Source organism: Carya illinoinensis, chromosome 5 (genome assembly GCF_018687715.1).
Source record: "Carya illinoinensis cultivar Pawnee chromosome 5, C.illinoinensisPawnee_v1, whole genome shotgun sequence".
Classification (NCBI taxonomy): Eukaryota; Viridiplantae; Streptophyta; class Magnoliopsida; order Fagales; family Juglandaceae; genus Carya; species Carya illinoinensis.
Window position 1 is genome coordinate 42,479,916 of NC_056756.1, and position 72,089 is coordinate 42,552,004.

At 34.1% G+C, this 72,089-nt stretch overlaps 3 protein-coding genes and 3 long non-coding RNA genes across 11 annotated transcripts; 4 read left to right on the forward strand and 2 right to left on the reverse strand.

Moving 5' to 3' along the window:
• The first annotated feature begins 4,760 nt into the window (after positions 1 to 4,760).
• Positions 4,761 to 5,506, forward strand: LOC122311953. Its single transcript, XR_006242916.1, has 2 exons — positions 4,761 to 5,053; positions 5,119 to 5,506. It is a non-coding gene; the product is annotated as an uncharacterized LOC122311953 (long non-coding RNA).
• An 855-nt stretch (positions 5,507 to 6,361) lies between these two features.
• On the forward strand, positions 6,362 to 7,765 carry LOC122311952. Its single transcript, XR_006242915.1, has 2 exons — positions 6,362 to 6,502; positions 6,568 to 7,765. It is a non-coding gene; the product is annotated as an uncharacterized LOC122311952 (long non-coding RNA).
• A 4,046-nt stretch (positions 7,766 to 11,811) lies between these two features.
• On the forward strand, positions 11,812 to 12,557 carry LOC122309222. Its single transcript, XR_006242379.1, has 2 exons — positions 11,812 to 12,104; positions 12,170 to 12,557. It is a non-coding gene; the product is annotated as an uncharacterized LOC122309222 (long non-coding RNA).
• A 7,385-nt stretch (positions 12,558 to 19,942) lies between these two features.
• Positions 19,943 to 28,955, forward strand: LOC122309857 (general transcription and DNA repair factor IIH subunit TFB4). 5 transcript variants are annotated; one of them, XR_006242537.1, is made up of 11 exons: positions 19,943 to 20,155; positions 20,244 to 20,332; positions 20,520 to 20,790; positions 21,003 to 21,049; positions 22,089 to 22,126; positions 22,228 to 22,273; positions 24,528 to 24,581; positions 24,693 to 24,761; positions 26,059 to 26,127; positions 26,664 to 26,740; positions 27,546 to 27,612. XR_006242537.1 is itself a non-coding variant. In XM_043123572.1 (11 exons), the coding sequence occupies exons 1-11, from the start codon at positions 20,125 to 20,127 to the stop codon at positions 28,508 to 28,510; spliced, it is 873 nt and encodes a 290-aa protein (XP_042979506.1). In that variant the 5' UTR covers positions 19,946 to 20,124; the 3' UTR covers positions 28,511 to 28,955. The 5 variants fall into 5 exon arrangements, 4 of the variants coding, with proteins under 4 accessions (XP_042979509.1, XP_042979507.1, XP_042979508.1 ...); XM_043123572.1 differs by lacking the exon at positions 26,059 to 26,127 and adding an exon at positions 28,456 to 28,955 and having other exon boundaries at positions 19,946 to 20,155; positions 27,546 to 27,641; XM_043123575.1 differs by lacking the exon at positions 27,546 to 27,612 and having other exon boundaries at positions 26,664 to 26,752.
• Positions 28,956 to 31,246: 2,291 nt separating this feature from the next.
• Positions 31,247 to 40,312, reverse strand: LOC122309856 (receptor kinase-like protein Xa21). The gene is made up of 4 exons (XM_043123571.1): positions 39,702 to 40,312; positions 39,123 to 39,413; positions 32,641 to 34,614; positions 31,247 to 32,477 (listed from the first exon to the last, which is right to left on the reverse strand). Exons 1-4 carry the CDS (start codon positions 40,201 to 40,203, stop codon positions 32,131 to 32,133), a joined length of 3,114 nt encoding a protein of 1,037 aa, XP_042979505.1. The 5' UTR covers positions 40,204 to 40,312; the 3' UTR covers positions 31,247 to 32,130.
• A 10,750-nt stretch (positions 40,313 to 51,062) lies between these two features.
• LOC122311675 (probable LRR receptor-like serine/threonine-protein kinase At3g47570) lies at positions 51,063 to 56,015 on the reverse strand. Of its 2 annotated transcripts, XM_043126307.1 has the most exons (5): positions 55,386 to 56,015; positions 54,786 to 55,073; positions 52,499 to 53,767; positions 51,794 to 52,411; positions 51,063 to 51,628 (listed from the first exon to the last, which is right to left on the reverse strand). In XM_043126307.1, the coding sequence occupies exons 1-5, from the start codon at positions 56,002 to 56,004 to the stop codon at positions 51,282 to 51,284; spliced, it is 3,141 nt and encodes a 1,046-aa protein (XP_042982241.1). In that variant the 5' UTR covers positions 56,005 to 56,015; the 3' UTR covers positions 51,063 to 51,281. The 2 variants fall into 2 exon arrangements, with proteins under 2 accessions (XP_042982241.1, XP_042982240.1); XM_043126306.1 differs by having other exon boundaries at positions 51,794 to 53,767; positions 55,386 to 56,014.
• Between the last annotated feature and the right edge of the window lie 16,074 nt (positions 56,016 to 72,089).

Here is a 72,089-nt window from a genome sequence, read left to right on the forward strand (position 1 = left end):
CACTCTTTTTTCATAAGAAAAAATATTTATTATTTATTTTATTATTATTTTATAATGTGTTATTATATGATATATTTACAAATAAAATATAATAAATAATCTCTAATTATCTAATATCACATTATTAAATAATAAAAAAATGATGAGAATTAAGATAATGAATAACATTACCCTTTCTATAAGACGTTAGTTGAAAAAGACTCCCAAATATTTTAAAAAATATTGGTAGGCACAACTTTTTTCACAACTATTCACATTTTTTAAAGATGGAAAATGCTTTAACCAATTGTCCTGATAGTTTCTAGTTATTGATATTTTTAGAGTATTTTTTAATGAATTTGTAAATTTTTTTTAAATGTTTAAAATAATTTAAAAAAATATAAAATAAAAATATATATTTTATACTTATTGGTAGAAACTCTCGAGACCTCCACCTCTCGGTTGGACTAGAAGCAGCCTTAAAATTTTGACAATAAAACTTAAAAGGCGTGTTGACTAATGAAGTCAATGTAAGGGCTTAGAGTATTGACATTATTGCAAAGTAATATTATATGATTTTGCATTTTGGCTATTCCACTCAAAACATATTTTTATATTAGATTATCCATCTAATAATTAAAATAATGATAAAATATTATTAATTTAATCATAGTATTTTTTCTAATTTAATAATAATAATAATAATAATAATAATAATATCCATCACCAAAAATTTCACAATTCACATCAGCATTCCACAAATTAACATAAAAATTCCACAAAATCAGCCCATCACCAAAAATTTAAACATTGTAGTATACATTGAAACAGGGCATGGCCTGATATATACAAAGAAACACAGAGTGCATCTATTGGGTTATCTTTTGAGTATAGATTGTAATTAACTTTTAGCTGCTCTAGCATTGCATAGCTCTAGCATTTTCTTTAATTGTTTAAAGAACACAGAGAAAGGAATATAAACCACACTACACGCACAATAAAGAGAAAATTCACTTCTACTAGTTTGAGAATGAAAACTAAATCATGTGATTACCCATATCTAGCCTAATCCCCAATTCATTACTTCAACCAAAAGATTGATGAATTTCATAATTGCAAGTTCATTCTACAACATGCAAAACAACAGAAGGGAATGAATATCAAGAAAGACATCATTGCAGATATCTAGGCAAAAGTGATTATGTTAATTGCCAACTTGTTCACAATGCATGCAACATTTGGGTTGGTTGTGTTAACTTGTTCATAATTGTCAACTTGTGTTGATTGTGTTAACAATGTCCAAATACAGATTCTGGGTTGAACATCTGGTTTGGTTAAAATCATTGTGGATAGATGTTGTGTATATAATAAGTGGTGAGATGGTGACCATCCTTATATTGCATTGTGCAAGAGAACTGTTATCATTGGCTTTACATTGCATTTTGACTATGATTAAAGAATTTTAGAGTTGAGAAAGGACACTCATTCATCACAAGAAAGGTGAGACTTAGAGTGTAGATCCTATTAGATTATTGACAGGAAAGAAAAATAAGATGAGAAACAATTTCAAATGGACTAGGATATGACCTAAAATCATTTTCTAAAGATTATCATTTGACTAGATATGCTCTATGAGTGGTACACATTGTGATTCATTCTTGAATTATATTAATTTATTGAACTTTCAATTGTAATTTTTGGAGGCAGTATAATATAATCATCTAGTGGCCTGTGCATTTATTTTCTAATAACTATCAACAAACAAATAAAATAAATTCAAGACCAAAAGAACAAGAAACGTCTCAAAGATTTGGAAAATATCAGCTTTGACCACAACACAAAACATATTTCACAACAACCTAATTCCGAAACTCTCATCTCATATAAAGTGAAAGCAACACAACAAATATCACATTTTAAAAAATACACAAAAATAGACAAGTATACAAGATGAAAACGGTTTGTTTCCATTCCTTGACTCTCGGCAGCCAAAGAGTCTCAGTGAAGATGACAAAGAGTCAAAAAAAGTGAAAGCAAAGATCAATGGAAGAAATCCTAACCCAAAGAGATCATCGATGCATAAAGAGACTTGTAGGCAAAGATCTCTCACAGACAGCTACTCCCACACTTTGTATCGGCCCATTTCTTGCACAATGGACTAGAGCAGCTGACATTGGCAAAGGAAGAAGATTGCGCAGGGTCAAAAATTGGGGTCGGTTGCTTGAAACATGCCGTGCATGGCTTGCACTGTGTCCATATCAGGTCACTACCTGTGTCCATTATCGCAAGGAAAGGCACAGGCGGGGTCCCAATTGACAAGCTCATGCGAAACTCTCCGTCACCGCCCTCAACCGGCGTTCGGAGGCCACTGGAGGCTTGCGTGCTCATCAGCAATCCGTTAAGAAATTGGCGGTGTCGTTGCTTCCCACGTTGGATAGATCGTTTGATGATTTGCAGCGGGGAAAGATCATCTCGGTCAACACAAAACATATTTCACAACAACCTAATTCCGAAACTCTCATCTCATATAAAGTGAAAGCAACACGACAAATATCACATTTTAAAAAATACACAAAAATAAACAAGTATACAAGATGAAAACGGTTTGTTTCCATTCCTTGACTCTCGGCAGCCAAAGAGTCTCAGTGAAGATGACAAAGAGTCAAAAAAAGTGAAAGCAAAGATCAATGGAAGAAATCCTAACCCAAAGAGATCATCGACGCATAAAGAGACTTGTAGGCAAAGATCTCTCACAGACCTGGGACAATGGGAACCAGCAAGGAAACGTAATCGAGATATGCTTGGGCTACCTGAGACAACCAGAACCAGCTTCCATGGAATTGTGATTGAGAGAAGAGGGAGAGAAAAGCAATCTCGGGCCAAGAAATAGAAAAGACGAGGAAAAGGAGAGAGAAGGTCGTTGGATGGACTTTTATCGATAAAAGTGGAGTGCAGAAGTGAAAAGGAAGGTGGTGCTGCGACGAACTGGTGGTATGGAGAAATGAAAGAAACCTCAGTAGAAAGGAAGAAATGAGGGAGGGAGAAATGGAGGGAAAATACTTATATGAATCAGTAGGATTGAAATCCATTGAACTCACAATCAATTTGAATCCCAACTCAAGAAAGCCAATAATTAAGTCAAGGAGATCTAGACCTATTGAAAATTTGTTTCAAGAACCTAGATTGCAGGGAGAATGTCACAAAAGTTGTTTCTTTCGACAAATTCAAAAGTTCATTCAAGAATAAGAGGAGAAAACTTAACTCAATATGAAAACTATTCATTCAATAGTCTAAACTCTCAATATGCGGCTACTTGTGTTTAAATACCATTCGCCTAATAAACCCTAGTTGAAATAAGGCTTCTCCCAAAGAAACCCTAGTTGGCCGAATATGGCCTTCGCACAAACACTAGGTTGGCCAAAACCCTAGGTTGAACATCCTCAGCCCAAATAATCTAGACTAACTCCTATAGCTAATAATATAAATCTTTTTAATGAATTAAATAAGTCCAAATCCTTCAATCACATAAACATAACAATAAGCCTAAATAAGAAACCCTAAGTCATGTCGCTCACTTCCATAGATTGTATTACATAGATCAAAACTGGTTCGTCTTCTTTCAAGCCCATCTTGAATGTTGGGGGTCTTATTAGATGAATTTGAAAACTCATCCCAAGTAAATTATACCAATTCTTATATTACTTCCTTAATCTTCTTAACTCTTGACCTTGTAATTGGTCTATCTAGAATTTGTAAGGGATATTTAAGACTTGGTCCACCATAGTACCCATCAAATACAGTGGAAGGAAGAAAGGGAAAATGTGTTTGGGAAAGGGAGGATCGAGGGAGAGAGAAAATATTGTTTAATCAATTTGGTTTAGCTACAGTGACCATCAAATATGACCTCTCATTCTAAATTAGTGTAGTTAAAAGTCATATCCTTTTGAAATTGCATAATCTAATGTATATTATTTTTTGGGGTCTATTAGCCAAACTCCTCATTGTATTTGCATTTGTATAATCCAATGAAGATGCTATAAACTGGATAGTAATAAATCTACCCAAATTGCAAAAGGGTGTTGCTACCGCCTATTAGCAATATCAGCCCTGTATCGTCTCCACCATCAGATGCAACATCTGCTCCACCAAAAAATACTCAAGCACTTGACAGCAATGCATAATAGTCTAGAAGGTTTTATAACACATGCCACTTTTTCCTTTAATCTCGATAATTCTTTTATGATAAAAGATTCTTTCTTTAGTGTACAAATACCACCACAATGTACTGTATTGAATAGAATGAATAATGTAGAGAACATTTTTGATTCCTTCGTGTATATGTTAATTCGTGCATGGTATCAAAACCGCATAAGACTCAAGTCTAAGGTGCTCCCATGGCAAAAAATTCCCAAACCTCTCCACCCCAACCTTTCATTCTTCCCCTCCCATCTCCTTTCCACTTACTTGATGAAAATTTCGAAACACCCAACCTTGAATACTTGACTTGGCAACAACAAGATCAAGCCATTATAAGCGATCTCATATCCTACTTATCTTAAAATGTAACTGCTCATGTTCTGGGTGCTGCTACCTCTCGTGAGATTTGGGTCACTTGATTGAGCTGAAATATTGCATATTTTAGTTATTTAAAACCAATGTATTTTAATTTCATCATGATATTATTATTGGTTTTAGATGGAAAAATAGTTAATAAGCATAAATACGAGTTGCGATTTTTAATTGATTAATATCATGTTTATGCTTAATTTTATAACTATGATTTAATGGAACAATATTTCCTCACATATATAGTTTATTTGTGATAATATATTTTTTCTTTTAATTTATTTTTTTGAGTGTTATTTTTATTTTCAGTTCAAATAAATCCAATTGGAACTGTTGACGATGAAGAAGAGTACCCTTGCTTCTGTTCTACGTGGTGGAGATGGTGATGATCAGCCAAATCAAGAGAACGAAATTTTGATGATGAAGATGAACTGATTTTGAGATAGAGCTTGATGTAATGGGAATAAAACCCAAAAGGAGAACATGGGAGCTGGACGTGAATTAAAAGGTTTGGATGAAACGCTTCATTCTCACATCATTCGGAAACATGCTCAACAACCACACTCGGTGCAGCACTCACACATCAGCAGGAACAACATCATTCACATACGGCTGGAGCACTCATGCTATTTTTCGTGAGGTGGGTTCTTGGCTGGCAGACTTCACGGATGGCACAGGAGAAGAAAGGAATCCTTTTTCGTTTGAGTGGAAAGAGGGCTACGACTTTTTCGTTTAGTCAAGCTACTTTTCGTTCATTTGAGGAAGAGATACGGATTGAGAGAATTGGAGAGAGGAGTACAGAATTTTCAACTACACGAAATGAAGGAAAATAAGCAAGAAGAAGAGTCAACATTTTCGGAAAGCAAGGGGATGGAATTGGAATTAGCTGAAGGGGTAGGCAGCAGCAGAATTGGTGGGAGTTGAGAGAGGGAGAGACGTGTGAAGAAAAGTCATGAGCAAACAAAAAGAAATAAAAAGCAAAAGCCGGAAAGAATAGGCGTGAGAGTGGGTGAGCATGGAATTTTAAAGTAATCCGGTGAGGTTACGTATGTTACATGAGTAGAGAGGGTAGGAAAGGAGAAAAAGTGAGTAGGGAATGAGTGTGTTAGCTGAAGTTAGCTGAACGTGGGCCCTCTCATTAAAGAAAAGAAGTGAGATGTTGGTTGATAGGGGATGCAGCCGAGATTGAAGAAGTGATAAGTGGGGTCAGTTTGGTAGAGTGGAGAACGATTGGTTTAACTTGAAGAAAGGAAAGGGCATTCTTCTGGACTGGATAGCTGGCAAGAGGGAACGGACAAGCAGCAAAGCAGGGGTAGGCAGCAGCAGAATTTGGAGGGGGAGTCATTCTTCTTTTTCGGCTTGGACTGGAAAGCTGCTGCAGCAAGAAAGAAAATCACAATGCAACCACATTACACATGCAATGAACACAGCAACACACGGCTATAAAAGGAAAGAAAGCTGAAATGAAGAGGGGTCGATTTTCGGGAGCAGTAGCTTAGTTTAAAGTTTTTATGCTTTTCATTCAGACTTTGCAGTTGTTAGCTCGGGCAGTTTATTTCAGTTGTTTTCTTATTTTGTTTTCTGTTTAGAAGGAGCAGCAGTTTTTAGTTTAGTTTTTACCTATTTTCCTTCCATTTTTAGAAGCTGGAAGCAGCTGGCTTTGCTTTCATACGGAGGAGGAGTTTTAGTTTTTAAAACTTGTTTTTATTTTCATTTAGAAGCTAGAACCAAGCAGCAGAATTTTATTTGATCTACTTTCTTTTTCGTTTTAGTTTCAAGCAGCTGGGTTTTTAGTTTTCCATTTTACTTCCTCTTCTACGTGGTGGAGATGGTGATGATCAGCCAAATCAAGAGAACGAAATTTTGATGATGAAGATGAACTGATTTTGAGATAGAGCTTGATGTAATGGGAATAAAACCCAAAAGGAGAACATGGGAGCTGGACGTGAATTAAAAGGTTTGGATGAAACGCTTCATTCTCACATCATTCGGAAACATGCTCAACAACCACACTCGGTGCAGCACTCACACATCAGCAGGAACAACATCATTCACATACGGCTGGAGCACTCATGCTATTTTTCGTGAGGTGGGTTCTTGGCTGGCAGACTTCACGGATGGCACAGGAGAAGAAAGGAATCCTTTTTCGTTTGAGTGGAAAGAGGGCTACGACTTTTTCGTTTAGTCAAGCTACTTTTCGTTCATTTGAGGAAGAGATACGGATTGAGAGAATTGGAGAGAGGAGTACAGAATTTTCAACTACACGAAATGAAGGAAAATAAGCAAGAAGAAGAGTCAACATTTTCGGAAAGCAAGGGGCTGGAATTGGAATTAGCTGAAGGGGTAGGCAGCAGCAGAATTGGTGGGAGTTGAGAGAGGGAGAGACGTGTGAAGAAAAGTCATGAGCAAACAAAAAGAAATAAAAAGCAAAAGCCGGAAAGAATAGGCGTGAGAGTGGGTGAGCATGGAATTTTAAAGTAATCCGGTGAGGTTACGTATGTTACATGAGTAGAGAGGGTAGGAAAGGAGAAAAAGTGAGTAGGGAATGAGTGTGTTAGCTGAAGTTAGCTGAACGTGGGCCCTCTCATTAAAGAAAAGAAGTGAGATGTTGGTTGATAGGGGATGCAGCCGAGATTGAAGAAGTGATAAGTGGGGTCAGTTTGGTAGAGTGGAGAACGATTGGTTTAACTTGAAGAAAGGAAAGGGCATTCTTCTGGACTGGATAGCTGGCAAGAGGGAACGGACGAGCAGCAAAGCAGGGGTAGGCAGCAGCAGAATTTGGAGGGGGAGTCATTCTTCTTTTTCGGCTTGGACTGGAAAGCTGCTGCAGCAAGAAAGAAAATCACAATGCAACCACATTACACATGCAATGAACACAGCAACACACGGCTATAAAAGGAAAGAAAGCTGAAATGAAGAGGGGTCGATTTTCGGGAGCAGTAGCTTAGTTTAAAGTTTTTATGCTTTTCATTCAGACTTTGCAGTTGTTAGCTCGGGCAGTTTATTTCAGTTGTTTTCTTATTTTGTTTTCTGTTTAGAAGGAGCAGCAGTTTTTAGTTTAGTTTTTACCTATTTTCCTTCCATTTTTAGAAGCTGGAAGCAGCTGGCTTTGCTTTCATACGGAGGAGGAGTTTTAGTTTTTAAAACTTGTTTTTATTTTCATTTAGAAGCTAGAACCAAGCAGCAGAATTTTATTTGATCTACTTTCTTTTTCGTTTTAGTTTCAAGCAGCTGGGTTTTTAGTTTTCCATTTTACTTCCTCTTCTTTCCGAATAGAACAAGTTTATTCCTTACAATTCCTGTTTTTATTTAATTTCAGTTTAATGTCTTTTATTTTTTCTTTCTCCTTTAAATTTCAGTCTATTAATTTCAGTAATTTTAATTTACTTTCTTGCATTTTAATTCCTTACATTTCATCGCTGCACTTAAAACCAACAAACATGAATCTGGTTCACGACCAGTAAATTTTGATTTTCATTGCACTTTTCCATCCATTGTACATATCATCCTCTTATTTTCTCTTTGTGAAGTTTTTCACATTTTTTTAAACAAGTTTAATTTTAAGCAACTTTCCCTGAGGAGACGATCTAGGAATTTATTCCTAATTATTACACGACATCCTCCTGCACTTGGGATAGCATTAGTGCTACTCATTTTTGAGTGAGTCAAGTTTTTGGCGCCGTTGCCGGGGAAAGTAGTCTAACTTGAATTTAAACTTGTTATTTTATTTTTTTTACTCATCTCATTTGCATCAACCACTCATCTCCACCATATACGATCGATGTATCATAACATGCCAGTATTTCAAGGAGGTTGGTCTGAGCCAATCCAATCAACTAGCTGGGTCAATCAAGCACAAAATCAGCCCTTCTCCAACACATATAATCCGGGGTGGAATAATCACCCAAATTTCTCATGGAGAAATGATCAGCCTGGTTGGTCCCCACCTCCTCAGCACCAGTATCTGCCATATCAAAATCCTCAGAGCTATCCTTATGTAGCTCATCCTGGATTTCAACCTCATGTACCTGCACAGCCTCCACATAATGAAACCCTTGAGGAAACATTACAGGCTTTTATGCAGGGACAAGCTCAGACAATGCAGGCCATTGCTGAGCTGAGAAGTTCTATCAGCGACTTGAACTCTGCAATAGATGCTCAAGAAAAGGGAGACGTTGTTGAAACAGCAGAAGCTGTTCTTACCTTGAGAAGTGGGAAGGAAGTTCCCCGACCTGAAATGACAATAGACACAGAGGTAATAGCTCCTACGCCTAAAGATGCAGCAGTGACGGATGAAGCTGAAAAAGAACCAGAGGTGGCGAGACCAGAACTAAAAAAGCCTGTGAGTGCGGATGCTGAAACGAGTAAGGGATACCAACCTGTGGTACCCTATCCTCAAAGATTGGCAGCTGGCAAAAGTGGAGTTGTGAAACTTACCTTTGGGAACGTGGCACTTAAGTTGAACGTTTTCAACACTTGCAAGATGCCGGCACATTTTGATAACACAAGTGGTTTGAATGCAGGGGAGAATTTGACACCAAAGTTTATTTGCTCAAATTCTCCTTTCTCTGATAATGAAGATGATTTTAAATTTTTTGATTGTTTTGCAGATTCTTCTCTACCATTTCAAGGGACTGAGAGAACACCTTATGAATGGTCCACTCAAAATAAACGTCGGTTTCTCTCCGAGCTGAGAAAACAGTTTCAAAAATTTTGCAAATCCCGATGGAGTGGGCTGTACATTGTAAATCCCAGGGAAGTGTCTTGATTTGTTTTTCCTCCTTTACAGTTTTCTTTATTTGCTTTGTTTTTTTTTTTTATTTGTTTGTTTGCTTTGATTTTATGTTGATTGTTTGTTTTGCTTGTTGAGATCTGTGCACTTTGTTTTCTTTCGTTCGATTCAATAAGAACTATGTCTCTCACTAGTTGGGGGGTGTGGATTAAATAAAACGGTGCGTTAGTAGACACTGTAGATAGTTTAATAAAAAAAAAAAAAAAAAAAATAATAGTTGGATCCGTCCCGTGATCCGACAAGTGTGACTGTAGATAGTTGAAAAGAATAATAATCCGTCCGTGATCTGACAAGTGGCTGGAGATTTGAAAGTTAAAAGAATAGTTGGATCCGTCCGTGATCTGACAAGAGTGTCTGGAGATTTGAAATCACCTGATGTTGTTGAAAAATGGGATTTGAGGCTCCGAGTTGTCATTTCACCGAAATCAGATTACTTTTTGACTGGGATGATAACTCGTCTGTTCTTTGCGCTACCTCTATAAAATCAATCCTGAACTTCATCAAATCCGCATCAAGTTTTCATTCTCATCTCCATAAACTCATCTGCATTCTTCCAACTTTCTCATTTTTAAGTTTCTAGTCTTCTGTCAATGGCTCATTCCTCAAGCATCCCTCTAGATCAATCCATGAGACCTTCTGCATCCCAACCGCCTGTTCTTTCTGCAGCCACCATTAGTGCCGTGTTACAACTTGAAAATAATAGTATGGCTAATAGGTCGGACTCAGAAGCTATTTACGACCTGGTGAGTCTTGGGACTCGCTACTCATCCTCCATTGTGGCTTTTTCCCAAAGGGTACAAGCCAAAAACAATGAGGTTGAAAGGCTGAAAGAACAAATCGTTGTACTTCAACGAATTGCACAAGAGGCTCACATAAGGGAAGGAATCGAATGGCAGAAGAATAGACATTTGAAGTCTCTTTTAGATTCTTCATTCCGCTTGCCAGCTCCCATGGCTAAGGATGACCTGATGCTGTATGAAGAGCATGAGCGTCTCAAACTTGAGGCTAAAAACCTCAAGTTTATGTAAAAAAAAAAAAAAAAAAAAAAAAAAAAAAAAAAAATTTCTTTCTTGCTTGTTTTGCATTTTGTTTATTTTGTTTTGAGTCCACTATTCTGGAGGATTCTGCTTGTTTTATTTATTTTTGCATTTCGTTTGTTTTGTTTTTCCTTCTTTTGTTTTCTGTTATGTTTTTAACTTTGACAGAAATCTACTCCTTGTGTACTCTCAAATATCTAAGGTGAAATTTTTCTCTCTGTTGAATCATTTTCGTCTCAATATATGTTCTACAGTATTTATCTTGCTCAAATACATATCTGTATAACATACATCATCGAAGATTCATTGCTGAACATTGAGGACAATGTCACATTTAGTTGGGGGGAGGGTTTTCTGTTAAAAATGTGTTAAAAAAAAAAAAAAAAAGATAAAAATACAAATTAAAAAAAAATATATATATATATAAATAAAAATAAAATTTGTGAGGTGCACGATTAACACACACTTCTGGCATGTTTGTTAGATTTGAGTATCTTGGTGGAGTAGTTGAGCAGAATTATTTTGTGAAGATTTATTTTCAACCTTAAGCATAGAACATGACTTATGATGCCTCATATCTTGTTGAGGAGTGACTTGAAACACCGGGATGCAATATTTACAAAAATGAGAATTAGTATAATTTATATAGAATGAAGGGCAAGTTTTGAAAGAACATTTTGCACATGCTTACATTTGTAGTGTTCATCATTAATGTTCATAGATTTAAAACAGGAGAAGTAAACTGCAGGACTACCGAGCCTTATATAAAAAAAAAAAAAAAAAAAAAAAAAAAAAAAAAAGAAAAGAAAAGAAAACGAAAAAAAAAAAAAAATATCGTGTAAGTTTTCCTAAATAAAGGGCTAGAAACAGTTACCCAAAACTTTGGGGGTTGAATGATCAACCTTTAAACAGAGTTGGCGTGAAAACTGCTAGTCCCTTAGGCTTTGAGGTAGTTAGAATCAAAAATGATTAATCTTAAGGTTGAAAAATCCTATGATAAATCATGTTTATTAGTGAGGAACATACAGAAGTTTAGCCACACACAAATATTCGAGTTCTGATACATTTGCCCAATTCTATGTGAACAATTACTGAGACTTTCCTTGTGGATACAACTTCTGGTGTTGAGTAGTCACGAATCAATTTTTTTGTGAGAATTCAGAATTATGTTTGATTGTTTTTGTTTGAATTTCGAGCTTTATGCAATATTCATCTCAATTAATTTTCACTATTTTGCTCAAGGATTAGCAAAAAGCTAGTTGGGGGGTGTGATTGAGCTGAAATATTGCATATTTTAGTTATTTAAAACCAATGTATTTTAATTTCATCATGATATTATTATTGGTTTTAGATGGAAAAATAGTTAATAAGCATAAATACGAGTTGCGATTTTTAATTGATTAATATCATGTTTATGCTTAATTTTATAACTATGATTTAATGGAACAATATTTCCTCACATATATAGTTTATTTGTGATAATATATTTTTTCTTTTAATTTATTTTTTTGAGTGTTATTTTTATTTTCAGTTCAAATAAATCCAATTGGAACTGTTGACGATGAAGAAGAGTACCCTTGCTTCTGTTCTACGTGGTGGAGATGGTGATGATCAGCCAAATCAAGAGAACGAAATTTTGATGATGAAGATGAACTGATTTTGAGATAGAGCTTGATGTAATGGGAATAAAACCCAAAAGGAGAACATGGGAGCTGGACGTGAATTAAAAGGTTTGGATGAAACGCTTCATTCTCACATCATTCGGAAACATGCTCAACAACCACACTCGGTGCAGCACTCACACATCAGCAGGAACAACATCATTCACATACGGCTGGAGCACTCATGCTATTTTTCGTGAGGTGGGTTCTTGGCTGGCAGACTTCACGGATGGCACAGGAGAAGAAAGGAATCCTTTTTCGTTTGAGTGGAAAGAGGGCTACGACTTTTTCGTTTAGTCAAGCTACTTTTCGTTCATTTGAGGAAGAGATACGGATTGAGAGAATTGGAGAGAGGAGTACAGAATTTTCAACTACACGAAATGAAGGAAAATAAGCAAGAAGAAGAGTCAACATTTTCGGAAAGCAAGGGGATGGAATTGGAATTAGCTGAAGGGGTAGGCAGCAGCAGAATTGGTGGGAGTTGAGAGAGGGAGAGACGTGTGAAGAAAAGTCATGAGCAAACAAAAAGAAATAAAAAGCAAAAGCCGGAAAGAATAGGCGTGAGAGTGGGTGAGCATGGAATTTTAAAGTAATCCGGTGAGGTTACGTATGTTACATGAGTAGAGAGGGTAGGAAAGGAGAAAAAGTGAGTAGGGAATGAGTGTGTTAGCTGAAGTTAGCTGAACGTGGGCCCTCTCATTAAAGAAAAGAAGTGAGATGTTGGTTGATAGGGGATGCAGCCGAGATTGAAGAAGTGATAAGTGGGGTCAGTTTGGTAGAGTGGAGAACGATTGGTTTAACTTGAAGAAAGGAAAGGGCATTCTTCTGGACTGGATAGCTGGCAAGAGGGAACGGACGAGCAGCAAAGCAGGGGTAGGCAGCAGCAGAATTTGGAGGGGGAGTCATTCTTCTTTTTCGGCTTGGACTGGAAAGCTGCTGCAGCAAGAAAGAAAATCACAATGCAACCACATTACACATGCAATGAACACAGCAACACACGGCTATAAAAGGAAAGAAAGCTGAAATGAAGAGGGGTCGATTTTCGGGAGCAGTAGCTTAGTTTAAAGTTTTTATGCTTTTCATTCAGACTTTGCAGTTGTTAGCTCGGGCAGTTTATTTCAGTTGTTTTCTTATTTTGTTTTCTGTTTAGAAGGAGCAGCAGTTTTTAGTTTAGTTTTTACCTATTTTCCTTCCATTTTTAGAAGCTGGAAGCAGCTGGCTTTGCTTTCATACGGAGGAGGAGTTTTAGTTTTTAAAACTTGTTTTTATTTTCATTTAGAAGCTAGAACCAAGCAGCAGAATTTTATTTGATCTACTTTCTTTTTCGTTTTAGTTTCAAGCAGCTGGGTTTTTAGTTTTCCATTTTACTTCCTCTTCTTTCCGAATAGAACAAGTTTATTCCTTACAATTCCTGTTTTTATTTAATTTCAGTTTAATGTCTTTTATTTTTTCTTTCTCCTTTAAATTTCAGTCTATTAATTTCAGTAATTTTAATTTACTTTCTTGCATTTTAATTCCTTACATTTCATCGCTGCACTTAAAACCAACAAACATGAATCTGGTTCACGACCAGTAAATTTTGATTTTCATTGCACTTTTCCATCCATTGTACATATCATCCTCTTATTTTCTCTTTGTGAAGTTTTTCACATTTTTTTAAACAAGTTTAATTTTAAGCAACTTTCCCTGAGGAGACGATCTAGGAATTTATTCCTAATTATTACACGACATCCTCCTGCACTTGGGATAGCATTAGTGCTACTCATTTTTGAGTGAGTCATCACTCTAGTTGATCTCTTTGCTGCAAAATCTCAAACACAATCATACAAGTCTAATATCAGCTGGCTTTTTTAAAGAAAGGTTCAGATTATATGGCTGAATGTTACCAAAAGGCAAAACTCTTTCGAGATACACTTGTCGTAGTTGGTAAACCCTTATCATCTTCTGAATTTATCACATATTTCTTAGCTTGTTTGGGTTCCGATTTTGATTCTATGGTCACCTCTATAACTACTCACGTGGATCCTCTCAGTCTCTCTCAGGTCTATAGCCATTTGCTTACTCATGAATCCAAGTTCTCTCATCAACTTATTCATCTTATAGCTACCATTGAATTCTCTACAAATACCACTTACAAACCTCCCATTAATAATCATAATCGAAGCCATGAGTTTTATTGTGGTAGAGGAGGCTATCAAGGGCATGGTTGTGGTCGTAATGGTGGTCACCTTCCCCTTCCTATTTTTCTCCCTTCCATCCTACTTGCCAAGTTTGTCTTAAACAAGGTCATACTGCCCTCACTTATTATCATAGATTCAACCAAAGTTTCCAATCAACTTCACCCCCTCTTTTGGCCCACTTCACCATTGTCCCAACGTCCTCCTTTACTCTCACCTCATTTGGCTGACAACGTTTGGTACCTTGACTCGATTGTTATACATCACTTTACACATGATTTTTCTAACTTGTCTCTTAGTCCCACAAAATACAAGGGTGATAAGCAAGTGTGTATAGACGATAGCACGATAGCACATCTCTTCCAATTCATCATGTTGGTAGCTCCATTGTGCCCTATAATTCTGGCAAATTTCTTCCCTCAAAATCTTATCATGTTCATTTCATTTCTAAGAATTTAATTTTTGTTAGGAAATTTTGTGAAGATAATGATGTTTTTTTTTTTAAAAAAAAATTATTCTACATTTTTTCGTGTAAATGACTCTCATACCAGCAAAATTTTGCTCCAAGGCAACACTAAGGATGAAATGTATGTGTTTCCATCTGTACTTCATTTTCCTCAAATGTACACTGGAACTCGAGCATCTCCCTTTCAATGGCACATAAGGTTTGGACATCCTTTCATGCAGCTAGTTCATAGAATCATCTCCAAAGTTTCTCTTCCCGTGCACTCATCCTCCATGCCTGGCTTATGTTCTTCCCACTGTCAAGCCAAACTTCATCAACTTCCATATAATCGGTCCACCTCTCGTTCCACTTCTCCACTTCAACTTCTATTTTTGGATGTCTGGGATCCTGCACAAGTCATTTATTGTGGTGGTTTTCATTATTATCTATCATTTGTAGATGATTATAGTAGATTTACGTGGTTATTTCCGTTGAAATGCAAATCTGATGTAACTTCTACTTTCTTATCTTTCAAGCATCATGTAGAGATCATTTTTAATACTAAAATATGTGGCTTACAATTAGACTGCTCGCATTTATATTTCTAGAGATGTGTTATTTGATGAGTCAAATTTTTACTTCTCTAAACACACATCCTGCTTGTCCCCAAGTTCTTCTCCCAACCCATATCCCATTCCACTTCTAAACACATATCTCTCGTTCATTAATACAGAAAAGTCACATGAGCTCTCTCATCTCCCTCGGCCCACATCCCCTACAACCCAACCCGTATCCTCTAGCCCAACTCTATCTCTCATTCCATCTACACCCTCTACTCTACCTGACCCAAGTCTCATATCCTCTCCGCCTTTATTCTCCTCATCCAAGCCTACAAACATACTTGGCCCACTCCCTTCTTCATCTAGGGCACATTTCTCGTCTCATCCCTAATCTCTTCCTACCCTGATGCCCCCTTCCTTTGTTCATCCTATGTAGACTCGAGCCAAGTCGAATCTCCACTTTCTGAAACTTCACACTGACGGCACCATTGCATGGCCCTCGACCACAAGCTCATATCACTTCCGCCGAGACACCCGAGGAGCTCACCTCAATGACTGAAGCTTCAAAGAATCAGGAATGGCGCATTGCTATGCAATTAGAATTTGATGCTCTCTTGTCTAATAATACTTGGTCTTTGATTCCACCTACATCTAATAATACAGTTAGCTTGAGGGGCTTCATTACTCAGAGATGTTTAGCCCTGTCATTAAGCCAACATCCATTAGGTTAGTGCTCTCAATTGCAGTTTCTTTTGGATGATTGATTCATCAATTGGATGTGCAAAATGACTTTTTACACGACACTTTGGATGAATAAGTGTTCATGTCATAGCTACTGAGATTTGTTCACCCATAATTCCCCCACTATATTTGTAAACTTAACGAAGCACTATACAACCTTAAACAGGCTCATCGCGCATGATATGCTCCTCTTAGTTCACGTATCTTAGAGTTGGGTTTTATTGTCTCTAAATTCTATGCATCTTTGTTCATCTATCATCATCAGTCTACGACAATTTAATTTTTAGTCTATGTGGATTGTTGAACCCAAGATTTCAAGTTTTGTATAATTATATATCTACACATGGATTTTGATGATAACAAATGAATTCAAAGAATAAAGGAGTTTCAAACTCAAGTTGTCTAGACAATAGAGTCAAGCACATCAAGGAAACAAGCATGAACAAGAAGGAAATAAGTTCACATTAAAGTCATAGAGTAATGTTGTAAATCTCTTAAAAATTCGAAATTAGGATTAAGACTCAAAATTAATATTTTATCATAAAGCATTAAAATACATTTTCCACATGTGCATGAATTTTTTGAAAATCAAATTTAAAAATTTTGAAAGATGATTGATTGTCATCCTTTACATGTGCATACCTTAATTAAAGTGTTGAATTTTGAAAATATTAAAAATGATTGATTGTCATCTTTCACATGTGCATGTTTTATTTGAATATTTTTAAAAGTGATTGATGCTTTTTTTGACTTATGTAAAAGGTAGATGATTTTGTTTGAAATATTTGAAAAGTAAAGTGTGCTCCTTTTGTCATATGCAAAAAGTAAAATATTAGATTTGAATTTTTTGAAAAGTAAAGTGTGCTCCTTTTGTCATATGCCAAAAGTAAAAGATTAGGTTTGAAATTTTTGAAAAATGAATGATGTTGTCTTTGATAATTGAAAAAAAAGAATCTTTTATTTGAATTTTTTGAAAAAGTGAATGATGTTATATTTGACATGTGAATCTTTTTAAATTTGAATATGAAGTCTCATATGCTTATAAATAGATCATTTGAGAGTTTCACATTTACAACATTAAGAGCATACAACATTCATTCAAAGTTTTAATTCTCTCTTCTCTAAGTATTGGGCCTTAATCCTTGTTCATTTTGAGAGATATAATTTGTGTTGTATTGTTCTTATTTCACTCATTGAGAAGTGTTTTCTGATAACCTACCCACTATTAGCTCTTGTATCAGTAAAAGGGTGTGTATAACCCTTGTGCGTGTAGAAAGTATTTTACACAGGGAATAGCTGAATCAACACGTGTAAATTGATTGCAAGTGTAGAGGGTGTTCTACACGGATCCTTTGTAGCGGTGTTGTTCAAAGGTATAATAGGTTTCTATCTCCACCTGAAGGAGGTTGAATAGTGAATTTGAGGATCCTCAAGGAGTAGCTTGAGGCAATGACGTAGGCAGTGGGGCCGAACTTCGTTAACATACTGAGTTTGCTTTTCTCTTACCCTTACTCTTTATATTTATTACTGTTTCGTATTTTGTATATATTTTATATTGTATATTTGATTTATAATTGTTATTTTTTTAAATACAACTCAATTCACCCCCCCTCTTGTGTTAGTCATCTGGGCAACATGGATGATGTTGTTCTCACTGGATCTGACCCGAATGCTTTGCTTTAACTTGTTGATATACTGAAAGCTGATTTTCCTCTCAAAAACTTGGGATACCTTCACCACTTTTTGGGCCTTGAATGTCATCGAAATTCTACAGGACTTATTTTATCGCAGCGCAGATACAGTCTTGATTTGCTCAAGAAAACTAATATGAACAATTGTAAGCCTGTGAGTAGCCCTTTGTCCCCCTCTACAAAACTGTCAGCTTTTGATTATACTTTTATGGAAGATTTGTCTCTCTATAGAAGTGTTGTTAGCAGTTTACAATACTTGTTGGTCACTAAATTAGATTTGGCCTTCTTTGTGAATCGAGTGTGCCAATTTATGCTTGCACCCTGTTTGTCTCATTAGCAAGCCGTTAAACGTATCTTACGCTATCTCAAGCATACTATGGATTATGGTTTGGCTATTACTCCATCTCCCTCTCCTGCTTTGGCTACCTTTTTCGATGCCGACTGGGTCGAATGTCCAAATGACAAAAAATCTTCTAGAGGATATTGTGTGTTTAATGGTAAAAATCTGGTTTGTTGGAGTTCCAGGAAGCAATCTATAATTGCAAGATCGAGTATCGAGGCTGAATATAAAGTTTTGGCACATGCTACCTGTGAATTATTATGGCTACAAGCTCTTCTATTTGAGTTTGGAATATCTTTGTCCAAAGACTCCAAACCTCCTATTCTCTATTGTGGCAATTTGGGAGCAATATATTTGTCTGCTAATCCTATGATGCACTCCCTCACTAAACACGTTGACATTGATTACCATTTTGTATGGGATCGAATCCATGCCAAAGCCTTTCAGGGTTATTTTCTCTCCAACAAGGATCAACTGGCCGACATTTTTATAAAGCCTTTGTCAATCTCCAGATCTTGCACTTTACGCTCCAGCTCACAGTTCTTCTAGGCCTACTTGGTTCGCTGTGGCATATTAGCAATATTAGCCCTGCATGCAGAATAGTCTAGAGATTTTATAACACATGTCACTCTCCTTTAATCTTGAGAATTATGTTATAATGGAATATTCTTTCTTTAGTATATAAATACAACCACAATGTATTGTATTGAACAGAATGAAGAATGTTGAGAACATTTTCCATTCCTTTATGATATGTTAATTCACGCATCAGCTAGCTTTGTCCGCTGGGAGTGTCCACTAGTACAAATTTTTCTTTTTATATTTTACATTTTTTTAACATATTTAAATATTTTTAAAAACTAAAAAAATATACCAATATACTAAAAGTTACTCCTTTAATTATTAAGTAAATAAAAAACTTTTTAAAATTTTTTAAATATATGAGCGGTCAAAATGATAGGCCAAACTCATTGGATATACAAGCATTTTCCATTGAAAAATAAGTATAAAACATAGAATATTGTAAGGAACTTACAACGGACCATGTTACTGTACTGCTCAATTCTTATCAGACCTGATCGTTAATTCATTTTATTTTTCTTTTAAGAGAAATGATATTTGCAGTTATGAAATGTGTAAATACTATACAATTTCTTTGTAAAAAGTGAATAAATTTGAGATTCGCATAAAACTAATTTTTTAATAATAAATTTCACTATTTTAAAAAAACATTGCTCAATATTTATGCACTTCAGGACTCTTTAGCATTTCTCCTTCTTTAAACATTAAAAAAATACTTTTTAAACCTCGTGCAATTCCTTTATTAAAAATGAACTCCAACAGGAAAAAAAATGAAAAACTCAATTTTTCTTGATAGAGCTTACAATTTTTATCAAAAACTTGTATACAACTTATATATTTGAGATTCGTACTTAGTATTACTTTTTTTATTTTATAATAAAGAATCCTTAGGGCTTGGTTCAAATGGTAAAAGCCTTGGACTTAAGAGTATACTCCCTTTAGATCTAAAGTTCAAATTCTCTTAAATTCAAATAATTTTTAAAGAAGATCAGATTGAGAAATTTTTCTTGTGAATTATCCAAAGTACATTTGTAAAAAAGTCATTATCAAAGACTTGTAAACTTTCAAAATTAGTCGAGATGTTGTTTTCGCACACTTAGGTACTAATAAAAAAATAAAAATTTTATATGTAATTATTTTTGTGTATTTTTTTGTATATTTTATTATTATGATTGGTTGTATAACTTTTTTTTTTATAAAGTATAAAATAATTATTTTGATTAATTATATGAATAAAGTGTATAAAGAATATATAAAAATAATTATATATAAGAAAATTAAAAAAAAAATTGAGATAACCTGGCACGTCTGCACCATTTATAATGGAAATTATTTTTAAATCCTTTCGAAATAAGAATGACTACTAAATAGTAAATTCAATTTTATCGTGTGATCGATTTGTGAGGTTGGGCCGATCTCGAGGCTTGAAAAGGAGAAGAAAGGAAAATTTGCAGAGAGAATCCCGTATCCGTCTGCTCCGCTTCTAGTTTCCGCGAAACCAATTACATCTGATTGCAACAGTCACAGGTTTGAATTGCAGCATCACTCTACCCATGGCTTCGGCTCCTTCTAAGCTATATGCAGGTCCCTCCCCCTCTCTCTGCAACTCTGACTCCACATTCTTCTTCTTATTCCTTGTCTCATTCTGTGTGTTGGGATTGTGTTATTGCAGATGACGTAAGTCTCCTGGTGGTACTCTTAGATACAAACCCTTTCTTCTGGAGCTCATTCTCTCTCCCATTCTCCAAGTTTCTCTCTCACGTAATCTCTATCTCTCTCTTGTTTTCAATTCCAAACCCTAACCATCGGATTGATTGCCTAACAGAATGAACTTTTCATTTCTCAAAAGACTATTTTATTCTGTGTTTTCTTTGGTGAGCCAAACAGAGGTTAATTGTGGCTTCGTCTCTCTCTCTCTCTCTCTCTCTCTCTCTCGTTTTCGTTACAGGTACTTTCGTTTCTTAACTCAATCTTACTCCTCAACCAATTCAACCAAGTGGTGGTCATTGCTACCGGGTGTAATTCCTGCGACTATATCTATGACTCTTCTTCGGCGACGAGCACCGGTGCTGAAAGCGGAAGAATGCCCGCTCTTTGCTCTGACTTGTTGCGGAAATTGGATGAGTTCGTCACCAGAGATCAGCAATTGGGGGAGAAAGACTCTCTAGGACCGACTACGTCTTCGCTCCTATCGGGCTCCTTGTCCATGGCTCTTTGTTGTATCCTCTTATTTATTTATTCACGGTTTATAGTAATAACGTTTGCTTTGTTTTCTAAGGTATATTGAATTTAGCTGCTGTCATGTCTAATAGCCTGAATCTGTGAATGAAAATTGTGGAGTCATTTTTACATTGAGATGCGTAAAACATAATGGAGCCATTTGATTTTTATTGGGAAATATAAAGTATCTTCCACTTGACTCGCTAACTAGATATACAGAAGGTTTTTCGTTCGGGACCACTGCATCCGCAGCCTCGAGTGAGTAGTTAAATTTGTATTCAAGACTATTTTCAAAGTTGGATTACTGATATTATTTTTATTGATCAACTGACCATCAATTGTCAGGAACATTTCTCAACTTTATGTTGGATCTGTGAGATTTTGCCTGTCAATATTATATACATGTTTATAAAAAGAAAATTACTTATCAAAATATTATATACATTCTACTCTAGTCTTGTTGTGTAGTATTCTTGGTGATTATTTATTTGTTTGAGTAGTCTCATTACTGTATTTGAAGATGGAATTTTATGATTCCTTGTTAGCACCTTCCAACATGTGTTCCCTCTTCCTACTAGTTGAATGCTTTATCTTGCATACACCATGTGTATTGGGTTGTGCTAATAAAATTGATTTGAAAAACGCTTTCTAACCTAGCGTGAAGAGACACATTTATAAACCCATTCAGCAGTCTTAGTCCATGCTTGGAATGTTTGTTGTTATACTTGCAATTTTATTATTATTATTTTTTGATAAGTAAAGGAAGTTTAGGGTGTGAGATTGCTATTGGGGATATACTAGACATTGACATTGCAAAATAATGACATGTTAAATAGCTACTACGGGCCTTTGTGTTTTGTGTGGTATCTATAGTCTTCAAAAAATTAATCTTGTGAGTTCTTATATTATTTTTACACATTAATGCTTTCTTCAATTGCCTGAGGTTTATAGAAGTAACTTAATCGAACCTTAGCTATACCAGAAACCATATTGTGCTCAATATTCATTTAGATCTTCAAAGATTTCTATTTTTCTTTGCACATTCGTCTAATTTGTTGCGGCGGACAACTTCTAGCTCTGATTTGTGTACTATGACAGTTGCAGAGCTTTTGATATCATCCAAAGTTGACATGTATTTTACTCAAATCACGTAGCTCATCGTCCAGATTGATTTATGCAGTTGGTTTATGTTTGCTAATAGCTCTATGTTTGTCTTGTTTCCTGCTTTATTATCTTGTCACATTTTTAGAACTTAAATGGAATATGTTCTTGTATAGTTACTAACATATGGTGGCAGATTTTATGCTTGCAGGGATCCACAGACGGACCTGAGCAGTATGTTCTTTATAATATCTGGAATCATCATCACCATCATTAATTTTAGTATATTTGGGTTGAACTTTACCCTTGAAATTCCCCCCCCCCCCCATTTCCAGATATGTGGCGATCATGAATGCAATATTCTCAGCTCAGCGTTCAATGGTATGTGGTAAATGTTTCTACATATATTGTCTTCTAAATAATCCACATAATTCATACTTATAAAAATAAATCCACAATTGGATACTTTTTTTTCTTTCAAATTGCACACGTCTGGATCAGTCTTTGCATCTAATCCTCTCCTCCATCCCAATAAAGGCCAAATGCTTTTAGGAATTTTATTTTTGTTTCTTGAATGAAAAATTGTAACATAGATGGTTCTGGTTGTAAGTAATTAGGCCTCGTTTAGATGTTGAGATAAGATGGGATGAGAAATTTGTGAATAATAGTGGTTTGAGTTAAGATGTTTTATTGGATTTTAGGGAAGGAGAGAAAAAAGTTGATTAAAAATATTATAAAGTTAAAATATTATTAGAATGTAATTTTTTAATATTATTTTTGTTTTGAGATTTGAAAAAGTTGAATTATTTTTTATGTTTTGTTTGTAAGTTTGGGAAAGTTGTAATGATTAGGTAATTATTAGATGAAAAAGTTGAAGATTTGAAATTGAAAAGTGTTTGTGCTTGAGTGATGCTTGAGAAGGAAATAAGACGAGATGAGATGGTGTGAGATGGGTTGAGATAGCTATCCAAACAAGGCCTTAATGTTGTAATGTGAAATATTTGGATATTATATGTGGAGCATATTTATCATCGCTTTTCAGGAGGTAAGATAACATATTAATCATTTTAAGTTATTATTTTCAAGCAATATTTAAGTAATTAAAATTCCCTTCTGGTTGTTAAGCATTAAAGCTGTACTACGTATTTTGATAAGACTGTAAGGAGAATTAGTTGGCAACATGGTTGTGCAAGCAATCAGGGGCAGACCTACACCTATGCTTTTTTAAAAGAAGAGAGAGGGGGGGGGGGGGGGGGGGGGGAGGCACCCCCAAAATTTTAATTTTTAAAGCATGTTTAAAGATAAATTTCACAAAAATTAATTTCTGCCCCCTATAATTGTTTTTCACAGTTTGCCCCCCAAGTTATGATTTCTAGTTCTGCCCAGTGTGCAACTGTAGTTCTTGATGAATAATTGCGACATGATTGTAAATGTTACTTTGGTAACCTTTTATGATAATGGTAAAATGCGACTAACTACAAATGGCCTTGAATGATCTGGGCATGCCTTGAGCTGTGGTCATTTCATTTTTGAAAAGAAAATAAATGTGATGGGCGGCATGGGCTGCAGCATCTGAGACAGGCATCTGAGCTAGGATACTCTTGACATAAGAGATGGGCCATGACATCCTGAGTTATTCCTTTTTTGGCAATATGCATGGAAGTGATGGGTGTATCCAATAAAATTTTACCGCATGGTTTTAGGCTTCTGGTTCATAAGATGCTTGTGACTATTGATTGTTGAACGTGATCTTCTTTGTCTACAATGTAGCCTATAATGGGAAATTCCTGACCATATGAAGTATGGTTTAACTGTTGGCAAGTGTTCAAGTCACAAAGTCCACTTCCTGTATACTTGGGCTATGCCTAGTTCTTGATTTAATAAAACTAGTTTTAATCATAAAAAAATACTGTTGGAAAGTGCTGGATATGTTAAACAGTGTGGGATGGAAAATGTAACATTGGAAAGTGTTTGATTCGTGCTAACAGTATGGTATGAAATTTCATAGATTTTTTAGGCTGTGTGAAATGTTTGGTTGCTTATTAAATGATTGGTTCCAATTAAGGCAAGGCTTGTCAAATGGGACAGTGTTATGTCAAGTAGATATAAATTTATATCAACTAATCCAACTGATAAAAAAACTAAGCTTAAATTCCCAACCATATTAATCTCCTTCCTTAAATCCCCAATATCCTTGTCTGGTCAAATCCATCATAGGTGGCATGGCTCAAGTACCACAATTCTGGTTAATATTAGCTCTGATACCATTTATAACAATCCAAGGAAGGCCCAAGTCACATCTAAGCCCACACTCCAAAAGGACTAGTCAAGGCTACAATTGGAGCTTTTTGAAATCATTTCAAGCTTCATATATCTTTCTTTTCTTTTTTCCAAATAATTAGAATTGGCTAGATATTTTAAGCTGGCCATTAGCAGATTTGAAATGAAGTTTTGGAATTACTCTGTGTAATTGAATATTGTTTTGGGATAAGTATATTTTAAGATTTCAAAAGCTAATGCTTAATGTACAAAGTTTATTGTTATACTACGTTTTTGCGTTCATGTACGTACATTTTAATATCATCTCTTTTTTGAATATCAAAGTCTTATGTGAATTAATTTGGTCCTGGTGCAGGTTCCTATAGATTCTTGTTTTATGGGCTCTAACAATTCTGCCTTCCTGCAGCAGGTATTTCATCTGTTCTGTGTACCCTTAATGAATTTTGTTGCAAGACATGATATTATTAGCATCAGCCCTCTGTTGGCTTTAGTGATTGCTTCTAATGTTTTTGAATAACAGGCTTCTTACATAACTGGTGGTGTATATCAGAAGCCCCAACAATTGGATGGGCTATTTCAGTATCTCTCGGTAAGTTGTTACAATAATTTTCATAAAGGCAATTTAAATTTGTAGCCTTCCATCTTTGTTCTCTGCAGATTGAGCTTACCTTTTATTAGTTTATGTAACGTGCTGGAAAAATATTAAAAATAACTGGGCATCTTAAATGAAATATATCAAATAGACTTCATATTCTTGTCGATGGAAACTACAACCCATAGCCTTGTGTTGCATGTTACTTAAAGAATTTACTTTCTTGGTTGTGTATATTGTTGAATAAAATCAATATACTTGCTGTGAAGCCAAATGAGACACCAGTTTTGACTTGTTACCAGCTTTATGGTATAATTTGATGGTTTGAAGAAAGTATATATGCTTATGTGTACATTGTCAAGGGTACTGTCAGAGAACTATTGCATTGCAAATGAGAAACCCTTGATCATGAAGCATGAAATTTAATATGGGAGCCTGGGTTCAATATGCCATTAATTAGCCTGCGTGCATAGCAAGCAGGTTGGAAGAACTTGTGAAGCTCAGATTGGCAAAACCTAGAAATGGTTTGTTCAGAATATGGCTAAATATTTTTTTGATTGGTTCATGCAACCTTGTAGATTTGGCAAGAGTACCTGCTCTCCTTGTTCAATTCTTCACAAGATCACCTGCTCTCATTTTATGTGTTCATAAGTTGTTTGGGTAATTGATCTTCACTCAAGAGTGTATAGGACTCAATCTCAAGGGGGAGTAAGCTTACATAAGCATGAGATCTTGTGGTTTTTTTGGAGGAAAACCCACAGTTGACCTGGTGGGACAGTTAGAATAATAGGGGTATGAACGGTAAAAGTGTTTTAACTTGATGTAAAATCTCGTCAAGCATAGGTGATGCTCTAGTATATGTCCTGTGTAGTTGAGCTATTGCCTACCCTTATTATCAATAAAATTTTGTTTACTGATAAAAAAAGAAAATCTTTAAAAGATTGTTATTAGGCATAATAAAAGGAAAATTCTATATACCATATTATCATCCCACTTACATTCTACTAAGTAAGATGTGACACATTTACCACCATTGAATGATCATTTATTGCATGTTTCTTTATCATAAAATGGTGATAAATGCGCCACATCATATATAGTAGGAAGCAAGTGAGATAGTGGTGTGGTGTATATCATTACTCATAATAAAAATGTTATCATTTATGTTAACTGTTAGATGAAGAGATGCCATTTTCAGTCATGACTCTTAGCTGGTTGATTACTTTCCTGTTTCCAATCCCTACATGCTGCAAGACTCAGAAAAATTAAACATAATATTCTTGCACCATTGCAGTGCTGGTATTCTAAAATGGGTTGCTGCTTATCCAATTGGTCTGCATTAACATGATATTAGAGTTCCAAGGTGAGGAAATGGGGTTGTTGTTCTATGTTACATTCCAAGAATTCAATACATAGGAATCTTGGCATGATTGAAGCCCAATAATCCTGGGCTTGATCTGTTTAACCTGGCAACTTTATTTCTGCCACGTCAATTTTGGGATTGGATTTTTTTGGCAATATTTGGATTAAAACTAATACTTTGTGCTAATTCGATAGAGTAGACTTGGTTTAAATTTTAGCGAGAAGTTGACGGACCCTTGGTAAATTTCAGCTCTTTTGCTTATGATTAAACTTCATTAGAATTTTCAGCTAGTTTTTGTTGGTATTAAATTTCAGCCTTTTTGCTGATATTCTTTTGTCTCATTATAGATGTAACCATTACATCTATGGATATTTTTATAAAATTTTTTGTGTTTTGTATTCAGTTACTATCTTTGGGTTTTCTATGTGATGATCTTGTTTTCCATTTTTCACCTTATTTAATTTCCTAGAGTCTATAAGTCTTTCTCTAGCATGTGTATGAACTTGGTGCTGATGAAGCCTTCTTGTTTCATGCAGACGGTTTTTGCAACTGATTTGCATTCTCGTACCTTCTTACGGCTTCCCAAGTCTGTTGGTGTTGACTTCCGTGCCTCGTAAGTTAAATATCTTGTGAGCATTCTTTTGTATCTATCTATGTTGCTTTAGTGCCTTTGTGCTTCTGGATTTTTTTAAAACTTTTGAACTATCATTCAATATTTACATTCGTTGTATTGTTAGTTCAATTGATGCTGGTGAAACGAATAGTTTTACATGGTAAATGTAGTCATAATATATATCACTTGATTAAACTCGCCTTATTAGAATAATTGAGAAACAAAAACTGATAAGCAATATATTTCTTGTGGTCGTTACTCTTTTCTTCATTCTAATTACTACCTAATTCTTACCTAAAAACAAATACTACTGATTTTTCACCTTGTAACCAAAACTAGAAAAAGTTTCAGCTTGCACCCTAACTCTCGACATTTTTTATTTGCACCTCAGTTAAAGATCTGACCATTAAGATGAATAAGAAATTAGTCTCATGGCATAAACTCCATTTATATTTGCGTGGAGGGTGCAAAGTGAAGTCTAATTGTAGTTTGAGGTGCAGAGTGAAATCTATTTGTAGTTTGGGGTGCAAAGTAAAACTTTTTGTAGTTTAAGGTCCAAAATGAAAAATGGGTGGAAGTTTGTGGTGAAAATGTTTGGATGTTATCTGCTTGTGATGCAACAAATTTATTAGAAATAAATTGACAGTGTATAGGCTGTTGTCTCAATTATCTTTTCTGCTGGCAGGGCTACTACTATCAGTCATGGTCCTAATCAAGTGAAGAATTTGATCTCATTTTGCATCACTTCTTATGCATATCTAAGTGAATTTATGCATGCACCTTATTGAAACTATGAAACTTGCAGGTGCTTTTGTCATAAAAGAACAATCGATATGGGCTACATATGTTCTGTATGCTTGTCCATTTTTTGTAAGCATCACAAGAAATGTTTGACCTGTGGGTGAGTGGACATTGTTTGGAAGTTATATTACACTGTTTATGACATGCTCTTTCATATATTTCCATGTTGCATCGATTTTCTAACTGTCTAATACCTAGTGGTAGTAAATGACTGCAAGTTCAAAATCACAAAGGAAGTGAAAGACCTATTTTGCTCATTTTTTTTTTTTTTTTGGAGGCTTTGTCAAATTGGTATAGGGGACAATTTAACGGGGAGTGAAATTCCCTCAGTGTTCTTTCTGATTAACCATGGCAGAGAATCTTAAATCATCAGGATTGGGGGTTTGAGAGTTCAAGAAATCTATTCTGTTCTCCAAATAGGGTTAGCAGTAGCAGGACAGCAAAGGTTTTAGGGAAACTAATTCTTCGTGAATTCTATATTAGGGTTTTAAGAGTTTGAGGTGGGGTCAAGATAGTTATCATTTTGTTTAGAAGTCAAAGTTAGGCATTTTTGTGCAAAACTAAGTGATGAAGGTTGGCATTAACATCAATTGGTGCTTTATGGTAGGAAGATAAGCTAAATTGAATCACAGTGGATGGCTTCGTGGTGTGAACTTAACCAAATTTCTTTGTCAATTGAAAGCCAAGGGAAATGAGTGACTGCACATTGCTAGTCATGATATTTGGTGTATCAGTGTGACTGAGTGTTCTCCAGATGAATCAAATACTTTTATATTTTGACAAGGAGTATACACATAAGAATTAAAAAATATATATATACGCACGAGAATTGTTACGTGTTTATTATATGTCAGTTCTAGATCTATTGTTAGTTCACCTCGCTTGATTTTTGTTGTCTTTGGGAAATTATGCAGGTCAGTATTTGGGCAGCCCCAGACAGATGTTCCCTCGGCATCCAATGTTAAGTGAACGAATCTGAAAACATAATCTTTACACACTGGGAAGTGTTGTGGTTTTAAAGATTCTGTTTAGGTGATTCTAGATGCTCTTTTATTTCGTACAATTTTAATGTAACTGTATCATTGAAATGGTATGTTTGATTTGCTTGCCCCCCCAATGGTCTTATATCTGAGCTGTTTGGGAGCCAGAAAATACCTTTGCGGAGAAAATCAATTTTGGGCCTTATAGGCTATATAGCTTTGGAGTGCAGCATACCACAAATTTATTATTTATGGTCTAGGATTGAGCAACGGTCATGTAGCATATTACATACTGTGCTAAATGAGAGCAGTTGTACAGAAGAGGTGCTTGACGATTTTAGAATATTGTGTTTTATTTAGATGTTGGCAGAGTATTATATTCTTCCATGTGGAACATGTTCATGAATAAATCAGAATTCTACACCTTTTTCCAATGTTGATACTTCCTTCATAATTAGCAAGGAATGTGAATTCTATGAAGATTTTTGCTACCATGTCTTGTCTCTTGTCATATGCAGATCTGCAACTAAAAAGGAATGCATGAATTCACGAGTTCTCTGGGCATCGATGCCACGGTAATAAAATTAATCACGGTGAAATAAATCAATACAATCAGCGGCTGGAGCAGTACGACCATTTTGAAGGCCAACGTTATTTACAACAACATACAAAGATAATAAAATTTTCATCCCCAGCATTATGCCCAACCAAATATGTAGGGGTGTTCATCCGGGTTCCAACCCGGGAATCCGGGTAGACCCAAACCGGAACCCGGATTTCAAATCCGGGCCGGAACCCAGACTGAGTTAGAAATGGGCCGGAACCCAGATAAATCCGGATTTTTCAAAACCCGAATTCCGGATTAAACCCGGTTTGTTTGTTTGTTTTTATTTTTATTTTTTAAGCCCATATATAAAAACCTAAATGTATATCTAATATTTTCACATGTGGCTCTGATTTTTTTATAAAAAACAAAAGAATAAATTTGATTGTTTTTAGAGGATGAAAAATATCAACTACCATATCAGAGTTTCACTTAATTTGCCTCTAATAAAAATGCATGTAAAACCAAAAAAAATTCCAATATTCTTCTATGCAAAGTATGCATGCATTACAATACAATCCATTGCATATTATATTATTTGTTATTTATACATTATATTACAAAATATTAAATTACAATATATGAAATACAAAATCAGTGATTTAATTTCCATATTATCAAACATGTAGGCCAATGCTAATGCAGCCATGAAGCGTGCCATTTTTGATATTGATGAAGAACAAAGATGAACTAAGGCAGGAACTCCCCCTTCTTCCACTATATGGAGTGCATTACCAGGATTGAAAGCAAGGTTCCACAGAGCTCCTGCAGCTGTTTCATGGACATCCTGGAAGGAAAATATCAATTAAGCCAAATTTATGCCATACTAGTTCTTAAAGAAGAGGTTAAAAAGAATTTTTTTTGCAGGGACATGGATTATTAAGAAGAGGAAATGCTTGCCTCAGCTTCAGAGCTGGGTTGATTTCATTATCGAATACTGTCATATTAAAAGCCATCCCAAACCAAAACCATGCATGCACATACCTGTAAAATGGGGAATTATATCTATGATTTTTATTGATGAACATCGTGTTTTCCAAGGTTTTTGCTGTGCATGGAGCTTGTCATGAAGGGAAACTAAGGATAAAAGATGGAGTAAAAAGTGCAGAGGACAGCAAATGCATGTGGCCATAATTCATAACCTCGACACATAGGCAACTAATTCATAACCTACCCTGTGTTTTCTTTGGGTGGGGGTCGATCTTCACTCATTTTCTCTATATATGAAACTCAAGGTAAAGCATATTGACGAGCTTTAGGTAAAAAAAAAGCTACTACTGATCAAAGAGCTTTCTTTATTGTTTGGCTCTGGCTAATTATTTATAACCCGTGAAAGCTTAATTATTTAAAACCCCAAAAGATTCGATGGTGGAGTAACAGAGAGTAGATTGTACATGAATAGCAATCAAATGAGCCGCACTCACACACACCTTCAACCAGAAGCTTCACTCGTTCAAACACTATGACAATGAGAGCACGAGCTTCATTGAGATTTTCAAGACAGGCAACCACAAACCTATATACGATATGTAAAACTTTGTCACAACAAGAGAATCAAAGCAGACCCAAATCAACAAAAACGAAGGAACCCTAGATTTGGGCATAAAACACGAATAAATGAAAACAAAGCAGACCCAAATCAACAAAGTACTCAAAAAGAAAAAAACCCTAAAAAAACTACTGCAGATCGAACTTGAACCGAAATGGCTAGCACAGATTCGACCCTAAAAAACCCATAAAAAAAAAAGGATACATGCAGATCTAACGTAAATAGAAGATCTAAAAAACTTGAGGAAAAAAAAACACCCAATGTTTAACAAAAAATAGCAGATCTACATTCTTTGTTGGGTCGGTCGATCAATCGATCGATCGAGAGAGAGAGAGAGAGAGAGAGAGAGAGAGAAGAGAGACTACCGATCTTAGATTCTAGTGGCGGCAGTGAGAGAATAAACGGCAGCAAAACTAGGGTTCCATTCGTCGAGCTCGGATGAGAGAGAGAGAGAGAGAGAGAGAGAGAGAGAGAGAGAGAGAGAGAGAGAGAGAGAGAGAGAGAGAGAGAGAGAGAGAGAGAGAGAGAGAGAGAGAGAGAGAGAGAGAGAGAGAGAGAGAGAGAGAGAGAGTTAAGAGGTCTGAAATGAGAGAATTTTTGTTTTTAACGTAAAAGCTGGGTACCGGGGTTTAAATCTGGTACCCGGGTGGAATACCCATAACCGGCCCGGATTGGGCCGGTTTTAAAAATGCGGATTTCGGCCCGGATCAAATCCGGGCCGAAACCCATAACCGGACACCCGGTTATCCGGGTTCCGGGCCGGGCTAGATAAAATTCGGCCCATATGAACAGTCTTACAAATATGGTTTACAGATGTGGAATATCCACCTTTAGAGAGCCTCGAGAACAACTTTGTTGGTTGTGTGAACACCCACTGAGAACGACTTTGTTGGTTGTGTGAACACCCACTGCGGCGAGTTTCACTACAACACGCGTTCTATATAACCTGTGATGTAAAAATCTTTGTTCAGGAAGAGAAATTACAAGATAAATGAGGGCAATTTTCCTTTTTTTTTCTCTATTTTTCTTTTTGCCGCTCCTCTAAGTTATATTCTTTCTTTCAGTGATGGACAATTTTGCTACCATTATGAGTTTTTTTTTTAAATATTAATTTTTGATGTAAATTTATATTTACTCACTTTGAGTAATGTGTTGTGACTGTGCACTATATGATTATACCACTAATGTGATTGATTGCATTATTTTTTTAATATAAAATAAATGCTTTAATCAATCACCTCAATGAGATGTATAAAGAGTATGCAAAAATGACGATAAATAAGAAACAATTATACTACTTGGATGATAAGTAGTGAAAAGACTTATGTTATTTGCAAGTATTTAGTTTTAGAACATGCGGTCCCAAGACTATTATGTTATTTGCAAGGCCACAAATACAGAAAAGTTGTAACATATTTGATATTCTCACATCAATAAACTATCATTTGTAGACCCCTCATTCGGTATCTTGTAGAAACTTTGATTTGATCTTGTTCAGTGTGATTGAAACAGTTTTCATATCCATCCTCTCTCTGGGTGAATCTTCGCAACAATTTAAAGCCAATCTCATAACAGATGATAAACAACCCTCTATAGCAGCATAATCTCTTTCGTTTCTCAACAAGTTAGTATCAACAACTTCATTTATTGAAAGGGATAACGATTCCTCTACCCAACTTTTCAAGCTAATTTCTCCAGAAAACATATCATCTGTAGGTTTCTTTCTTGTGAAAATTTCCATCAATAAAATGCCATAGCTATAAGCATCACCTCTTGTTGAAATTATTCCTTCTGATCCATATTCTACAAGTAACATTTATAATCCAACACTAGGAGTTAATTTTATATTGCATTATTGGGAAAAAAATTCTCAAGAAACAAATTAAGTGCAGTAGTCAATATTTTAACAAAAGAGTTTAGGTATATATGTTTATGTAAATGATATAAACATGCAAGTTAACATCACCTGGTGCCATATACCCCATGCTAGCCAAAGTCATGGTTCGTGTGAGAGAATCTCCATCATCTAAGAGTTTGGCAATTCCAAAATTAGCAACATGTGCAACCATTTCTGCATCTAACAAGACATTGCTAGGCTTCAAATCACAATGAATAATTGGTGTTAAAAGCCCAAAATGAAGGTATTCTAGTGCTGTTGCAACTTCAGTTATTATATTTAGCCTTTGCAACATATTCAAACAACGATTGTACAACCAGGTCTCAAGGTTTCCATTAGGCATATATTCCAGTACAAAGGCTTTGAAATTCATGCTGCTACATGCACTGATGATCTTGACAAGATTTCGATGACGAATATTGCGCAGTACTGAACACTCTACGTCAAAACTTTTGAATGCTCCTTCTACTTCCAAGTTAAAAACCTTTATTGCAACATCCATTCCATCTGAGAGTGTTCCTTTATATAGAAACCCAAAACTACCTTTGCCGATTAAGTTGTCTGGATTAAACCCGTTAGTTGCTTGTTGAAGTTCTAGGTGGGAAAATCTTTTCCATGTCGCTAGAGGTGACAATTCTTCCATGACTTGGGATTTGATAACATTCCTTTTTCTCAATCTTTTCCTGACTATCACAAGGAGAGTTACAAGTATTGTTAACCCTATAGTTGGTAATACATACATCGGTATACGTCGATGACGATGACCTTCTTTACATGGAGCAACTTGTAGTTGGGGAGCACCACATAGTGCATCATTTGACAAAAATGATTCAGCTGAGAGATTTACAAATGGTCCTCCTGTTGGAATTTCTCCTTCTAGTCTGTTGAATGAGACATTGAGAAATTTGAGATATTTCAGTGCTTCTAAGGACTTAGGAATCTCTCCTGATAAGTTGTTATGAGAAAGATCTAAGTGCACCAAGCTCACCATCTCACCGAAAGATTTAGGAATTGGGCCTTCTAATTGATTCCTTGCCAATGATAGATAAACCATGTCTTTAAAAGAGATACTTGGGATACTACCTGATAGTTGATTTCTTGATATATCAAGCCTTGTCAAGACCTTCATATTTTCAATTTTCCATGAAAGAGAGCCATTGAAAGAATTTGATGATAAGTCAACTTCTAAGAGATTAGTAAGGCTCCACAAGCTCAAAGGAATAGTAGAAGTTAATTGGTTAAAGCTTAAGTAGAGTCCCCTTAGAAAAGTCAAATCGTTGATGCAGGTAGGAATATCTCCAGAAAGCTTATTATGATCCAAATATAATTTGAACAAGCTCTTTAAATGGCATATACTGGATGGCACTAGACCTTCAAGTCTATTGTGATCAAGGAACAAATCTTGCAAGTTGTACAATTTTCCTAGTGTAGCTGGAAGAGATCCTGTCAACTTATTGCGATATAAGGCCAAAATATACAAGTTATTGAACTTGCCAATGTCCTTTGGAATGTTCCCCTTAATTTTGCAATTATCGAGTAAAAATATTTTAAGAGAAGTAGAGAGGTTTCCAATGGAACTGGGAAGAATGACATTAAGTGGATTTCTTGAGAGATCTAAATACTTAAGGTTTTTGCAATTTGATAAGTCGAAGAAAAGGTAGCTTAATTCTGAAGACTCAACAGTCCAGTTATTGGCCGATAAACTGAGCTCTTGGAGGAGTCTTAAATTCCCAAGTGATTTAGGAATCAAGCCTGAGAATGAGTTTGCATTCAAATACAACTTAGTGAGTTGTGAAGAGTTGGTGATAGAGCTAGGAATCGGTCCACTTAGTTGATTGTCTCCAAGAAAAAGTTGTTGCAGGTTTGGAAGGAAAATGCCTATATTTGATGGTAGATGGCCTGAAAGCGTATTCATCGACATTGAAATCATTTGTATTTTAGAGATATTGAAGATCTCTAGTGGAATTGGGCCCTCAAATTTGTTGTGAAAGAGATCGAGCATCTCCAGGTTTTGTAGATTACCAATTTCGTTTGGTATTGCACCTGGTACATTATAAACATGAATTGTATATTATTATTCAAAAAATAACATCATGCTCTTATTGAGTTTAAAAATCAAAAGTAATGCTTGATATGAACTTAGGGGTGCAAATGAAATCAATTTTACGTTTATGATGGATCCCACCTTTTCAAGAGGGCGCAATTGTATTAAGCTTACATGCCATGAGCTTTCACAAATAATTTTCCATCTTGAAAATGGTTGGACAAGAGCTTCATTGGGTACCAAATCCCAATTCAATCAATTGAGCTAAGTGGACAAATTGCTATTTTTTTTCCAATAGTAAAACAAAAGATTTTGTAGGGAGTTTTAATTAAATTAGGTTTAATTAAGAAGTAGTGACCATGGCAAGTGCTGACATATTGGGAGTCCTTTGTAGGGATTTCCTTATATATTGAGGGCTGTGCACTCCAAGATTAGTTGGGATTTTGTTTTTGGATACCCGGTGCCAAAAATAATATATATATATTGGGAAGCCCTTATAATTATTACTCAGTCAGCGACCCAGCCCTCATGTATATGACTTTTTGTAAACTTTATATAATGTTCCTTGAATTAATCACATACGTTTATCTTTTTTTAAAAAAAAAAAAAATATGGGATCAACATATCTGACAGAGGAGAGCACTGATCCTTCAAAGCAAAAGGTTTATATCAAGGAAAAAAATATCATTATAATATAAAATTACCACCAAGGTAATTAATTAGACTGACTAATAAAAAATTAAGTTTGATATTTTTAAGAAAATGAAAGGAAAAAAGGGTAGAAATTCTCACCCTTGACAGATCCTAATTATGTCTTATAGGTCTAATTATTTAGTTTTACATGCTACTTCCTGACTTAGCAATATTCTTGCTTTCTAATGCCGACCCAAAGCATTAATCAACCCAAATTCGAACACTTATGATGAGGGTTACGAGGAAAATACATCTTTCTTGTTTAATTATCTTAATAAGAAACAAAGAAAGATCTAAGCTGCTGGCATATTGTTGGCGAAGATGTACTCCTCGTTGTACATGATTTCTTTAGAGGGGGAGTCATTCCCAGAGAGTTTACTGCTTCATTTCTGGTACTCATTCCGAAGGTGGATAATCCCAAGGGCTTTGATAAATTTCGACCAATTAGTTTGTGTTCGGTTTTCTATAAAGTATGCACTAAAATCCTTGTGGGCCGTTTATCACCTTTGATACCTAGGATTATCTATGAGGAATATGGTGCTTTTATTCCTGGAAGAAGTATTTTTGAAAGTGTGAGCTTGACTCTTGAGTTGATTCAGGGTATCCATTAGCTGGTTCGAGGGGCTAATATTATCTTGAAACTTGATATAGGGAAAGCATATGATAGTATTGATTGGAGCTTTCTTATTCATGTGATGGATGCGTTTGGTTTTTTTGCAGCTGTTTGTAATTTAGTAAGGCATTGTATTTCTTCCACATGGTACTCGGTAGTGATGAATGGCGTTCCTAAAGATTTCTTTCAAGGAGCACGGGGGTTGTGACAAGGGGATCCTATCTCCCCTTATTTGTTCATCATGGTGGAGGAAATTTTGTCACAAATATTGAAGAAGAAGTTTCAAGAAGGAACTATTGGTACTTTTTCACTTCTGCGAGGAGCTCCAATTGTCTCGCATTTACTTTTTGCGGATGATATCGTCATTTTTTCAAATGACAGTAAAATTCCCTAAAGGCAATCTCGGATTATCTTGCACTTTATGAGGCTTGGTCTGGTCAGAAGATTAGTAAGGAGAAGTCATCTTTGATTTTCTCTACTTGGTATCTCTACTGCTAGAAGACGACGCCTATTGAGATTGACTGCTTTCTCTGAAGGATTGCTTTCTTTTAAATACTTAGGCGTCCCTATGGTGTCTGGTAGACACAAGGCCATGCATTTTGATGATCTGCTTGGGCGGATTCAGGACAGAATAGGTGGTTAGAAGTCTAAGCTTCTCTCTAGTGGAGCACGGTTATTACTTTTGAAGCATGTGCTTAGTGGCATTCCTGTTCACATTCTCTCTATTTTTCAAGTGCCAAAGTTGATTATTTTTTGCTCTAAATCGATCCTTAAGTAATTTTTTCTGGGGGTACACGGATGGCAGGCCGAAGAAACATTGGAAAGGATGGGAGTCGATGAGTCTACCGACTAGGTTTTTTGTTTTGGGGGGGGGGGGGGGGGGGGGGGAGGGGGGTTATCGGTATTCGTAAATTTCAAGATGTTCAAAAATCCCTTCATATGAAGCTGGCTTGGAAATTATTGACAGTGGATACTTTATGGTCTCGGTTCTTCAAGGCCAAATATGTGAAGGAGGATCATATATCACTATCACCATTAAACAAAGGTTCTCGGTTTTGGAGGATGTTGATGAGCTGTTTTTCTAGTGTCTATGCTCATTCTAAATGGAAGCCTAAGGAGGGTGATATTTCCGTTTGGTTTGATAAATGGATGGGAGAGGAAGCTGTTGCCTCTAGTTTTCCTGTTTTTGTGCCTCATCTAAAACTGAAATAATGTTGGCTGGATGTTGGTTGGGACTTGGACCTGTTATGTTAGTTGGTTGGTCATTAAAAAGCCCACGATATCGTGAGTTACCTGGGTGGACGTAAGGAAGGTGCATATAGGCTGATTTGGGTGCCTAAGGAGGATGGAATGTTCACTACCTCGAGTGCTTGGGAATGTATAAGAGTAGAGTCCCAAAAATAAGATGGAAAAACTGGATTTGGCATCCGAGTCTCCCTAAGAAGATGAGTGTGATAATGTGGAAGTGCTTCAACAATGCACTTAGTCTGGAATGATAGACTTAGAAAAATTGGTATTCCCCTTATCTCTAGGTGTGACTGCTGTTTTGCTGGGGCCTACGAAGACTTGAATCATGTCTTTCTGTTGGGCGAGGTAGATAAGGATCTTTGGAGGAGATGCGCCAGACTGGTGGGTATGTTGAGAACTGAGTTTAAGTCCTGGACAGAGGCTGTGAACATTTGGTATCACAGAGCATCAAAAAAGTCTACCGTGGATTGTTATTTGGAATTATCCCTGCTGTTGTTACATGGCAACTATGGATTCGCAGGTTTAGTGCTAGGATGGAAGGAAAAGTGGGTTCGGTGGAGGAGACATGGAGTAAAATAAAATTCTGGTTTGCAAAGCTATGTGAGACAAATTGTGTAAAACAGTTTGTCTTCACAAGAAGAAAGTATCTTAGTTGAGTTGAATATTCATTTGCGGGGCCGTTACAATAGAAAATTGAAGGTTGTCTACTGGAGTAGGCCGAAGCAAGGTTGGATTAAATTAAATACTGATGAAAGTAGTAGAGGCAACCTAAGCAAAGTAGGGGCAGGGGGTATATCATGGGATGCTAATGGTAATTTAATAAAAGCTTTTTCTTTTCCTCTTGGCAATGGGACTAATAATTATGCAGAGTTTATGAGTTTACTTATAGGGGTGAGATTTCTCTGCCAACTCGGATTGAATAACGTGGAAATTGAGTTGGACTCAATGATAGTAGTCAATTGCCTCCAATGGCTAAGTGTCCTGTCTGGTACTTGGAGGATTATTGGGATGAACTTATGAGTTTGCTTAGAGGAAAATGCTTCACTATTTGTCACATTTATAGACAAGGAAATGCTCTGGCAGATTATCTGGCTCGTATTGCGTCGGATGATGGTGCCGTTAAGCTTTCTTGGAGCCATTCGGATTTGGTGCCTCCTCTGTTAAGAGGCTTGTTAAGAACTGATAAAGCTGGCCTACCTTACATCAGAAAGTGCCGATATTCACGGAGTCTTGTGTTTTTCTTTTTTGGTTTCTTGACTTTTGCTGGAAGGTTGTCATTGATGTTTTCTTTAGTAATTTTGTGGATTTGATTGGATTTGTAATCATGGTTTCCTCTACTATAAGTGATGATTTATTAATAAAACTGAAAAATAATCACTATTAGACATGTGACCCAGACTCTTTCATTAAAAAAAAAAAAAAAAAAAAAAAAGAAGAAGCTGCTGGCAGCAAAATACAAATCCTCTGCCATTTTGTTCCACTTACCTTACTCTTCTAGCTTCTTCCTACTATGTACTTCCAATTGAAAGATACGCCATACAGATTCCAATATATGAGTAATTTTATTCTTTAATGTAAATTGTTTACCGAGTCAATATCTATTATGAGTAATTTTATTTTTTATTTTAGATTTTATCATCTATAGTCAAACTCGCAGATTATGCATATTTTAAAGAGGAATAATTCTATATATCATCCCCACACACTACACATATTTTATTTTTTATTTTTATTTTTCTTATAACAAATATGTAGTATATGGATGATAAGTAGAACAACTTAATTAGTTTAATAAGAATAAAATAAAATAAATAATAATAATAAATAATTTTAAAATATGTAAAATATGTGGTGTGAAATGATGAGTAGAATCTCTCGAATGATAAAATAAAAAATGAAATACAGTATTTCTCGTATATATGAGGATTGACTAGAAGAGACGATCGAACATACCTTCCAATTTGTTGTAGCCAAGGAATAACAGTCTAAGCGTAGTTATGTTCCCAATCTGTGGGAGTAATCTTCCAGAGAAATTATTAACCGATAAAGATAAAACTTTCAGCTGCTTGCAGTTGTATAAAGTGGAAGGAAGTTCACCATGAAATTGATTATTATCGACACCAATGGCTTGTAAGTTGGGAAGATTATCAAACTTGTCCATCGTCAATCTACCGGACAGTTTATTAGCCTGGAGAGCAAGGATTTCCAGAGAAGATAGATTGGAGATCATAGAGGGCATTGAACCTGAAAGATTTTTCTCAGAGATTATTAGTTTCTTATTCTAAGGTGATTATTTTAAAGATGGAAGAAGGAAATTAAAGGCCTAGCCTACATGACCAAAAAGTTGGATATTTGTAAAGACTATAAATACATGTTTAAATTAAGTTGTTTTTGGTAAGCTGGTATATTATATAACATATAAAACATGGTTGAGTTTCATACCTTTCGAAGAACTTATTGAGCGAATTAAAAGCTATAAATTTTTTGAAGATATATGTTGGACAGAGAGATGGTGGGAACATTAAACTGTACCTGTGAAACTGTTGGCATTAAGGAATAAAGATCGAAGTCTCGTTAACAACCCGATCCATGATGGGATTTCACCATTTAATTCATTGGATCCAAAGTTCAAGACTCTCAAACAACGAAGACGAGCCAACTCAGGGGGCAAATAGCCATGAAAACTGTTGTCCCTCATGATTAGTTTAACGAGAAAGGAAAGGTTTCCCAGATGAGAAGGAATAGTGCCTTTAAGTTTCATATGAGAAAGATTCAAGACAGTAACTCTTTGATGTCTAGAATCACAAGAAATACCAATCCAGTTGCAGACAGGGGCATTGGTGGACCAGTTGTTTGCCAAAACATTGTTTGGATCGTCAGAATCAATACGAGCCTTCAAGGCAAGAAGGGCAGATTGATCTGTGGTAATATTGGTTGCTGCATTGTTAATGGCTAAGCAAGTCTGCATGCAACAATATTGTATCAAAAGTAGTGCAGTCACATGAAAGAGAGTTGGAAAATAAGTTTGTTCCATGAGTAGTAAGGTTTTGAAGGCAAGAGATCATCTGAATATCAGAATTTTGAAGAGAGATAACAAGTTTCTTTTGCCTTAAAAGACTAGTTTGGATAGAAAGTAAGTTCTCTCCTATACAAACCAGGCTTTAAGGCAAAGGAAACTTGTTATTCAAGCCAGTCTTTTATGCATAAAAGACTGGCTTGAATAACAAGTTTCCTTTGCCTTAAAGCCTGGTTTGTATAGGAGAGGACTAGAAGTCTAAAGATAAATCGAAAAACTGAAAAACGGCCCAGACCAGATTAGATTGGTTGGTTCGGTCCGGTTTTTAATTGATTCAGTCCGGAATTAGTTCCTTCATTTTAAAAACCGGTTAAATCTGGTCCAAAATCGATTTTACGTTTTCTAACATCAAACCGGACCGGATCAGGCTGGTTAATATATTATATATATATTTTATTAATTTTTAATATTATATAAAATATATTTATCTATAATATATAATTATGTATGAAATAATATATTATAATTTATAACATAATATTTTAATCTTAAACATGAATAATTATTTGATCATATGTTTTAAATATAAAATATATATATTAAATATATTTTATTGTCTAATAAATTTTTAATATATTTTTTTTGATAAATATATTAATAATATTAATATACTTAATATATTAAAATTAGAAAACGGAACCAATTAAGAGATATCACTTTATCGAGGCATGCAGTGTGTAATTGATTTTTAAAAATATAAAACCTATAAATACTGATTTGATTTTAAATTTTATTCCTAAGCAGGCTAGACTAGATTAGACTAGACCGATTACATTCAGAAGACTTACTTTCCAAGTCGGCTCATCCCCTCTAATACGGAACCCTCCACAGCCACAGCCACAAATTAAGACTCACCACAACTACCCTAACGTAATACTGGGGCTAATTAATTTCTAACTTTATTTATAATTAATGCTACTAAAAATAATTTATTCTGATCCCAAAATATTTTGTTTCTGTACCGCCCGTACATTCCTGGCATAAGAAAGGCTCATGTATTTTTTTTTTAAAAGATATTAATAGTCCTTTAAATTTATTATTCAATTTTACTGTTTATATATTTTAATTTTTTTTAATTTACTTTTTTATTTAATAGTTAAAATATTTAATAGTTAAAAAATAACTATTAATAAAATTATTTAATTTTTATTTGAATTTAATAATTAAAAATATTAAAAAATATTTAAAAAATAAAAAATTAATAATAGCTAGACGCCAACTAAAGACCCGCTAGCATGATTTTTTGTTAAAGCAATTAGAAGCTTGCGAAATAGAGCTGACGCTCTCTCTCTAAAACCTCTCCCTTCTCTCTAAACAACAACAAAAGTTATCGGCTAGAGGGGGTGGGAGTTTCGGCTCCCTCCCTCCTTCCTCCATCTCCCCGCCTCCCTCCCCCTCCACCTTCTGGTTTGTTTTTTTCTTTTTTTGTTTTCCAGCGTATAAGGGGGAATCATAGATCTGGAAGAATCCGGCGACCACCGACCAAGACGCGCACCTCCATAGCGTAGCCCAGCCACCGATCTTCAAGACCACTGAATAGGGTGCCAATCGGAGTGGAGAGTGACCCGCACGCGCAGGTTAAAGTTTCCCGTCGTTCCGGCGCGTGGTGCTCACGCGCCACCGAGAATCCCTCTGTCGATGCCACAAGCGGCGTTTCTGGGACCTGTGAGTCGGGGACTTCCAAGATTGGCCGTTGGTTCTCTCATAGAGTGGCGCATGTTTTGCACGTGCTACAGTACCTACGGATTACACTGATTTTCCGTGTACAGTATTTTCTATGTAGTTTCTTTTTATATCTTGTCTTTTGTTTTCAATAAAAAAAATCCAAAAAATTAGTCCCCCCTCCGCTTGGCGGTGCTTGGTGGGGTTGGTGTCCTATATCCCGCTTAGTCGGGTATAGGGATTTGGTAACTCTATTATAGATAGAGTTGTGCCGGACTAGACTATGTCAACCACTTTAGTGTGTTGGAAAGCTCTTAACTGTTATAACTGACTTGTTGTTTAAGTCAAATTTGTAAGCCCTCTTAAATGAATAGATGTGATCTGTTATTCAAAAAAAAAAAAAAAAAAACATGATTTTTTGTTATTTATTTATTTATAAATGATAAAGTCTCATGATCAGTACTTGAATGTATCTAAAAAACTCACGTTCGCATGACATCACCACATACATAAGGTTAAATTACAAACTATTGAAATATAAAATAAAAGAGTATTCATATTTAAAAATTTTTACATTACATAATATTTACATGACATAATTTATTTATAAAATAAAATTTTAAAATTTCACAAAAATAATATTTATAAGATTCTATGAAAGAGGAAAATAAATAAAAGAGGTTAGAATTTTTCTCTACTTTCACAAAAATAGAAAAATATTATATTCAAATAAAATATTATGAGTACTTAGAAAATATACAAATTAATATACATTTTCTTAGGTTTGAAATATATAAATCAAATCAATTATCAACTATAAATAAGACTACTAATCAATGGATTAAGGAAGATAATAATTAAATTATTTATGAAGAATACCTCTTTTAAAGCTATTAAGTACAACCAAATGAGTACTTAAATATTAGCCCCACCAATAAAAAAAATAATTCTATATTTTTAAATAAAAATACTAACAATATAATCTAACAAAAAAATTATAATAATTTATATTTAAAAACTATAAGTAAACAATTAGAGAGAATTGAAACCCAAATATCTCCTATCTATCCAGCCTACTATTAAAGAAATGAAAGAAACCCATTTATTTATTCCACATGAAATTTCACCTCATTTAAAACCTATTTTTTCTAAAGTTAAAGATGATTTATTATAACAAATCTCTAATAGATTAGAAAAGTTAAATATTACGAATACTGCATCTATTTCAAAACAACCTCATATTAATGTATCAAGTAAGACAGACTCACATGTCTTATTTGATTATGAAATTAGTAATATTAAAAATCAATTTAAAAACTTAGATTTACAAATAAATAAGATTAAAGGATATTATGCTAATGAATATTCAACTAGGGATTCTAAACATCATGTTTCCATAACTCGTAATTGGTATTCGAGGCCTACTCTATCGAATATGCAATTTGAAGAAAGAGAACATATAATAAAATATGCTTTTTTACCAGATGTATTATGTGAATAGAATATAGATGGATTATCTGAATATGAAATATTAAATCATTTTTAAGAAATAATTATGGTTGCTAATATTTATAAAAGCAATAGAAAAACAGATTTTCAGTTAGCCCATATTCTAATTACAACTTTCACCGGCCACCTAAAAGGCTGGTGGGATCATTATCTTTCACATGAACAAAAAGTAAGAATATTAACTCAATATAACATGATAAAAATATGCAAGAAATAAAAACAGAAGATGGTCAGCCATTAGAAGATGTTGTTAATATTTTAATATTTATATTGACCAAACATTTGTTAGGCGATCCTATTTAATTTAAAGAAAAAACTAGTGATTTGTTAATCAATTTAAAACATCCTCAATTATATGATTTTAGATAGTATAAAAATGTATTTCTAACTAAAGTTATGATTAGAAATGATTGTCAACAACCATTCTGAAAGGAAAAGTTCATAGCCGGACTTTCATATTATTTTGCCTAAAAGGTATGAGAATTATTAGTAAAAGCAGATGGTATTATTGATTTTATTAATCTCACATACGGTGATTTAATAACTACTATTAATAGAACTAGTTTAATTTTGTGCAATGATCTAAGATTAAAAAAGTAAATGGATAAAGAAAAGAAATTTGCAAAGAAAGAATTAGGCACCTTCTTGAACAATTTGGTTGTACTCTATTATTAGCTCCACCTAGAAGACACAAAGCAGTGAAAAGAAATTATAAAAATTACCCAAATAAAAAATGAAAATATAAAAGACATTATAAAAAGACAAAAGATAAACAAATATACAATAAACCTATAAAAAATACAAAAATGTTTAATAAAAAGAAAAATTAATTGTTTGTTATAAATGTGGAAAGGTTAGACATTATTCATCAAATTGTAAGGTTAAAAAATAAATTAATGAATTAGATGTACCTGAAACAATAAAAGAAAAATTATAAATATTTTATAATACATTCAAGTGAGGAAGAGGAAAGCTCTTCAGAGAAAGAGAAAATTTATCAATTAAAAGAATCAAACCTCTAAGAACCATTTACTGATAGTGAATCAGAAGAAGATGATAGACATGTTTATAATTGGTTAGATAAGAATAATTGTATTTGTAATAAAACTATTAATGTTCTTTCAAAACATGAAGATATTATATTAGAATTAATTGATAAAATTAATGATCCATATGAAAGAAAAGATTATTTTGCAAAACTAAAAGACACTTTCAATAATTATACTTCTTAAACATCATCATATAATTTTCCAGAAATAATAAATCGATTTAAAATAGAAATACAAAAAGTCATATTACAAGACTTCCAACAAGATATTAATGAAATAAAACAAGAAACTAGAAATTTGAAAGCTTCTAATATTAAACTAGAAGTTTCAAATGAGCAATTATTACAAGAAATTATATTATTAAAAATAGATAAAACCATTAATACATCCAAGAAAGAACAAGGAGAAAGTTCAGCAATAATTATCAAAGAAGAGTTAGATAATTTCATTAATATTCTTAATAAAATAAATTTTAAAAAATAGTATTATGAAATAACTATCTCTATTAACAATTTTTTTTTTACAACAATTACTTTATTAGATATAGGAGCAGATTTAAATTGTATATAAGAAGGAATAATACCTTCTAAATATTTTGAAAAAATAAAAAAGACATTATCTCAAATTAATAGAGAAAAATTAAACATAAATTATAAATTATCAAATGCACACATTTGTAATAATGGAATTTTCTTTAAAACAATATTTATTTTGGGAAAAACTATCAACACCAAAGTAATATTAGGAAATCTATTTCTTACCTTAATTTATCATTTCTTTGTGACAGAAGAATGAATTTCTACTAAAATATTAGGACAAGAAATTTAATTTAAATTTTTATTTCCTCTAGTTTCAAAAGAAATTAATTCCCTAAAAGAAGTTTCATTAATTAAAGAAATTAATTTTTTTAACAAAAAATAAGATTTAAATAAAAGAAAAATAGATGAATTTCTTAAAATAAGAATTAAAATACAAAAGAATTGAAGAATAATTAAAAGATCCATTATTAATTCAAAAAATTAATAACTTTAAAATTATGAAAAAGAAAACAACACATAGTTGAATTATTTTATGAAAAATAATTTTCTGAAAAGAATATTTCTAATAAAGCTAGACCAATTCAAATGAATAATGAATTATTGAAATTTTGTAAATAAGAAATTAATGATCTATTATCTAAGGGACTAATTAGAAAAAGTAAATCACCATAGAGTTATGCTGCTTTCTATGTTAAAAAGAAAAATAGAATTAGAAAGATGTGTTCTTCGATTAGTTATAAATTGTAAGCCATTAAATAAATTATTACAATAGATTAGGTATCCTATTACTAATAAAAAAGATTTATTATCTTGATTTTATGATATTACTGTATTCTCAAAATTTAATATGAAAAGCGGATTTTGGCATCCCAATGGCATAAAAAGATAGATACGAAATGGCATTCACAGTCCCATTTAAATATTATGAATGGAATGTTAAGTCATTTGCAATGTTATGCCATTTGGATTAAAAAATGCCCATAGTGAATTTTAAAATATTGTGAATGAAATATTTACTCATTTCACTCATTTTTCAATAGTTTACATAGATGATGTGTTAATTTCTTCTTCATCTATTGAACAACATTGAAAACATTTAAACACTTTCATTCAAATTATTAAACAAAATGGATTAGTTGTTTCATAACCTAAAACAAAATTATTTCAAAATAAAATTAAATTTTTTGAACATGATATCTATCAAGGAACTATTATACCAATTAGTAGAGCAATAGAATTTGCTGATATAGAGGGCGGACATAGTATGTTTACAAGAAACCAAACTGAAATTAGTGTCTAGAAAACTAGTGAGAGGTGAGTTGAGTTGTCCTTATGCAGATTGGGTCTATCTGGCATCAAATGTGGTGTCAGGTGGAATCCTTGTGATATGGGATAGAAAGGTGGTGGAGAAAATAGAGGATTTTGTAGGGGAGTATATAGTGGCATGTTCATTTAAAATAGTGGAAGATAATATTTTGTGGGCTTTTGGATGTGTATATGGGCTGAATGTTGACACTATCATAAGATTTTTATAGGAAGAACTTGATGGAATACATAGTTGGTGTGACCTCCCATGGTGCACAGGTGGAGATTTTAACGTCATAAGGTTCCGTAGTGAAAGATCTAGAGAAAATCAATTGTGCCCTGCCATGACAAATTTTTGTCGTGTATTCTTTATTTGAATCTGGTGGACCTTCTGCTCATAGAGGGCCCCAATACTTGGTCCAATAATCAGACGTGGTCTCTGCTGAATAGATTCCTAATATCATCAGATTGGGATATACATTACTTGGAGCCTGGAGGTGTTCCAGAAGAGGTTGTCTCGCCTCTGCTTGGATCCTTTTCCCATTTTGTTGGACGGCGGTGGTGTCCAATGCGGGTATCGTTATTTTAAGTTTAAAAATATGTGACCTAAAAGTGAAGGGTTTGTGGACAGAGTAAGGCAATGGTGGTCATCTTATCAGTTTTATGGTACCCCCTCCCACATACTTGTAGGCAAATTAAAAGTTTTAAAGAATAATTTAAAGTTTTGGAACTCTCAAACTTTTGGAGACATAGGGGAGCCGAAGAAAAACCGTGGTGGAGGAGGAACTATAGAATTTTGAGAGGATACTCGAGGATAGAGTCCTCTCCCCATATGAGTTATGGCAAAAGGTAGAGCTGGCTTCAGAGTTGGAAAGAGTAATATCTTTAGAGGAGTCAAGAGCATTATGGTTGAAAGAATGGGATTGAAGCACAAAATTCTTCCACAGAGTGGCTAATTCTCATAGGAGAAATAACACCATTGAGATGTTATACATTAATGGTATAAACTACATGAAGGTTCCTATGATCCGAAACCACGTGGTGGATTTCTTTGAACAATTGTTTACATTGATTGACTCGGTTTTGATCTTATTGACACACAGATAGCATCTTGGTTGAAAAGATCTTTTGAGGAAGAGGAGATCTATGATGTAGTAAGAAGAATAATTAAAGACAAAGTACTAGGTCCAGATGGCTTTTTGATGGGGTTTTTTCAAACTTGTTGGGAAGTAGTGAAAGAAGACATAATGAATGTGTTCAAGGAATTGTTCTTGGCTCGGAAGTTTGAGAAAAACCTAAATGTTACTTTTATTGCATTGATCCCGAAGAAGATTGGAGCATTGGAGGTAAAAGATTATAGATCCATTAGCCTCATAACTAGGGTGTACATTATCTCAAAGATGCTCACAAACAAGCTAGAAAAATGCATTTGTAAGGAGCCGTCAAATCTTGGATTTATTTCTTATAGCCAATAAATCCTTGGATAGTAGATTAAAGTTTTGTATTGTAGAGATTATATGTAAGCTAGATATGGAAAATGCATACGATCATATAAACTAGGAGTTCCTTCTTTATTTGTAGGAGGGATGTAGTTTTGGGGAGAGATGGTGTTCGTGGATCAGATGTCATCTCGACGGCAATTTTCTCAGTTTTGATTAATGGCAGCTTAGCTTGTTTCTTTAGCAGTTCTCGTGGCCTAAGATAGGGAGATCTGCTATCCCCAATTCTTTTTTGTTGTCATCATGAAGGCTCTGAGTAGGATGCTATCAGCTGTGGTTAGAAATGATTTTATGGTTCGATTTTCAGTAGGTGATCCTAATAAGGGCTTTATTACGATTTCTCATTTATTATTTATAGATGAAACACTAATTTTCTGCGAGGTAGAGCAAGACCAGCTAAGGGCATTTAAGGCACTTTTATTAGTTTCAAAGCAGCGGCAGGCTTAAGAGTGAACTTCGATAAATCAGAGCTAGTACTAATTGGGACTGTCAGTAACACTCGTCAATTGGCCAACACTTTTGGGTGTAAGGTCGCTTCTCTTCCTATGACATACTTAGGATTGCCATTGGGGGCTGCCCCACGGGCATTATGTATTTGGGATATAGTTATAGAGAAGATAGAATGAAAATTGGCAGGGTGGAAGAGACTGTACTTGTTGAAAGGAAGCCGGGTAACTCTAATTAAGAGTCTTTATTTCCAATTCCAACTTGCGTGGCGGCACAGATTGAAAAATTCAATCGTGATTTCTTATGGAGCAGGTTGGGGGATGAATTCAAATTCCTTCTAGTCAATTGGGAGAAGGTGTGTAGGCCAATTCCTTTCGGTGGGTTGGGGATAAAAAATTTGAGAACTTTTAATCGAACCCTACTTGGAAAATTGGTATAGAGATATAATATGGAATCGAAAGTTTTATGGAAATTGGTGGTCAATTGCAAACACAGAAGCTTGTGGGGGGGTTGGTGTACTAGAGAGAGAAACGGGGCCTATGAAGTAGGGGTCTGGAAGCATATAAGACAAGCAATTGCAAGTTTAAAATGACAGATAAGCAATATACAGAATCACTCCTAGCTCACAAAGTCTACATGCCAATTGGAGAAGTCAAAGACAGATTAGTGTAATATATCAATAGGAAAGATGTCTAATTTTCAAAGGTAGGTCAGGAACAAATATCATCAACATGCATTTGACTCAGAAAATAAGTGTCTTGTTTTTATAGTATTGCTATTCAAGACAACCTTCAACAAGGAAAGAGTCACTCAAAATATCATTTTGGTCAGTGAATTGCATTTAATCTAAATTTCGTTCACACTACTAATTCTATTAGTTTTCTTCCTCATGTATCAGAAGCCGATCAAAGACCGTTGTTTTTTGGTTGGTTACATATTGTATTTCAATTGAGAAAGAATTATACGGAACATTAATAGATTCATTTGATTGTCCATTTAACATGTACCTGCTTAAAACTTGACATTATACACAAAGAAGTGCATATATTGCCACCCATTTCGTTTTTAGTTATGGTGACTATCACTAGAGATTAATATGAAATAGCTGATTCCAATGGATTGAACGTTGATTTCCTTATCTACCAAAAAAATAAGATCATAAGAGAGATACTCAATTACCTAGAAATGTTACCATACTATAGTATATGACCTTTATGCAGTTTTGGGATAAGAACAGGGCAAAGAAAGGGCATTTTCAGAAAATTGAACTTCAAACTTACTTTTTTGTAGCTCATTTGGTGTCAAATTCTTCATTTTCAAGGGAGCAAATCATGTTAGATACAACAGATGATAAACTTAATGAGAAGTGAGATTCAGTAGCCAAGGTAAAAAAAAGTATGTACCTGAGATTTTGGATTTAACATAATACATTTGGCCATAAAGTTGGCAACCCCAACCCCATCCAACACATTCTCCTAACTAACAACTACATAATTTTCATTATCGATTCTGCTCCATTCCTCAACATTGCTTGGAACCATTTCAATTGTGACCCATACCCACCAGCTGGCTTCTTCACTGTCAACTTAGACTAAAATTTCAGCCAAATCTACATCATCCCCTAGACAGAGAACGGAACACAGAATACTAGAAAAAGATGCAAACTATGAAACTTAAAAGGATAGAAAAAAATTGCAGAATTAAAGCCCATAAAGAACCTGAGTTTCCTTGAAAGGAAACTCTCTATTAGTCCCGTTAATCGATGCGTGCTGGAGGGATTTGGGCCGAGCCAAGAATTGTTTAGAATCCATCGTTGCTACAAGCCTAGCATACAACTACAATTGCAAAAGTAGTAACCCCTCATCAAATAAATTAAATCTAAAATCTTTTTTGACACGAGATAGTTGATGGATGAAGGTGCTATGCAATAAGATATTGGATATAACAAAGGAAAGCAAAGGCCAGGGTAAGCATAAAATTCCTCAAGGAACCTATTTTTTTAAACAAATTAAAAACTTCCTTTTCTTTTACATGAACCAAATAAAAGTTCCACAAACTCAACAGGAAGTGGCAAAATTTCAGAACTTTTGTCGAAGTAGTCAGAAATAGTAATGAGTCAATGACATACATCGGGTGGGCAATCGTTCAAGGAAAAGGAGGATTCTGAGAGGTCCTGAAGAAAATTCAGATTTTGCTCGAACAAAGTCCTAAGACACTGATTCTCCAATCGTAGAGACTCCAATTTATCATACAAATTGGTCTCAACCTTGGTGTGGGCAGTGCCATCGTGCTCGTGGTGATGGTGATGGTGGTGCTCCATAGAGGTCCAGGCCATGTCAGCGACCTTTAGAACTGTCTTGGCCACCTCAATTGCGCCATGGCCTCCCATGGCTTTTGGGAATTTCAGACCTTTGCCTTTCAATTTCCGGTGGGTTCAGCAAACATACTTAGCTTTTTCCTCTCTTGTTTTTTTTTCTCTCTTTTTCTTTTTACTACTCCTCTCCATTATATTCATCTGTTTAGAGAGAGACAATTTTGTAACCATCATGATTAAAAAAAAAAAAGATTAATTAATTTTCGATGTAAATTTATATTTACTCGCTTCATTGAAGAGGAATGTGCAGTGCTTGTATATTCTATGAATATAAATATCTTTTCTCTTACTATAATAATTTGTCAATTAAAAGTTTTATATCCAATCATTTTTACATACTCTTTGAATACTTTATTTTCGTGATTGATTGCGTATTTTTCTAATGTAAAATCAATATTTTGATCAATCACATTAATGAAATGTACAAAGAATATGCAAAAATGACTATATGTAACTGACAATTATACTACCATAAGTAGTGAAAAGACTTTCACATACAATTATTTCTACTACAAAGTAATTACTGTAAACAAGTATTTAGTTTTAGAACATGCGGTCCCAAGACTATTATGTTATTTGCAAGGCCACAGACATAGAAAAGCTGTAACATATTTGATATTCTCATATCAATAAACATTCATTTGTAGACCCCTCATTCGGTATCTTGTAGAAACTTTGATTTGATCTTGTTGAGTGTGACTGAAACAGTTTTCATATCCATCCTCTCTCTGGGTGAATCTTCGCAACAATTTAAAGCCAATCTTATAACAGATGATAAACAACCCTCTATAGCAGCATAATCCCTTTCGTTTCTCAACAAGTTAGTATCAACAACTTCATTTATTGAAAGGGATAACGATTCCTCTACCCAACTTTTCAAGCTAATTTCTTCAGAAAACATATCATCTGTAGGTTTCTTTCTTGTGAAAATTTCCATCAATAAAATGCCATAGCTATAAGCATCACCTCTTGTTGAAATTATTCCTTCTGATCCATATTCTACAAGTAACATTTATAATCCAACACCAGGAGTTAATTTTATATTGCATTATTGGGAAAAAAAAATTCTCAAGAAACAAATTAAGTGCAGTAGTCAATATTTTAACAAAAGATTTCAGGTATATATGTTTATGTAAATGATATAAACATGCAAGTTAACATCACCTGGTGCCATATACCCCATGCTAGCCAAAGTCATGGTTCGTGTGAGAGAATCTCCATCATCTAAGAGTTTGGCAATTCCAAAATCAGAAACATGTGCAACCATTTCTGCATCTAGCAAGACATTGCTAGGCTTCAAATCACAATGAATAATAGGTGTTGAAAGCCCAAAATGAAGGTATTCTAGTGCTGCTGCAACATCGGTCATTATATTTAGCCTTTGCAACATATTCAAACAACGGTTGTACAACCAGGTCTCAAGGTTTCCGTTAGGCATATATTCCAGTACAAAGGCTTTGAAGTTCATGCTGCTACATGCGCTGATGATCTTGACAAGATTTCGATGACGAATATTGCGCAGTACCAAACACTCTGCATCAAAACTTTTGAATGCTCCCTCTATTTCCAAGTTTAAAACCTTTATTGCAACATCCATCCCATCTGAGAGCGTTCCTTTATATACAAACCCAAAACTACCTTTGCCAATTAAGTTGTCTAGATTAAACCCTTCAGTTGCTTGTTGAAGTTCTAGGTGGGAAATTCTTTTCCATATCGCTAGAGGCGACAATTCTTCCACGCCTTGAGATTTGATGATATTCCTTTTTCTCCATCTTTTCCTGACTATTACAAAGAAAGTTACAAGTATTGTTAACCCTACAATTGGTAATACATACACTAGTATACGTCGATGATGATGAACTTCTTTACATGGAGCAACTTGTAGTTGGGGAGCACCGCATAGTGCATCATTTGACAAAAATGATGCAGCTGAGAGATTTATAAATGGTCCTCCTGTTGGAATTTCTCCTCGTAGTCTATTGAATGAGACGTTGAGAAATTTGAGATGCTTCAATGCTACTAAGGACTTAGGAATCTCTCCTGATAAGTTGTTATGAGAAAGATATAAGGTCACCAAGCTCACCATTTTACCGAAAGATTCAGGAATTGAGCCTTCTAATTGATTTCTTGCCAATGATAGATTAACCATGTCTTTGAGAAAGAAACTTGGGATACCACCTGATAGTTGATTTCTTGATAGATCAAGCACTGTCAAGACCTTCATATTATTAATCTCCAATGAAAGAGAGCCACTAAAAGAATTTGATGATAAGTGGACTTTCAAGAGATCAGTAAGGCTCCATAAACTCAAAGGAATAGTAGAAGTTAATTGGTTAAAGCTAAAGTAGAGTTCCCGTAGAGAAGTCAAATTGTTTATGCACGTAGGAATATGTCCAGAAAGCTTATTATTATTCAGATATAATAAGAACAAGCTCTTTAAATGGCATATACTGGATGGCATTGGACCCTCAAGTTTATTTTCATAAAGGTACAAACCTTGCAACTTGTACAATTCTCCCAATGTAGTTGGAAGAGATCCTGTCAACTCATTGTTATCTAAGGCCAAAGTATTCAAGTTATTGAACTTGCCAATGACTTTGGGAATGTTCCCCTTAATTTTGCAATTCTGTAGTACAAATCTTCGAAGAGAAGTAGAGAGGTTTCCAATGGAACTGGGAAGAATGTCATTCAGTTGATTTTGTGATAGATCTATTGACTCCAGGTATATGCAATTTGATAAGTCGAAGAAAAGGTTGCTTAATCCTGAAGACTCAACAGTCAAGTTATTGAATGGTAAATTGAGCACTCGGAGGAGCCTTAAATTCCCAAGTGATTTAGGAATCAGGCCTGAGAATGAGTTTTTAGTCAAATATAACTCAGTGAGTTGTGAAGCGTTGGTGATAGAGCTGGGAATCGGTCCACTTAGTTGATTTTGTCCAAGGTAAAGTCGTTGCAGGTTTGGAAGGAAAATGCCTATATTTGATGGTAGATGGCCTGAGAGCCTATTCATCGGCATTGAAATTATTTGTATTGTAGAGATATTGAAGATCTCAAGTGGAATTGGGCCCTCTAAGTTGTTTTGAATGAGACTGAGTGTCTGCAGCTTTTGTAGATTACCAATTTCCCTTGGTATTGCACCTGGCACATTATAAACAATTGCATATTATTATTCAAAAAATAATATCATCCTCTTATGGAGTTGAAAAATAAAAAATAATACTAAATATGAACTTAGGGTGCAAATGGCCCCCTTGAAAAAAAGTAGGATCCACAAGAGAAAGTGGAATTCATTTTACGTTTATGATGGATTCCACTTTTTCAAGGGGCGCACTTGTATTAAGCTAATTAACAAATAATTTTCCATCTCGAAAATGGTTGGACAAGTGCTTGATTTGGTACCAAATCCCAATTCAATCAATTGAGCTACGTGAACAAATTGCTATATATATATATATATATATATATTTTCAAATAGTGAAGCAAATGATTTTTTAGGGAGGTTTAATTAAATTAGGTTAAGTGGGTAGGGATCAAGGAAGTAGTGGCCATGGCAAGTGCTAACATATTGGGAGTCCTTTGTAGGGAATTCCTTATCGAGAGTTGTGCCCTCCAAGATTAGTTGGGATTTTGCATGCTACTTCCTGGCTTAGCAATATTCTTAATTTCTAGTGCCGACCCAAAGCATTAATCAATCCAAATTCAAACACTTATATTATGAGGGTTATGAGGAAAAAACATCTAATTTCATGTTTAATTATCTTAATAAGAAACAAAGAAAGATCTAAGCTGCTGAAAGCAACATACAACTTATTCATATCCTCTGCCATTTTGTTCCACTTACTTTACTCTTCTAGCTTCTTCCAATTGAAAGATACCCCATCCAATATATGATTAATTTTACTCTTTATTGTAAATTGTTTACCAAGCCAATATCTATTATGAGTAAATTTATTTTTTATTTTACATTTTATTTTCTACAGTCAAACTCGCAAATGATGCATATTTGAAATCGCTTTATATGTTTACTACTTATATGAACAATAATTTAAAATGTCCCATCAGTATTTGCAATTAGGAATGACAAAATAAAAAAAAAAAATGAAATACAGTATTTTTCATATATATGAAATTGACTAGAAGAGACGATCAAACATACCTTCAAAGTTGTTGGCGCCAAGGAATAACTGTGTAAGCATAGTTAAGTTCCCAATTTGTGGAAGTAATCTTCCAGAGAAATTATTAACTGATAAAGACAAAATTTGCAGCTGCTTGCAGTTGTATAAAGTGGAAGGAAGTTCACCATGAAATTGATTATAACTGGCAGAAATGGCAAGTAAGTTGGGAAGATTATCAAACTTGTCCGTCAGTCTACCGGACAGTTTATTAGAGCTGAGATCAAGGCGTTGCAGTGAAGACAGATTGAAGATCATAGAGGGCATTGAACCTGAAAGATTTTTCTTAGAGATAATTAGTTTCTTATTATAAGGTGGTTATTTCAAAGATGGAAGAAGGAAATTAAAGGCCTGGAGGACTAAAAAGTTGGATATTTGTAAAGACTATATAAATACATGTTTAAAGCTGTTATAGGTAAGTTGGTATATATAACACATAAAACATGGTTGAGTTTCATACCTTTCGAAGAACTTATTGAGCAAATTAAAGCCATAAATTCTACAATGAATTGAAGATATATATATATATATATATATATGTATATATGTTGGATAGAGAATTTGGTGGGAACATTAAACTGTACCTGTGAAACTGTTAGCATCAAGGAACAAATATTGAAGTCTCGTTAACAACCCGATCCATGATGGTATTTCACCATTTAATTTATTGGATCCAAAGTTCAAGACTCTTAAACGATGAAGACGAGCCAACTCGGGGGGCAAAGATCCATGAAAACTGTTGTTTCTCATGATTAGGTGAACAAGAAAGGAAAGGTTTCCAAGATAAGAAGGAATAGTGCCTTCGAGTCTCATATGGGCAAGATTCAAGGTAATAACTCTATGATGTCTAGAACCACAAGAAATACCAATCCAGTTGCAGACAGGAGCATTGGTAGACCAGTTATTTGCCAAAACATTGTTTGGATTGTAGAAATCAATACGAGCCTTCAATGCAAGAAGGGCAGATTGATCTGTGGTAATATTGGTTGCTGCACTATTAATGGCTAAGCTAGCCTGCATGCAACAATATTGTATCAAAAGTAGTGCAGTCACATAAAAGAGAGTTGGAAAACAAGTTTGTTCCATGAGTAGTAAGATTTTGAAGGCCAAAGATGATCTGAATACCTGAATTTTGAAGAGAGATAACAAGTTTTTTTTGACTTTAAAACTGGTTTGGATAGGAGAGTTTCTAAGTCGTCTCATCTCAGTTAATACGGAACCCTTCACAACCACAGCCAGTAGGCTGTGCCCACCACAACTACCCTACCGTAATACTGGGCCTAATTAATTTCCAACTTTATTTATAATTAATGCTACTGAAAAAAATTTATTCTGATCCCAAAATTTTGTGTTTCTGTCCCGTCCGTACATTCATGGCATAAATACTCATGTATTTTTTTTAAAAGATATTAAATTTATTATTCAATTTTATTGTTTATATATTTTAATTTTTTTAATTTAATATTTAAAAAATAACTATTAATAAAATTGTGTAATTTTTATTTGAATTTAATAATTAAAAATATTAAAAAATATTTGAAAAAATAAAAAATAAAAAATTTATAACTAGCTAAACGCCAGCTAAAGGCCTGTTAGCACGATCTTTTTGTTGTTATTTATTTATTTATAAAGGATAAAGACTCATGATCAGTCCTTGAATGTATCCAACGAACGTGACGTTCGCATGACATCACCACATACATAAGGTTAAATTACAAACTGTTGAAATATAAAATAAAAGAGTAATGATATTTAGAATTTTTAATTTTTTACATATTTAAACTTTTTTACAAATTTTTAAACTACTTTTTACATGTTTAAAATTTTTTACAATTTTTTACATTAAATAATATTTACATGATATAATTTAATTACAAAAATTAAATTTTAAAGTTTATCTTTTAAATTAGATTATGTTATATAAATAATATATATTTATTTCCCTCAAGATCTTGATTTGCTTATTTCTCTTTAAATATAAGAAATCTTTACTTTAAAAACTTGTTTCAATGAATTCCTTATTTAAATAAGATACATCCACTATTAGTATACCTATAGAATATGAACATGATAATATTAACTACGAAAACTATGGTATAATAGACATAGAAAGAAATTTACAAGACTAAACAATTCATAATGTTCCTAAAAATTAAATATACAAATAATCTACTTTCTCTTTTAAATTATTATTTCTTACTAATTATACTGTTAAAACAGTAGAAAAACTATTATTTTAAATAATGATTATAAATCATTACAATTATTAACAAAATAGACTATTAAAAATTATATAGAACAAAATATTCTTTTATACATATTGGATTAGTACAGGTGGCTATAAAACCATTCACCAGAAGTGGATTAAATGTCTCGGTATTACTTTATCTAAGAGACAGAAGACACTATAATTTTCATAATTCATTACTTAGAATAGTAGAATCTAGCATATTTCAAGGTCCAGTTTATTTAAATTGTTATCCTAATTATTCACTTTCGTTATTTGATACTAATATTTTAAATGTTCTAACATTAAATATTAAAATAAATGGTTATCATACGATGAAATGATCACATCATTTAACTGTAGTATATAAAATTCATTATAAACTGATGAAAACAACATTAGAGTCATAAGATCTTATTACTAGTCTAAAAGGTTATACATTATTATTACAATCTAACACACCAAATTCTAGTATACAAATTTCTAAAAAAAGTAATTGGAATCAAATTACTCTCCTTAATGAATAGCTGTTAAAAAATATTATTTCATTACCTAAAATACAAAACAATTCTAAAAATGATCTAAATTATATAGATAAAAAAATAGATAGAATAATCCAAATTGTTGTTTAATTTTTTAGGAGATCATTATCACAATCACATTATTCTTCACCAGCATCTTTTAGTTATCATACACTAAGATCTGTTCTTACTTCAATTTCTAGAAATAGATCTTAAAATTTGGACACCAGATCTCAAAATTTAAACACTTCGATTCAGGAAGTTATCTGTAAACATCATTGATATACCAATATATACTGTTAATCACTCTAAGCATCTACCTCTCAAAATCCCCAATAAGTAAAAGAACCTTATACCCTAATATATTCACAAATACTTAGAGATGAAGTTCAAATATTTACCCTGGATAGAGAAGAATTTGAAATTAATAAAAAATATCTTAAAGAAGATTATATGAAAGAGGAAAATAAACAAAAGAACTTAGAATTTTTCTCTACTTTCACAAAAATAGAAAGAAATTATATTCAAATAAAATATTATGAGTACTTAGAAAATAAATAGATTAATATACATTTCTTTATATGATTTGAAATATATAAATCAAATCAATTATCAACCATAATGAGGGCTATTAATCAATAGATTAAATAAGATAATAATTAAATTATTTATGAAGAATATTCTCATTTTGAAGCTATTAAGTACAATTAAATGAGTACTCAAATATTAGCCACGCCAATAAAAAAAATATAATTCTATATCAGAAAATAAAAATACTAACAACATAATTCAACAAAATAATTATACTAATTTATATTTAAAAACTATGAGTAAACAATTAGAGAGAATTGAAACCCAAATATCTCCTATCTATCCTACTATTAAAGAAACGAAAGAAACCCCTTTATTTGTTCCACATGAAATTCCACCTCATTTAAAACCTAATTTTTCTAAAGTTAAAGACAATTTATTAGAACAAATCTCCAATAGATTAGAAAAATTAAATATTACTAATATTGCATCTACTTCAAAACTACCTCATATTAATGTATTAAGTAAGAGAGACTAATCTCTCTTATTTGATTTTGAAATTAGTAATATTGAAAATTAATTTAAAAACTTAGATTTACAAATAAATAAGATTAAAGGATATTATGCTAAATGAATATTCAACTAGGGATTCTAAACATCATGTTTCCATGACTTGTAATTAGTATCTAAGGCCTACTCCATTGGATATGCAATTTGAAGAAAGAGAACATATGGTAATTTCTACTTTTTCATCAGATGTATTATATGAATGAAATATAGATGAATTATCTAAATATAAAATATTAAATCATTTTCAAAAAATGAATATGGTTGCTAATATTTATAAAAGTAATAGAAAAACAGATTTCCAGGTAGCCCATATTCTAATTATAGGTTTCACCGACTAACTAAAGGGTTGGTCTTTCACATAAACAAAGAGTAAGAATATTAACTCAATATAAACATGATGAAAATATGCAAGAAATAAAAATAGAAAATGGCCAGCCATTAGAAGATGCTGTTAATAATTTAATATTTATATTGACCAAACATTTTATAGGTGATCTTATTCAATTTAAAGAAAGAACTAATGATTTATTAATCAATTTAAGATGCTCTCAATTATTTGATTTTAGATAGTATAAAGATATATTTTTAGCTAAAGTTCAAAAATGATTATCATCAACCATACTGCATGCAACAATATTGTATCAAAACTAGCCGTAGGAATGTCGGCTTGAGCCCAGAGAAGTCCCCTCTGGTAGCCCAAGGTGGATCCCAAATCCATGCAAGTCGGGTGGGCTCCAGATCCATGCAAGTCGAAAGTAATCATCAATATTAAGATGAGACGTTGCAGGAGGACGCAAGAAATCATGATCAGGGAAAGGGAAAAAGATGGCACCAAACAACTATGCCAGAGACTCACGCCACATTAAATGACTGACACTAAGAAAATTACGTCGCATTAAATGTAGCATGGTAGTGAAAACTCAGGGGGGAGGCGTCCCTTTGCCTCAGAACATTGGACATGGCCCATCTGACCTAAAAGACCAAGTATGAAAGTCACCCAGAACCGCGAGGTAAAAGAGGTTGAATCTAAATCTGATGTGAATAATACTTTATTGTTATTTTCTTCTTTAAAATATTTTGATTACTATGCTAACTTTGGCATTGGGGGTTCCCTGGGCCACCGTAGGGCCACTCATTTCTTTCCTTATGATCCGACTCGAGTGAAGATTCGGATCGGCTAAGCGACTTGACCTAAGGGCATACAAAACACAATGTTAATAATGAGAAATTAAAAAAAATAGAAAAGAAAAATATTATAAAATTAAAATATTATTTTATTTTTAAATTTGAAAAAATTAAATTATTTTTTATTTTTATTTAAAAGTTTAAAAAAATAATAATAATTAGATAAAAAATTTAAAATTAAAAAATATTTATATTTATAATAATCGTAGAGAAATGCTGAAAAGAAAATGTACAATGAGACGGCCCAGTTTGGATCCCAAACTCATCTCAACTTATCTAATCTAATCATTACAACTTTCTCAAATTCCAACACAAAATATAATAAACAATTCAACTTTTTCAAATCCTAAAATAATAATAATATTAAAAAATAATATTCTAATAATATTTTATTTAATTTTTAACTTTCAATTCAACTCAACTCAATAATAATAAGAATCACGGGGCCTGATGAAGTTGTTAAACCCAAGGTTTGAAGAAATTACCTCACAAGATGCTATTTGCTTTTCAGCTCAAAATAAAACTAGTTGGCTATGGTATAGAAGATTAGGTCATGCCAACATGGAACTTATTTCCAAACTTTCAAAAAATGACCTTGTGAGAGGTTTACCAAAAATCAATTTTCTTAAAGACAAAATTTGTGATGCATGCCAATTTAGTAAACAAACAAAAACTTCTTTTAAAACTAAGAAACATATTTCCACTACTAGACCATTGCAATTGATACACATGGATCTTTTTAGACCAAATAGAGTTGCAAGTCTAGGAGGAAAATATTATGCATTTGTTATTGTTGATGATTTCTTTAGATATACTTGGGTCATCTTTCTTGCTCGTAAAGATGAGGCACATAATGCCTTTACCAAGTTATGCAAGAGAATTCAAAATGAAAAGGGCTATACTATTTCAAGTATCCGAAATGATAGGGGAAAAGAGTTTGTTAATAAAAATATTGAAACATTTTGTGATGAAAATGGTTTTGTGCATAATTTTTCTGCTCCTCAAACTCCTCAACAAAATGGGGGTAGTAGAGAGGAAAAATAGATCTCTTTAAGAGATGACAAGAACAATGCTCAATGAGAACAACTTGCCTAGTTATTTTTGGGCCGAAGCAGTAAGTACATTATGTTATAAATAGAGTTATGCTAAGGTCGAAATTAGATAAAATGCCCTATGAGCTTTGGAATGAGAAAAAGCCCAACATTTGTTACTTTCATGTATTTGGATGCAAATGTTTTATTTTGAATGACAGGGATAATTTAGACAAGTTTGATGCAAAATCTGATGAAGGTATCTTTCTCGGGTATTCTACTAATAGTAAAACTTATAGAGTATTCAATAAAAAGACTTTAACTGTACAAGAATCTATGCATGTAGTATTTGATGAATCTAATTCTCCACTCTCCAAGAAATCTATTGATGAAGAAACATGAGGTATAAATAACACGGAAAGTCTCAATCTCAACAAAGAGAAAACAATAGAGTAAGTTCAACATGGAGCCATTAGGAAAGATCATCAAAATTTAATACAAGATGCAACCAAACAGTGAAAATTTATGAAAGATCATCCAGTGGAACAAATTTTGGGAGAACCTTCACGAGGTCTAAATACTCGATCATCTCTTAAAAATATTTGCAATTATACTGCTTTTCTATCTCAAATTGAACCCAAAAATATTGATGACGCACTTCTTGATGAATCTTGGATTCTAGCTATGCAAGAAGAGTTGAATCAATTTGAAAGAAATGATGTTTGGACACTTGTTCTTAGACCAAAAAATCATACTATTATTAGAACAAAATGGATTTTTAAAAACAAGAAAGATGAGTCCGAAGTCATTACTAGAAATAAGGCTCGACTTATAGCCCAATGTTTTAATTAAGAAGAAGGAATCGATTATGATGAGACATATGCACCAGTCGCAAAATTAGAAACTATTCGAATGCTATTTGCATATGCTTGTTATAAAGATTTCAAACTTTTTCAAATGGATGTTAAAAGTGTTTTCTTAAATGGTTTTATATATGAAGAGGTATATATTGGGCAACCTCCAGGTTTTGAAAATCATATTTCCCCAAATCATGTTTTCAAATTCACAAAAGTACTATATGGACTTAAACAAACTCCTAGAGCTTGGTACGAGAGACTCAGTGGTTTCTTGATTGAAAAAAGTTTTTCAAGAGGAAAAATCGACACAACTCTTTTCATTAAATATGAAAATGATGATATTCTTTTGATTCAAATTTATGTTGATGATATAATATTCGGTGCTACTAATGAAAATATGTGTCAAGTTTTTGTTAAGACTATGCAGGAAGAATTTGAGATGAGCATGATGAGAGAACTTACATTCTTTCTCGGATTGCAAATTAAGCAAGAAAAAAGTGGGACATTCATCAATCAATCAAAATATATTAAGGAATTACTGAAAAAGTTTGGGATGGAAAATACTAAGGAAATTGGAACACCAATGAGCCCATCAACTAAACTTGATAAAGATGAATCCGGTAAGCCAGTTGACTAGAAGATATATCGAGATATGATTGGTAGCTTATTATATTTAACAGCTAGTAGACCAGATATTATGTTTAGTGTGTGCTTATGTCCACGCTTTCAATCATCTTCAAAAGAATCACATTTAATTGCAGTTAAGCGCATTCTTAGATATCTTAGTGGTACAATTAATCTAGAGTTATGGTACCCTAAGCATACATCTTTCGAGCTAATCAGCTACACAGATACAGATTATGCTGGCTGTAAAATAGATCGAAAAAGCACTAGTGGAGTATGTCATTTCTTAGGTCATGCATTAGTTTCCTGGTTTAGTAAAAAACAAAATTTGTTGCACTATCTACTGCTGAGGCAGAATATGTTACTGCGAGTAGTTATTGTGTTCAAGTTCTCTACATGAAGCAACAACTTGAAGATTTTAAACTCATGTATAATTACATTCCAATCAAATGTGATAATACAAGTGTTATAAATCTTTCAAAGAACCCAATACAACATTCTAGAACAAAGCATATTGAAATAAGATATCATTTCCTTCGAGATCATGTGCAGAAAGGCGATATAGTACTAGAGTTCACAAACACACACGATTAGTTAGCAGATATTTTTACAAAACGTTTATCAGAAGATAGATTATGTATGATCAGAAGAGAAATATTTATGATGCATGCTATGAATATATCTTAAAAGATAGACCAGAGTCAATAAAAATAGAGATAGATTTTTTAAATACTTTTACATAAACTTGAGATTCTTAGCCTCAGGTTTGAGACGCTCATTCTCTTCATACAATATCATGTCATTCTTATCCATGGGAACCGGCAAGCGGAATGAAGAATCTAATAAAGATTTCAACTGTTTATTCTTCTGTCGAATGATTCCTTCCCTTGTGTGAGACTTTTGAACAATTCGTTGAAGTACAACAATTTGTTCTTTGAGCTTTTCAATTTCGTGATTTTTGGCTTGTAGCCGCTGAGAAAAAGCAACAATAGAGGAAGAGTAGCGAGTCCCAAGACTCACCAAATCATAAATAGCATCAGAATCTGACTTATTAGTCAGATTATTATTTTCTTGCTGCAATATGGCACCAATGGCAGCTGCAGAAAGGACAGGAGGTTGAGATGCAGAATGCCTCATGGATGGATCTAGAGAAATGTTAAAAGAATGAGCCATTAAGAAAAGAATAGAAGGCTTAAAACGAGAATGTTGTAGGAATGCATATGAGTTATAGAGATGAGAAGAAAACTTGATGCGGATTGGATAAACTTCAGGATTGATTTTATAGAGATAGCATAAAGAATAAGACAAACTATTGTCTCTTCAAATCTTATTTAGTCAAAAGAAATACAAGATATGCTGGACACACATTGTCAAAAGTTTTCTTACTAAGCCAGCGAGATTAACAGTAGATTGTCCCTATTTTTCTAGTAAACGATGAACCTCTGCTGTTATCTGCAGATGTTGACCTTGTATCTGAACCCTTTCTCGTTCCAGCTCCTCTATTCGTGGTTGCAGATCATGAGCATACCAATCTGTAAATTTTTTCAACTCTTGGTTTTCTTGCTTTAGCCTTTTATTCTCACTATCCTTATTAACAAGCTTCTGTCGTAACTCAGATATTTGCATGTTAAGATGATCAATCTCACTCACTCTCGCCATTAACCTCCGAGACATGATCGTAACAGAGGCAACATATTGACTACTGAGCATTCTTGATTCTGCAATAATCTCAGAATCAGCCTTATTAGAAAAACGGTTCTCTGCTCCTATCATGGTATTGACGGCCTCAGGAGAGAAGATTGATGATTGATACGTCAGGGTTCCTGATTCAAGTCTAGAACATTAGTGGAAGAGAATTGCTCAGCCATTCTATCGTTGTGGAAAAACAGAACTCAGGTCAAGAAGCGATTATTTTTTTAGCATCCGATAGATGAAAATGATAATTCTTTTATAGCAATTCAGAGCCTTCAATCACGTTTGTCAACAACATCAGGCGATTGTTTAAATCTCCAGCCGCACTAAATTCATAGAGTTAGGCCTCGAGGCTTTGCAGCATTTGTCGGGTCACGGACGGCTCCTTTTTTAACTATCTACAGTGACTATTAAACGCATCATTTTCTTCATTCCATTTACTTGCAGCCGATCATTTTTAATGATGCCAAAAGGGAGAGAAGTTTTAGACTAGAACATTAACATTGTTTAAAATTGCTAAACTTGTTATATATGTTTGGAATTATATTTATACTTTTACTTGAAAAACTAACGCATATTTTCAGGAGGAGTTTAAGTATTAATACAGGTTTCAAGTTCTATCAAGTATTTGTCATCATCAAAAAGGGGGAGATTGTTGAACCCAAGGTTTCAAGTTTCATGTGATTATAAATCTACACATAAATTTTGATGATAACAAATGAATTCAAAGAATAAAGGAGTTTCAAGTTCAAGTTGTCCACACAATGAAGTCAAGCACATCAAAGAATCAAATATGAGCAAGAATGAAACAAGTTCACATTAAAGTTATAGAATAATGTTGTAAATCTCTTAAAATTTGAAATTATGATTAATGCTCAAAATTAATATTTTATCATAAAACATTAAAATACATTTTCCACATGTGCATAAATTTTTTTGAAAATTAAATTTGAAAATTTTGAAAGATGATTGATTGTCATCTTTTACATGTGCATGCCTTGATTAAAGGGTTGAACTTTGAAAATATTAAAAATGATTGATTCATTGTCATCTTTTACATGTGCATGCCTTAATTAAAGGGTTGAATTTTGAAAATATTAAAGATGATTGATTGTCATTTTTCACATGTGTATGTTTTATTTGAATTTTTTAGAAAGTGATTGATGCTTTTTTAGACTTATACAAAAGGTAGATGATTTTGTTTGAATTTTTTGAAAAGTAAAGTGTGCTCTTTTTGTCATATACAAAAAGTAAAAGATTAGATTTGAATTTTTTGAAAAAGAAAGTGTGCTCCTTTTGTCATATGCAAAAAGTAAAAGATTAGGTTTGATTTTTTTTGAAAATGAAAGTGTGCTCCTTTTGTCATATGCCAAAAGTAAAAGATTAGGTTTGATTTTTTTAAAAAAGTGAATGATGTTGTCTTTGACATGTGAATCTTTTTAAATTTGAATATGAAGTCTCATATGCCTATAAATAGATCATTTGAGATCTTCACATTCACAACATCCAGAGTATACAACATTCATTCAAAGCTTTCATTCTCTATTCTCTAAGCATTGAGCCTTAATCCTTGTTCATTTTGAGAGATATAGTTTGCGTTGTATTGTTTTTATTTCACTTATTGATCAGTGTTTTCTGATAACCTATCCACTATCAGCTTTTGTATCAGAAAAATGGTGTGTATAACCCTTGTGCGTGTAGAAAGTATTCTACACGGGAAATAGTTGAATCACCACGTGGAAAGTGATTACAAGTGTAGAGGATGTTCTACACGGATCCTTTGTAGCGGTGTTGTTCAAAAGTGTAATAGGTTTCTATCTCCACCTAAAGAAGGTTGAATAGTAAATTTGGGAATCCTCAAGGGGTAGCTTGAGGCGAGGACGTAGGCAGTGGGGCAGAACCTCGTTAACATACTGAGTTTGTTTCTCTCTTACCCTTACTGTTTATATTTATTGTTATTTCGTATTTTATTTATATTTTATATTATATATTTAATTTATAATTATTATTTTTTAATACAACTCAATTCACCTCCCCTCTTATATTAATCATCTGAGCAACAGAAGTAAGGGGTTCGGAGAAGTATTATGAGATATGGGCACGGGCGAAAATACTCATTAACACTCAAAATCTCATAAAAAGATTAATTCAAATATTTTATTATTTTTATAAATTATTTTATTATTATTTTTAAATTATTTAAAATCATCTTATTACCAAACGTAACCAAACTGTTTAGATAATAAAAATGTTTCTTCTTATCAATATAATTTTTTAAATTTTATATCAAATATAATATATAATTTAATTTTTTTAATTTTTAAAATAATAATATTATTATAAAATAATATTTTATTTAATTTTTAATTTTTACTTTAATTCATTGAAAAAATCTACACAACCTCTCAACACTCCAACATCTTATTTTTTTTAATTTTTTAATATTTTTTTAATATTTTTTTTTAAAATTTATTCTTTTTAAATTAATTTAATATTTATCTCAGGGAAATCACTGTACAAAGGACACTAGTAATGTGCGCCCCATATACCCTCTTAAATGCAATTAGCACGGAACCCTTCACAGCCACGGCTTCTACAGACAGACTCTTGAAGTCTCTGGGCTGTGCGCACAGACAGACTCTTAAATGTCCGCCCCACCTACCCCTTAAATGCAAGTAGCACGGAACCCTACACAGCCACGGCTTCTACAGACAGACTCTGAAGTCTCTGGGCTGTGCGCACAGCAACAACCCTACCGTAATTGAGCTAATTTTTTTTTTTTTTTATAAAGAGTAAAGACTCAAGCATTAAATGATGACTAATTGTATTCACCTAAAAAGCTCGCGTCCGCATGACATCGCCACATACGTAATGGTTAAATTACAAACTCCAAAATAAAAATATTTTTTAAACCATTATATTTGGATAATTAAATATTTAACTTTACTTGGAGCATTTTTATTCGGTTCCTCTTGCTTTAATTCTTAACTAAATTATAGAGATGAAATATGAAAATAGAAGAAAAGAAAAATACATCCAATTTCCTATAATAACTTTTAATTTTAGAATGTGAGAAAAAAATATAATAAATAACAATTAGAGAAAAATTATTTTAATAGAATAAAAAATGATAGAAAATGAGATGTAGTAGGTTTTTTTTTTTTTTTAAATGAATCAAATTTAAAAGAAAATTGTAAGAAGAGTATGATTTTTAATTAAATTTTAGAGAATATTATACAGAACCTAATGTGAATGCTCTTACTTACTTTTACAGACTTAACATATGATCATTTTATTTGAATATAGAAACGGTTTTATTTTATCTTATTATTATAATTTTTTAAAATTTTTATACAAAATATAAAAAAAAGTAATTTTTTCAAATATCAAAATAATAATAATATTAAAAAAATAATATTCTAAAAATATTTTATTTAACTTTTATGCAAAACTATCTCATATCATCTCACTATCTAAATTATATATTAAATTCTTGATAAATGAATCCAAAAATATAAAGTAAAAAATCCAAATGATGGCCTTAAAGAATAAGAACCCTATGAAAATGTGGGAACACGGGATGTCTAGGATTATAATACCCCTTATAAGATTATTATGGCAACTTACTTTGCTAACAAATATGCAAAATTTAGGAAACTACGAGATTTTCAGAGTATCATTCTTCGAGAGGTCAAACCTTTCATTTCTAGATCATACATCTAGAATATGGTGATTAGAATTCCAAGATTTGGGGAAAAATATACCATGCTTCTCCAGTAGGATTGCACTCCTATATAAAGGATCCATACCAAAGAATCCAGGTACGATTCAGACATTCTCCTCTTTTATTAATAATATTCACTCTTTCTTGACTTGGGTATCGAAGATGCATTAAGCACATCGAGACTTCTCTTTGGTTCCTTTTTGCAAGTCATTGATCGGGACTAGTTGGTGGTGAAAATGTTATTAACAATTTGCACTGTCTGTGAGATCGAGATACAAACTTCTTGAGCACATGTCAACGGGATTTCTACATGCCTACTACGACATGTTCCCAAACAACTTGCGACCAAGGGCGTGACTTATAGAGATGTAAGAACAATTAAAGAAGATGAGTGAGGCGATGGAGACCCTTTGACAAGAGAAAGAAAGCCTAAAATGGAAAAATCTAGCCTACAATGAGGGAGCCGCACTTGACCACAGTGAACAGCTGGAGGGAGAAGAGCATAGTGTAGGCAAAATGAATGCTGGGAAAGAGGAGAAGAAGATGCTACATGATGTGCAGCCTTGCTGACAAATACATAGAGATGGCTAGAAGGATAGGAGGATCGTCCTTAGTCGACCAACTGCTTAACTGCACAAACTTACATTATATCTCGAAGGTAATGGCTAGCAGAAGGCGAAGATGACTTGTGGCATACTTCTTAACCATCAAATAGCAAGATGGAGAAAGGCTAAAGACATACCTCACTCGATTCAATAAAGGCTAAAGCCATACCTCACTCGATTCAATAAAGAGCACCTGACTATTGATGACCAAGACGAGAGATTACACTGGCAGCCATTCTAGGCGGGATGTGGCCCCGAAGTCCATTTATGGCAGAATTGGCACAACAAACTCAATCGACACTATGAGAATTTTTGGATAAGGCCAACAACTATGTCAATGTTGAAGATACACTATACGCCTTGATAGTGCTGCGGAAATAAGAGATAAAAGGAGAAGACAAGGACCTCTAAAGGTCCAGCGGGCGAAGAGTGTCAGACAAGACTGACCGAAACTACAGCGACAAAAGATGGGAAAAGCAGCAGCTCCAAGGAAAAGCGACCAGAGGTTCACTCACAACAACTTGAGCGTACGATTAGATGACCAATTGACAAATTGAACTGAAGGCAGTGGAGTGAATAAAGGGTGACATTTATGTGCTTATCACTGGAATGATACCCACTGGATGAAGGATTGCTTCACACTGAAGAGGAGAGTTGAGGAGCTAAGAGGAAGCAGCAAATTGGACTGTTTGATTGTGGACCACCTAAGGCCTGAACAACAAGTGCCGAGGTGAGGAGTGGAGCAAGATTGGGATAACAAGAGAAGTAGAAGTCCAAGAGGACAGCGATCGTTGGGGGGGAAGGCCGAGACACCCCACACCAGGATTTGAACCACAATAGGGCACCTTTGGGCGAGATACGTATCATATGGGAGGATTCACTAGGGGGAACTTCTGCATCTAGTTGGAAAGCCTATGCCCGTAGAGCGAGATAAGAGGAGGTGTACGTGACTGACAAATCCCAAAAGCAGCCAAGGTGAGGAAGCATAGAGAACATTTCTTTTAGGGAGGAAGATTGCGAGGGGGGTTTTGTACCCACATGACGATGCGTTGGTGGTAAATTTGTTGGTCTCCAACTATACTACTTGGTGAATTTTGATTAACAACAGAAGCTCAACCAATATCCTCTTTTGGGATGCCTTCACTAAAATGGGCATTCAAGCTACAACCATCGCCCACACCATTTAAAGGATTCTCCGGAGACGCAGTGCAAACCTTGGGTACAATCACTCTACCTGTTACAACTAGAAAGTGCAACTGCTATGACCGACTTTCTTGTTGTCAAGGAGCCTTTGTCCTACAATGCCATATTGGGACGTCTATTCTTAAACAACTTTAGGGCAGTTACATACACTTATCACCTGAAGATGAAATTCTTAACGGAAGCAGAAGTTGGCAAAGTCAAAGGAGAGCAGGCCTTGGCACAAGAGAGCTATGTGCAAGAACTCAAGTCGGGGGGAGAAGATGTTCGTACTGTGGGCATTGAGATTCCACCTTCACCTCCTAGCAAGGTTCCACCTCCACCGCCTCTTTTCTTGACCAAGTTGTAGAGACATGGTATGAAGAAATTATGCAGCAAGCAGAACCCAACAAACTATTAGAACTGGTAGCCCTCCGACCAGAGCAGCTGGAGACCACGACACGGGTTGAGACTAGACTCCAGCCCAAAGTTTGAGAAGCCCTAAAATAGTTACTGTTTGAGCATAGAGACGTGTTTGTGTGGAACAACGAGGACATGCCCGGGATAGAAAAAGAAGTAATTGAATACCATCTTTGTGTCGGCTCCACAGTCATGAAAGTTTGCCAAAAGAAGAGGTCGTTTAGCATGGAGAAATATGTGACCATAGTCAAAGAAGTTGATCGATTGCTCGTTGTCGGGTTCATTAGAGAAGGTCACTATCCCGAATGGATATTCAATGTCATGCTAGTAAAAAAGGCCAATGGGAAGTGGAGAATGTGCATGGACTTCACCAAACTCAACAAAACATGCCCAAAGGACAGCTTCCCATTGTCACAGATTGACCTTAATTGTTGACTCTACATCGGGACACCGAATGTTAAGTTTCATGGATGCATACTAGGGGTACAGCCAAATCCAAATTAACTTAGCGGATCAGGAGAAGACCTCATTTGTGATAGACCGAGAGCTATACTACTACCAAATCATGCCCTTCGGCCTAAAAAACGCAAGAGCGACGTACTAGAGACTCATGAATCTAATGTTCAAGAAGTAAATAGGGCAGATCATGGAAGTTTATGCCAACAACTTACTAGTCAAAAGTAGGGAACCAACACAACACCTGAAAGATTTGAAGGAAACCTTCACTGTGCTACGTCAATATAAAATGAAGTTGAACTTGACAAAGTTCGCCTTTGACGTTGGCTCAGGAAAATTTCTAGGCTTCATTGTGTCTAAAAGGGAGAAATAGGCTAGTGTAGAAAAGATCAAGGCAATCATGTAGATGAGTATGGGTGTAACCGGTCTGATTTGGTCTGGTTTTGTATAAATTTTGGTACTGAACTAGTATAAACCAGTTTTACATTTTCAAGAATCGATCCTGGGCTTATTACCCCTTTAAACCAGTACTTTCGATTTTACCGATTTCGGTCTGGTCTGTTTGGTTTTTTGATTTTATATATATTTAAAATTAAAGTTTTATGTTATAAATTATGATATAAAATTATTTCATATATAATTATATATAGTATATATAGAAATTTCATATATAAAGATCATATATACTTATATAAAATATTTTATATAATATTAAAAATTAATTTTTTTATATATATATTTTATAAACCGGTCCGGTCCCGTAACAAAAAGCTAAGAACTGATTTTGGACCAAATTTAACAGGTTTTTAAAATGTAGGAACCGATTCTAGACCAGACCGATTTAAAACCTAGCCAACCAGTCTGATTTGGTTCGATTTGGGCTGGTTCTCTAGATTTTCGGTTTAAACTTTCACCTCTAGAGATAAGGCCCCCTCAAAACATCAACGAAACCAAGAGATTGACAAGCAGAAGGGTAGCATTAAACATATTCATGTCTAGGTCCACCGATAAATGTCTACCCCTTTTTTAGGGTCCCACGCAAAGTACATATGTGGAATGAGGATAGTGACAAGGCATTCCAAGCACTGAAGCAATGCCTATCCAAGCAGTTGTTGCTAAGCTAGCTCAAACAAGGAGACATGCTCTATGTTTATTGGTACTCTCTCCCTATGCTGAGTCGACAACGCTTGTCAAAGAAGAAGGGCCGGTTCAAAAATCGATGTACTACACAAGCTGTGCCCAAAGGGGAGTAGAGTCAAGGTACCTGCGAATGGAGATGCTAGCCTTTGCACTGGTCATGACAGCAAGGCGGTTGTGACCTTATTTCCATGCGCACCCCATTAAGGTCTTAACGAAAGTCCCACTAACAAAGATATTGTAGAAACCTTGCACCTCAGAACAGCTAGTGAGTTGGTCGATTGAGTTAAGTGAATTCGATATTGATTACCTCTTGAGACAAGCAACAACGGGGCAAGCCCTGACAGACTTTATCGTCGAGTTTACCAGCTTTCCCTAAGAAATAGTAACTAATCCAATCGAAAAACCTTGGCACAGACATGGACACCACTACATGGCATGAACATGAATATCACTATGATGGGCCTGACAGAATGAGAACCCTGTGGGAACACGACATGCCCCAGGATCCCAGGTATCACCCCTTGTA

Excerpts from the sequence above, each read along its gene's own strand:
- LOC122311675 (XM_043126306.1), bottom strand. The coding sequence starts at position 56,004 with ATGAGACGACTTAGAAACTCTCCTATCCAAACCAGTTTTAAAGTCAAA. Across the intron at positions 55,074-55,385 it reads TGATGCTAACAGTTTCACAG|GTTCAATGCCCTCTATGATC; the intron begins GTACAGTTTAAT and ends AAAATCTTTCAG. Across the intron at positions 51,629-51,793 it reads CATGGGGTATATGGCACCAG|AATATGGATCAGAAGGAATA; the intron begins GTGATGTTAACT and ends TGTTACTTGTAG.
- LOC122309856 (XM_043123571.1), bottom strand. The coding sequence starts at position 40,203 with ATGGAACAAACTTATTTTCCAACTCTCTTTCATGTGACTGCACTACTT. Across the intron at positions 39,414-39,701 it reads TAATGCCAACAGTTTCACAG|GTTCAATGCCCTCTATGATC; the intron begins GTACAGTTTAAT and ends AAAATCTTTCAG. Across the intron at positions 34,615-39,122 it reads TGGCTACAACAAATTGGAAG|GTGCAATACCAAACGAAATT; the intron begins GTATGTTCGATC and ends ATAATGTACCAG.
- LOC122309857 (XM_043123572.1), top strand. The coding sequence starts at position 20,125 with ATGGCTTCGGCTCCTTCTAAGCTATATGCAG. Across the intron at positions 24,582-24,692 it reads ATTCTGCCTTCCTGCAGCAG|GCTTCTTACATAACTGGTGG; the intron begins GTATTTCATCTG and ends TTTGAATAACAG. Across the intron at positions 26,741-27,545 it reads GGTGTTGACTTCCGTGCCTC|GTGCTTTTGTCATAAAAGAA; the intron begins GTAAGTTAAATA and ends TGAAACTTGCAG.